We start from the raw sequence: 72,089 nt of genomic DNA on the forward strand, positions 1-72,089 counted from the left end.
CTACACCACTTACATGTCAAAGATAGAGAAAGGTCTACCCTGAGTTTGTCCTTCATCCTGTAGAAATGAGATGGACCTCAGTGACGCTGGATTCCAACTCTGCTATCAAACTCCATCACCCCTAGAGAAGGTATAACACTTCATGAGCTCGACAGGGGAAAGGGGCATGGGATGAGAGAGAGAGAGAATTCTCTAGCTTCTCACAGTTTGCCTTTAAGTGGTGGAATTCCGACTTCAGAGTGGTGACTTAGATGATGCAGTCTATATTAACTGTAACAGAGATACAATCTGTGAGCTATCTTACACTAAATGGAATCTCTCATTGCTTTAATCTTTAACTGTTACGTTACTGTTTCTCACCTTTGCATACTCTCTTCCCAGTGTGCAGAATGATAGGCGCCCTCACTCTCTCTCTGGTAATTGTAGGGTTTGGTGAACTCCTTGCATGGATGTGCACAGAATTAGTTCCTCTTCTGCAAAGTGAGTTCCTTAGTTTGTGAGAATCTAATTCTACCTTGTACCCACCTTGTGCTTTTCGTTAAGGCCCTTGTGGAGAAAGGTAATCTGATTTGATAACTTCCCCGCAACTCCTTACCACAGGAGTACAGGTAGTGATCAATAGCAGCGAAACCTTAAGCGCTATAAATAGATCTAGCAATTAATGTAAACACAATTGGTAACATCACTGAGTTTGCAACAGTCGCCTAACCAATGCTCAAGTTTCAAATTCACAATATCGATTTAGGTAAGTGCAACCTTTGCAATCTGTTAGCATTTTACAAGTCATAACATATGTGTCTTTGTTCACAGGACTGGGGATGCCATGGAATGTACTTTCACAAACCGCTACGTACGTTTCTGGTATTTATAGCGCTAGTGCTTTGCAGGCTTTCTGAATGTCTCAAGCCTTGATCACTCTCTAATCTTTTTCCTTTTTCTTTCCTTAGGCGTTCAACGATGGGAGATCATGGAGTCACGGAATGAAGAGCATTGTAGCGTCAACAAGGATGCAGTGTCTGGTAATCTAGCACGTGCATGCGGTTAGGCGGGGCTTAAATAACCAGCCACACCCAGGGAACCACCTGCATCTCGTGAGATATGGCCAAACCCCGCATCAAGGGGCGCATTAGGGTCACTTCCTGTTTTGGCATGTTGCCGTTTGCTGATATTGTTTCGTGGTAACGTTTAGAGCATACTTTGTGAATATTAATATAAGGGGGTGATGCTTTGCGAGTCTCTGTGTGTTTATTCACGTGGTGAGAATCCCTGGCAACATCACCCGGAAACATCTCTGTTGTTTTCAGATCCCACGGAAGCACTGCGGCATTCCCGACACTATGTGTACCCTGGTAGCAATGTGCACCCTCTGGTCATACCCCACTAGCCACAAGGCAACCATAGCAACCACATCAGCCATATACATGCGGCCCGCCGTGCGTGCCCCTACACCCACACAATCTTCCAGTCTTGAGAGTGCACTTTGACAATGGGCACCTTAAGAAACATGTACGTCCTTACAATCTTGAGTCTGTCACCCATGAGAACATCATTCCATGCTGGAGCTTCAGCAAGCTATGAGCTTTCTGTAAGACTCAAGCATCCTGCCACATCTGAGTGTGTGTTGCCACTATGTGCACCATTTCGCCTATGGCTAACTTGTCACCCTTAAACATTCTTCCATGAGAAATCTGGTAGCCAAAGGCATCCGCAAGAGCCTTGAGCACCTAGCCAACCACGAGCACTGAAACCTGAATCTGGGACCCAAGAGCACCATGACAGATATAAAGCCTCTGATAGTGATAGCTAAGGGCACCCTGAGAGCCGTGAACACTTAGCCAATGACCACAGCTCTGTCAGCCAAAAGAGCCTGTCAAGCAGAAGCACACTGCTAATCAGGATCTGCTGTCAACAGGAGCTCCTTGCTTGACATGGTTGGTGGTGGTGGGAAGCCCCAAGGCCTGCTCCTAATGTCATGTAAAAGGCCATAAACATGTATTCCCTTCTACCCAGGATCCCTGGAGCCTTTTGCTGCATTGGTGTTAAGTAACTTCACGCAGAGGAACATTCAATTCATATTGGCAACCCAGCACTGTCACAGCAGGGGACACGTTAGAAGCAGAAGTGGAAACATCCTTGATCTGAAATGGATAGGATGCTCCTATAGGGGTCCTGCTCTTGTGACATATAGTTCCAGTATCGAAGTAAAAAACACAGAAGTGGTAAACAGAAAGAACATTTTGCCTATGCATTCTGTCTGAATCCTGGAATTCCATGTGTTTCCTCAATTGCATGCCCCGTGCTTATTCCTCTATGTTTCTCTGATTAGGAAGTGGTCTATAATCAGAGCATCTCGAATTATGCTGTAATGGGGGCTGCAAAGTTTTCCACATAATTATGAATTTACTGCAGTTGCTACTTATTTCACTATTTGCTGCAGACTTGGTAGATTTGAACAAAAACTGTCTATAGCTAAAAGGGATAAAAGTTAGTATAAGAAACATGCCAATTCTGACGCAGCCCTGAGTCTGACATTAGCAGAAGTTACCTGGTCACCTTTCAATTGCTGACTGTTCTATTCAGGTGTTGAACTGGTACTAACGAGGTGAAAGTGCTTTCACAACAGTATTAATGTCTCCAGTTGATGAACTGAGGAAGGGTCTTAGGGCCAGATGTACGACCCTATTGTGCATGCGCAAACTGGTTTGCGACCCGTTTGTGCATGCAAAATGTGAAAGGGATATGTACAATTCCTAAATAGGAAGTCACAATTTACTTGTAACTCGCTATTTAGGAATTTCGAGTCGTTTTTAGGATGGGGCGTTCCCTCCTGATAGCGACCTCAACCCCATGTATGAATGTTTTACGACCGCAATTGTGGACGCAAAACACTCGCAGAATTACCACCCTCTTCAAAAGGGTGGTAATGCAGTTGCTAATTGGAAGGGGTGCCATGGGGACCCCTTCAACTTTGTGACTGTCTCTAAAAATATTTTTTAAGGGCAGGCAGTTGTCTCAGGGACCACTACCGGCCCTTAAAAAATTAAACAAAAACATTTCCTTTTTGTTTTTTAAATGCATCCCGTTTTCCTTTAAGGAAAACGGGCTGCTTTTTTTAAAAAAAAAGATACTTTATTGAAAGGCAATCCCAGACATGGTGGTCTGCTGAGCCCAGCAGGCCACCATCCCATGGAGGGCCTGCCATTCCCAATGGGGTCACAAATTGCGACAAGCTCATTCATTTTCTCTAAAAACATCGTAAAATGTATGTCATTATAAAATATACTTCATGTTTTATCATTGCTTAGATTTAGCTTTCAGTTCTTGTTCATGAGTACGTAAAAATGCTATCAATTTACATTACATTTGGGGGTCAGTGGAATCCATTCCTCTTATGATAGCTGTTCTGCACGACTTTACGCCTCTGCCCAGGAATGCTCGCAGTAATATTGTGGTTCATGCTGGTTGCAGTATCTTACAGTGGCATACCAGATGAATGAAATCCTCCTTTTTATAGCCACAATGAGTGGGGAACTGTCCAAACCTTAATAGTATTAATTTTCTTTTTACATAAATAGTGAAAGTGGAGTCCAAATAGGCCGCTGGTTTCAGTGTTTTATAAGTGTTGATCACTGACCATGAGTGACTTCTTGTAGAAAAAATGTCTTTATCAACAAGCAGCGAGTGGAACTTTGCAGCCTTATTTAGTGTTAATTTGAATGTTTGGTAGGGTATTTGTTTATTCCACAACTCACTTGTGCAGGTGACCTTTAATGCATGATCCAAAAATGTGTAGGCTGGTGAGTGTGTATCCTGTTCCATTTCCTGCCATAAAGATTTGTTAAGACTATTTTCCTCTATGTTTTGTTGTACATGGCAAATAGTGCCTCGCAAATTGTGAGTTGCAAATGCGACGCAATTAGCGAGGCGCTACTTGTCAGGTCGTACATCTGGCCCTTTGTCTACAATATGAAATAAGTCCTTACAAATTTGAATATATTTCAAACTGCGTGAAAATAATGATTTCTTCTTTGTCAAGAAAAATGTTTTGTTTCATTACTTTAGCAAAATTCGTGTCACAATTCAGACATAGCATTTTTAGTTTTAATTGGCGCAAACTGGACCCGGAGGTATTTGGAGCTCTATTCAGGAGCACTGGTTACATTACACAAGGTCACATTCTCTTCACAGAGCAGCAGATAATTCAAGAGGAGAACCAGAGTAGAGAAACATTGCAAACAACTTACTTCTCTTTTCAAGTTCTTATGTCTTGAATCTTACAGTGCCTGGTAGCAAGACACTTAACTGATATATATGGAATGTAACATATGATTAGACCGGGATGCATTTAAATTACGCCAGCACAATTCACATCATTTTGGGAATTTCACGTTACACTTGTTACATGAAATTTCAAAAATTATGCATTACAACACTTTGTGATGCCATTTATGGTAAAAATTGTTTGCGAATATCCTTTGTAGGAGGATCTGGTAAATATGTATATTTGACTTTCTTCAGAAACCCTTCTATTTTGAAAAGCCTTAAGGATCTGCTGATCTTTGCCGTGATCTTATATTTTTGCCTCATTAGCGAAGAGAGATGGCCCTAGGTAAATTGCGTGGAGCTCCCACCAGGAAGAAAGATGTTTGACTAGTCTGTATGGAGAACACCATTTCCAGATATTCCTCAATCAATTTCATGAGTTGCTCCATTGGTCCAGTGGGGGAGGTAGCTCCTGCTTGGCTGCTTTAAGTCCCTGGTCCATCCTCACCGGCAACCATTTTGAAATGCACAACTCTGTGGCTTTTGAGGAAGAGGTTAGTAAACTGCATGTCAGTATGATGTTCCAGGCCCGTAATTGAGGGGTTATCCTGCATGGATTGTGCTAAATGCAATGAAGTTCACTCTTTCCAGTCCGCAGGCAACAACAGGTCAAGTGAAGAGAATCTACTGTGATAATGTTACGTGAAGCACACACACGCCATCTTGCATCTACCATCTGGCACTGAAGTGACGCAAACCCTTGTGTTTCAATAGACAACAATATCGTTCTACCATAGACTTCACAGCGCTTCCTTTTTGCTATGTTGTCAGAATGTGTTTTCCTCTTTTTCCCCAAAGACCTCAAAATCAGCCTTACACTAGGACTATAATCCTTAATTACTGTTGATGTGTATTTAACACGAGTAAGAGTTCAACTTTCTACCTATCACATTACCCTAGTGATGTCCTTTGTGCAACATGTGAGTGAGCATGTGAGGCAGTGTGTGAACATTTAAGCTAGACAATGTGAGCTAGCGATTGAGACACTAAGCCAGTGTGAACATGCAAATGAGACGGTGAAGGAGAGCATGTGACATTGAGTGAGAAAGTGAGGCATAATGAGTGAGACAGTGAGTGATGCAGTAAGTGAATTTTCAGCTGTGACTGAGACAGTGTGGGACTGAGGGAGACAGTGTGAGCATGTGAGTGAGTCAGTGAGCGACAATGAGAGTGAGGGGGCAGTAAGTGAGAGTGTGTGAGGCTGACAGTGTGAGCAATTGAGTGAGTGTGAATGAATGACAGTGATACATTGAGTGACAATGAGGATGTATGACGTTACAACGCAAACTATTACAATGCATACTTTTATAATGCAACTTCCATTACAACGCATGCTATTACAATGCAAGCCATTACAACGCATGCTATTACAATGCAAGCCATTACAACGCATGGACCATTACAATGTAAATTACTATTCTAACACCGCTGGGTGCTTACCTCAAGGAAGGTCAATGAGGTATATGGTTTGTAATGGCATGCGTTGTAATAGTATGTGTTGCAATGAAACTTGTGTTGTATTGGCTGCATTGTAAAGGCATTCCATTGTAATGCCTGTGTTGTAATAGATGCTTCCCGACAGGGACTGAGAGTGTGAGACATTGGGGTGTCACCCTCTGTTTTTAAAAAACAACTCAATGTTTTGACAAAGACCCGCTCCCCGTAAGAGGATAAAGCAACTTTGGCGGAGAGCTCGTGTATAGCAAGTCATTAACTTCTATGGTCTCCTCAAGCCTCAGCCGTACTTTGGCCAAGGGTACCCGTACAGCATAAAGCTTCAGTTTATGCCACTGAGGCTAGGCATCCATCCAACTCTGGTTAAAAACAGCTGGCAGAGAAACTTGCAGACTGTGTGTCTCTGGGAAAGAAACCATGATCCAAATTCTTTGCATCTGCCTGCCATGTTACCTCAAATCATGGAGCTGCTAAGAGGGATTTTTAACCAAAAGATACGATCATGCAGACAAGCCCTTATTATAGCACTTAACCCCGAGCACACTCAATTAAACGTGGGACTGATCAAACTTCTTGGAATATTCGGTGCAAAGGTAAAAGCCCTCAAGGAATAGAAAATATATTAAAAAAAACAACAAAAAAATTACTTCACTGAAGAGCGTCTGCCGGAAAAGAAACTATATAGATATGCACTGTCACTTTAGTACCCACTTATCTGCCGTTATAGATATGCACCCAGGGCCGGACTGGTCGTACCGTGCACCGGGCATTTCCCCAGGAGGCTGGAAGGGTGGGGGATGGTTTTGTTACTGGGGTCCGTTTTGCAGTGGGGATGCTATATCGGCCCCCATTAACAAAAGCAGCAAGCAAGAATAATCCACTTATTTTCGTTTCCAGTCTCCCAGGGCCAGCCAGTGCTTCACACTTGAACACACACCCCCTCCCAAACTCCTTCTAGTGGTCAGGCTCGAACACTACGCTCTGCACGGGGGCTGGTCCCAGTGGTGGCTGGCATGGCTTGTGGGTGGCGGGCGTGGGGGGAGGGATTGTGTGCAAAATAAAAAAAAGAATGAACACTTACTTTGACGCCTGGACCCGAGTCTCTGCTCCTGCTCTCCTCGTCTTGGCTTGAGGAAAAGGAAGCACAGCCAGGCTCCTCTGACCAATAACAACGCTGCAATGCAGACCCCCATTCCCTGGCTGGCTTCAAACCAGGACGCTCAGAACAATCACTACACTGGATTGCAGCATTGTGATTGGTCAGGGGAGCTCCCACTGAGTCAAGCTATCCTGGCTGAAGACGGCTGATAGCCAGAAACCGGTCCTAGGATGCTTGATTCCGGTCCAGGGAAGACATGGCTTGGCGGTTCGGGCTGGACTGTTCCCATGAGGCACAGGGTCAAGACTGATTTGCATATGGCCATGTCTGAACTGGGGTGGCTTGGTGAGCAAAATAACAATGGATTAATCCCAGATCTGTGACTGGGGGTGAATGCTTTGCCATTGTGCAACATTCCGTCCATCATCTTGTGTGTTTTGTTATCAAATCTCGAAATACCACCAAAGGTTTTTACGAGGAATGGGCTTCTGGTCCTGTATTTTATGACCACTCTGTGCAGGTCAATTATTTTCTTGATTATCTTGACAGACCTTCGTGCTGTGTGATGGCCTCCCTGCATCCAACAGGAGTCCCTTCTGATTGCAGAATATACACCTTTGATGATATTTGAATTGGAACGATTGTGCTTCTAACCTTGTACACATCTCATGAAAAATAAGAAAACTGTCCTGAAGAAGGTGAACTTCCTTTTGAAATCACCGAAACGTAGCGTCAACTTTGTTTTCTGAAGTGTATTGTAAACTTGCTATAATGAAATGTTTTATGGAATAATTGTGTTGTAACTGTATGTGGAATACATTGAACAAATTGCTTTTTATACATTGTTTTTTTGCATCATTTAGTGTTTGCTGACGCAACATTTTTTAGGCCATACTTTGTGATTAATGACTGCTATGTAAGAAATGTTCATGTTATTTTAGTGTATATCTGTACTTATAATCTTGGGACATCTCTGTCTTGCCTTCTGGTCCAACAAAATTGCCAGGACTGCTTTGGGTTCCCAGACCGGCACTGCATGCACCGTCATTTTCGCTTCACCAGTTTGTGTATTCTCTTACAGTTTTCTTGCTATCTTCGCAGAATAGTACGTAGTCTGTTTTTTTAATAAATGTGCTATATTTTTACTGGTAAATTGTGGGAATGTGTATGGTTTTCATAACTAAGCACTTTTTAAAATAAATTGAAATTGAATTGAGTGAGTGTGTGAGTCAGTCAATGAGACAGTGAGAATGGGAGATTGCGTGAATATGTGAGAGTATGTTATGCTTGTGAATGTGTAGCCGGCTTTGGCTTCTTGGAGGTAATTCTTAATTCATTCAGACACCCATGGTAGCATGATAGTGCTAGTTTATTAGAGGTAAAAGGAGAGGTGGCACCTATGGCAAAATGCAGTCCCGGACATACTGGAGGTACCAGTGTTTAACTTGAGCGGGTGGTTTCCGGTGCTCAGCACCAGCACTCAATTGTGAACACTGGTGCTTGTGAACGTCTGCCACATGATGGCGTTGTCTGATTAATTTAGAGATTATCACTACAACAGCTGTTTATTGTCTTGCTTTGCCATAACATGGTGTAATAACCTGTACTTTACAGCTCCATAGAAGTAATACATTATTGCAAGGAATTTAGGATGTCCTATAACTTCATTCAGAACTTTATTCTTCTGTGACAGTGTATCAATTTCTCTTTCTTCCACGGCAGCTGACCACGGCCAGTCGGATACTTCCTAAAGAACTTCCTAAAGTATCCTTTTGTTTGTATCATTGTTGGTTATTGGTCGTTGAAAATGTCCCAAATGTATTTCCTTTTTGCGTTAAACTTAGCATAATACATAATCAAAGTGCAGACATACAGACGTCATTTGGAAGACATTGAATTACCAGAAGGTAAACCCACCCAAGAAAATACCTCAACTACAAGTTGCTATTTTTTAAACAGGAGACTAAACCTTTCCATTCTTAGCCGTCCCGGTCGAAAGGAGAGGTTAATACAAGGGATTGGTTTTATGGGAAGGAGAAATCACTTCTAGCTTTGGCCTGTTTTCGGTACAGAAATTCCTTGAGGGAACACCTGCATTCATTTTCAAACAGAAAAATTATTCACACATTTTGTGTCCCGAACTTTAGGTAGATTGGAAACACCAGGTTGTTTTGGAGCTAAGCCTTAGTGCTTTTGTGGCACGCTCCCAGAGGTTTTGCTTGTTTTTCTCCCTGACAGTGATTGTGGTTGCTGCTTGAGTAGGGGTACACCCCCTTAAACCAGTAACCCAATTTCCTACATCTGCCATCTATTTAATCTACGAGGATCAACTGCGCATGCAATGATCTGACTTGAACTAAATCTTCCATCATCAGTCCTGACGGGAAACGTCGTTTACAACGCGGTGTTTACACCGCACGACCTTTTCCACGCAGCTATTACAATGCAAGTCGTTACTACGACTTGCGGTGGATGGCGCTGTGGGATAAGGAATGTTGTAAGTTTATATCTCAACCCCTTCCCTACTGTTACGGGGACTGGTGTTGGAATATAAAATTATAAAATTCCTAATTCTGCGCCCTCCAACGCAAGTCGTTGTAACGACTTGCGTTGTAAAATCTGCGATGTCAAGTACCGCGATCTAAAAGATCGCGTTGTACTGACATACATCCGTCCAGACTATTTATTTGTCTAAAATACTCTATTTCTTCTGTAACTGTGCTTCTGTGAGTAAAAAATCTTCGAGAGGACTCAACTACCGTGATTTGGCACAGAAACCTAGCAGCAATTTACCTCTCTGCCAAGCTCAAATTACTGCTGCAATAAAAAAAACGTGATTCACCATCAGTACCGGACCTCTTGGGCATGCCAAAGTCTACCGCAAACATGTTATTAGAGAAAATTTACAGAATGCCCACCGAATAAGAGACTTACTGAAAGCAACAGGCTATTAAACATACTGGGCTCCATGTAGAATCTTATTTTCAATTTCATCAACAATCTGTTGCTTCTAATCTAGAGTCCAAAACAAAGCAAAACCAGCTAAGATTCCTCATAATAAAGACTTTTGAAGGCTCTTGCAATTTTAGTCCCCACTCTTCCCACTGCAGTGTTTGTAATTATCCTAAAGAGACTCTAGAGCACATCACTTGCCTCTGCCAAGGCTTAAACGATCTACTGTTTTTGGGTTTCGCCTGCCGAAGGCTGCGCTCTGCGCAGCTTTTCGGCGCAGGTGAAATCCTTTGCTTTCAATAAGCAACTCGGGAACGTCCCCCGGCTCCCATTGGCTAGCTCCATAAATGGAGGCTAGCCATTGGGTGCCGGATCCGTCCGTCAAGGCCGGACCAGATTCGGGGGCGTTCCCGAGAATTTTTCTCTTTTGCCCACGTCATGCGGTGGTGGGCGGGGCTTTTTATTTTTGGGCTGGTTGAGTTTTTTTTGGCCATTTGGCGGCCGACCGCCGGCCGAGGAAGTCCAGGCTTGATTGACCCCTATGGCCCCACTGCTCCGCACCAGGACTCACCCCCACCCCCCCCCCTGCCGCATGTATCTGAAGGAGCTCTGAGGTACCGGAGATGGGACGGTGATGAATTACGTTCCTTTCCCGCCCCCCCCCTCCTCCCGCTGTCCATGCGCCGTTCCACCCACCTCTGCCTGAACCACGTAGCCTCCACGCTTCCCTGGTCCCCGAGAGAAACAGTCTACAGCCCGCGTCCTCCAGCCGCTCCCGCACAGCGCAGCTCATGGAGGAGGATGAGGTGATCCTGCGCCGCCTGTGCAGCCCCCGGGAGTGCGGGTCGCCTTTGCGAGCTCTGCTCTCCCGCACGGCCCAGCGCGGGGGCCGGTTGGACTTTTCGCAGCGCGCGGGCCTGTCTCCGAGACTGCGGGACGGAGCACAGGCTGCTGAGTGTGCAGCTGCTGGGTGCCCTGTGTGAGGGGGGCGAGTCCGACCTCGAACCCCTGCGTCTTGCTGTTCTGCCCGAGCTTCTGCGGGCTCTGCCAGAGGAGAACGAGGCGCTGCAGCGGGAGTCGGTGCACGCGCTGCAAGTGCGCCTTAAACACAGCCTGCGACCACAGGACTTACTACGAGCACTGGTGGAGCACGGTCTGGAAAGCCCCGAGCCCAGTGTCCGCACCTCAGTCGCCCTGCACCTTCCGAGCCTTCTGCTTCCTCGCCCGCTTAAGGGGTAGGTTATGAAGAAAGCACAGAGGTCACTTGCCAGGTGAAGTTTGGCGGAACGATCTTAGCCTTTCAACTCCCAGGTCAGAGGCACGGGCTGGATGAGATGCAAGATTCGCCCCACTCCCCTCCCCCAGACAGGGTGCAGTGAAACCGCAGCTGACAGACATTTGATAGCTTCATCTCATAAATGAAGATGAGGTGCAGATGACAGACATTAGCAGAACGAGGTGCAAGCTTCATCTCACAGGTGAAAGGAAATGGCATGATGGGGTGCACTGTAACCGCCATCTCACGGGTGAAGACCAGGTACTTGGCGGAAATGTTTTTGAGAAAAGTACAAAAGAGGTAAACGTGAACACTGGAGTGTGTGGGCTCGGAGAGGAGTGAAAGCACGACCGGGCACCTCTCGCTGCCCACGGAAGCTTGTCTTGTTCAGTGGTCGTGCCTGCAGGCTACCCGCAGGGCACACCAGCAGAAAGTCTGAGTTAATTGTGTCTGCCGCCCCTCTCCTCCCAGCTGCGAATACTTTATTGCAGCTTTTTCCTTTCCCTCATTCCCCGTGGGGACTCCCTGTCCACTCCTTGATTTGTAGGGGCCCCTCTCCGCCCAGTACAGCCTGTTTTCTCAGACGTCCTCTCATTTGGCGTGCTTGTTTTCCCAAACAGCCCCCCTGGTGGTCCCAGCTCTGGGGGGGTTGGAAAGCAGCCCCTCGCGGGTCAGCCCTGGTGCATGTTGGTATGTGTGTGTTTTCCTCGGGAGGGGTGGGGGCAACGTCATCTCTGCGGAGATAGGGGGTGCCTGTGCTCTGGTGAGTCTGCTCTCACTTTGTCCTTTCCTAACCCCGCCCCCTCCGCCACGCTTTCCCTCCCGAGTGTCACTTTTGTTTGTGAAAGGCCCCCAAGTGCGCATCCATTCACACATCCCCCGGCCCTTGGTGTCTGGGCTGTGGAGAGAGCTCCGCTGCTGAGCTACAGGTCCGAGCACTCGGGGGCAGGCGAGGGGCAGGGAGAAGCAGGGCATGAGGAGCGAGGGCACAAACAGGGCAGGGCACGAGGAGCCAGGGCAGGAACAGGGCAGAGGTAAATGACAGGCGAAGGGAAGGGCACACGGGTTAGAAAGTGATTAAAGGTAGCCGACAGGCGTCAGAGAGGGGCAGAAAGAGGAAAGGGCAGAGGTGCAGGACAGGTAGTGAGCAGGAGGGGGACAAAGTGGCAACAGGAGCAGGGTGGAGAGTTTTAAAGTAGGGGCGATGTCGTGTTAGCAGAGTTAAGACCTCCGTCTGGCACTCTACCACCGTCTCGACACTCTACCACCGCCCGCACTCTACAACCGTCTCTACTCTCGACCTCCGTCCCGCACTCTACAACCGTCTCTACTCTCTACCATCTTTCCGCACTCTACCACCGTCCCTACACTCTACCACCATCACTACACTCTACCACCGTCCCTACACTCTACCATTGTCCCTACACTCTGTTTCTATTCCTAAACACGACCCCTGTCCAGGCTTTACCCCTGTTCTCTCACTCCAGTTTCCTCTACACAACCCCCTGTTCTACCAGAGCGCTTCCTGCCAGGGCACATCTCCGGGGCTGCTGCCTCACCCCCTCCCAACTCCACGTATGGATATCTACCCCACGAGAGTCAGTGCAAGGTACCTCTGCCTGCCTGTATAAAATGTGTCCATATGACGCCTGCTTTAAATGGGACTGCGGTGCATGTGTAACACGGGCACCTGCCCCGCGAGGGTCAGGTCTGTGCACTTGCCGTCCCGGTAAAATGCATTTCTAACCTACCCTCGTGAATTGCACACCTGTTCTGCTTGTTTGGCACGCACACACCAGCCGTGCTTGTGTGAAATGTACCTCAGTCCTGTATGTGTGATGTGCCATTCTGTCCGTGTGAAGTGCACCTCTTCCCTGCCTCTGTAAAGTGCACCTCTGCCTGTCTGTGATGTGCACCTCTGCCCTGCCTGTGATCTGCACATAACCCCTGCATGTGTGAAGTTCACCTTTTCCCTGTTTGATGTGCATCTCTGCCCTGTCTGTGTAAAGTTTACCTCATCCCTGCATGTGTGAAGTGTCCCTCTGCCCTGTCTATATGGAATGTATCTGTGTGAAGTGCACCTTTGTCCTGTCTGTGAAGAGCACCCCTGCCCTGTCTGTGTACCTCAGCACTATCTGTATGAAATTTGCCTCAGTGCTGCCTGTGTGAAGTGCATCTATGTCCTCTCTGTTAAATGTACCTCAGCCCTGCCTTTGTGAATTTTTTTTAAACATTTGTCTGTGAAATGTACCCCTGCCTTACCTGTCTGAAGTGCACCTCTGCCCTGACTGTGTCAAGTTCACTTCTGCCGTGCGCCCTTGCACTGCGAAGTTGGAGAGATCACCTCGGGATCTCCGTTCATTGCGATTTCTCTTGGTTTTGATTCAGGTGACCTCTGCAGTCCATTGTCTTGAACGTATAGAGGTGTAAAACAACCACAAATAGCTGCCAAGTTTTACATTTGCTTAGTGTGACATAGCTGTGCCTACAGAGAGCTGTGTGGCTATGTGTGTGTGTGGCTCTGTGTGTATGTGTGTGGCTCTGTGTGTGGCTGTGTGTGTGTGTTTGGCTCTATGTGTGTGTGTGGCTCTGTGTGTGTGTGTGCAAATGCAATAGGTCTCGCATTTGCGGGAGATTAAGCTATTGGCATTGTAAATAACAATGCCATTTATTTATCTGTTTTCAAAACCAACACATAAATAAAAAGTTTGTCATTTACAATGCCAATAGCTCTAACTTTTACAAAGGCGAAACCGTTGCATTGTAAATGCTTGTTATCACCATCTTTCAGAAAGCTCTCACTCCGAACAGTAAAAAAGGCTACTTCATCTTTTGTGAATCAATCAAACGCTTTTATCAGGAAACTGACATCATTCCTAGACAAAACTTGCGAAACACTAAAATCAACAGATCCCGCAGTCACAGAGTGCATAGAACAACTGTTATTCAAAATATTTTAATTGAATATTAATGTTTTTCAACAGCAGAAGAGTGATAGGTTTTATATACACACGTTATTCTCCAAAGCTCTTAACAAATAGTGTGGCTGCTTTACAGTTTGATTACTGAGCGGTTCAGGCCATAAATTAATTGTAATTGACCTTACAGCAGAATGAATACGCAGCTTAAAAATTAAATGTGGTCTAATGGTTTTATGGATATTGAATTGAATTTTAAAAAGTTATACAATAAAGTTATTTTACTTACACTCATCAATACGCAATCAATGGACAGCCAAACCCTTCCTTACAGAATCAGGAAACAAACTTTTGGGTGCCCAGTCACTCACTCATTCATCCTCACATCTATCCAACCATTGACTTATTCTCACACCCATCCACATAAAACACAACCAAAAACACCAAAGTCGCCAGTCAATAAAATTACCCAGATCGATTTGATTGGCCAATGCTTTTTTCTGGTTTATTTATTTTATAGTTTTATAGAGCGCGAACCAGACCCCTGAGGGTATCAGAGCGCTTTACAAGATTTTTGGTAAAGGAATACAAAACATAAGGATGGGAGGGATCAGCTTTTCCAGTTACTATATTTTAGTCTTGCATTTTCCACAACAAAACAGTTCAAACAATGAAACGAGAACTATCTGTTGCAAGCCTGCAGATCTGGTCAGCACATGTTCTCTGAAGTTCAAACACCAGACGCTGGATTCCGACAGGTTTAATTGTTATTCGGTTGTATTTCAGAAAACAACATCTTGTAACACTTTCCTTGTGTGCTGGGCAGCTGTTGGTGCTGGGAGCTGGCTCCCAGATCACTCAAGTTTCCCCAACGCTTTTCATGCTCAGATTGTATCGCAGCCAATAGGGATTTAAAGTCAAAAGTTTAAGAGCATGAGGTGTGTGATACACATCTAGACACATTCCTGATGCTTGCAGGACAGAAAGTCAGACAGGCAAGGCTACAGTCCTGGAAGGGATGACCATACAGCTCATGGGATAAGAACAATGGCGGGTGTGCGGTATTGGTCCGACACAAACTTTTGTTAAAGTTTACTGAGTCCAACATGATGCCTTTTCTGAATGACTTAATGTGAGCCTTTCCTAGTGTGTTGTGTTGACTCTGTTGAGTAAAGTGAATTGTATAAATGGTAAGATTGGCACTCTGGAAGAATAACTAGCAGTTGTCCAATCAGAGTAGATACACAGAGCTGAATAAAGTGAATTGTATAAATGATGAGAGTGGCAGACTGGAAGAAAAACACTTCACAGTTGTCCAATCAGAGCAGACACACAGAGGACTTAATATTGGTTGTCGTCCGGTCCAGTGTGTGAACGTGTCCATTCCGACTGAAAGCAAAATCAACCTGATCCAGTTCCAGTCCAGACCCCAGAGTGATGCAAGGTGGTTAAATGAAACTAGCTAATCCTGTAGCTGCTCTCATGCTGTTTTCAGCATTAGAGAAGCGCCAGGATTGGTTAGAGCAGGCTAATCCAGCGCTCCTTTTGAGACTGGGGGCCTATGGCTGCAATCTCTCCGGCTCTTTAAAACAGCTTGGATCAGTGCGATCTAAAGTGCACATGTTGGCCTGGCCATCGCAAGACGGCGGGGCATCCGACATGCGCACTTTACACTTTAGTCAGTCATCATCCCTGCTGTCAATCAGCAGGGATGGGTCCGCACTGCCCTCGCTCGCACTCAAGCTGAAAGTAAACTTTATTATAAAGTGTAATGATAATGATGTTGACCATTTTATTATGTTTGCTGCTGCACTCACAGCAGGTGGGGCGATGCTCCTCCGCCCTAACCGAGGAACCACCCCTTCCTAGACTCCTTCCCTGGAGTCACAGGGCTGAGGTTGAGGTTGAGAAAAAGCTCCTTCTACATTATTGGAGCTAATGAGAGATCTTGCTGATAGAGAGTGGTAGTAACTATATCCTCTCTGTCACTTTGCTGCAGGGTCAGGGTGAGGCTCCTTCCCTGATAACAGTGGCCAGGAGCCTCAGCATTGTAGTTGGCAGCGAGATGCCATTCTTGAGGTCATTGCAGTTGTCTAGTGTACTGATGTTTTCAAAGTTGGCTACTGCAGCTGTTGTAATGCATATGCTGGGCCTGCCTAATAAACTAGTAAGTTGTAAAAGCTGCAAGGTAGCAAGAGCCGTGAGCTGAAAAAAACAAGCTGATCACCCAAACAACAAAATCCATCCGCTGTCTCTAGATCAAGCATTTTACACAAAGAGTGGGAGGTCACGGTTCCAAAACACCCACAAAAACTGCTACTTCCGCCTATGGTAGATCTGTGATCCATCTGAATCTCAGGGATCTGGCCAAAAAGTTCAAAGAAACAAGGAGGAGGATCCATCAGTGCTCAGAGGGCCACAATCTGCAACGTGTAGGAGTTGAGACTGAGCTCCCAATAAGCCATCTGCTACAGGCTTATAGCCCTCTGTAGAGGGCTGGTTCTTAAAGGCCCTGAACCCCAGTTATAGCGTGAGGCCCTTTGACAACAGGTATAACCCGAGGCAAAAGGGCTATAAGGCTTTTAGAACACTCCACTCACTTAGGCTAGAATGTTCTAAATTAAAAAGGAATACACAGAAAGACAAACATTGGAATGTTGGAGCAGGAGGCTTACATCAACCACTATAAGCCCTGAGCCACTTTATTGTCTTCAATGGGGCTATCAACATTCCAATGTTCTACTATAGCCTTATGTCTATATAGGCCATTAAACACCTGCTCCAGTGATAAAGGCCAGAGCCAAAGGGTATAGCAGTATAGCCCAACTACAGCAGGCTATAAGGCTATTGGAACATTCTCCCCCATCAGGGCAGAATATTCTAGTTAGTAAAACAAAGGCCCCAAGGAGCTGGAGGGGGTTGAAATCCCCTCACACTCCTTGGGGCCTTTGTTCACAGCTGTTGCTGTGAAAGACAAACGTTGGAATATCGGAGCTCTGGGCTTTTACCAGCCATTATAAGCCCAGAGCTACTCCATTGTCTTCAATGGAGCTCTCAACATTCCAATGTTCTAATATAGCTTTATAACCCACCACCGAGGGCTATACTGGCCATTAAAGGCCCGCCCCAGCGTTAAAGGCCTGGGTCAAAGGAGAGGGCCTTTAACAAGGAAGCAGGACTTTAATGGCCAGTACGGCCCAGCTAAGGTGGGCTATAAGGGTATTACAACATTCCACCCCATTAGGGCTGAATGTTCTAATTTGTAAAACAAAGGCCTTTCGGAGCCCGAGGGGGTTGAAATCCCCTCGGGCTCAGTGAGGCCTTTGTTCATAGCTATTGCTGTGAAAGACAAACAGTGGCATTTTGGACCTCTGGGCTTTTACCAGCCATTGTAATCCCAGAGCTACTCCATTTCTTCAATGGAGGGCTCGACATTACAATGTTCTTATATAGCCTTATAGCCTGCCGTAGTGGGGTGCACTGGCCAATAAAGGCTGCTTCGGTGTTAGGCGAGGGCCTTTAACATGGGGGTAGGACTTTATTGCCAGTATAGCCCAGCTACAAAGGTCTATAAGGCTATTAGAACATTCTGCCACTAGTAGGTAGAACGTTCTAACAAATAAAACAAAGGCCTCAAGGAGTAAGAGGGGATTGAAATCCCTTCAGGCTCCTTGAGATCTTTGTTCACAGCAACAGGTGTGAACGGCCACATTGGAATATTGGAGCTCCAGGCTTCTACGGGCCATTAGAAGACCAGAGCACTCCATTCTTTTCAACGGAGCTCCCAACATTAAGATAACTGTGTGCCTGCTTCGCTTATATGAAAGAACTGCTCACTCTTCTGCCAAGAGGATATGCCCCTCTTACATTCAGTATATCTAACAAAGCCATCCATCCAGACTTTAAGATGTTGCCCCAAATGCGAGATAGTTTAAACACCAAAGGGGAAGATTTTCTGTTGCTCAGTTATCACTGTCGAGTACCTAAGACAAAAATAAGACATTCATTAACACAGTGTTCTATAAACTACTTCTCGCACAATAGCACTGCGAAGCGAGCTTGAAATTCCTTGCCCCAATTTACAAGATCCATAGTTGGAAAATATTCTGCTTGTGAACAAGCTAAAATGTAAAGGCATGTTGCTGCAATACATTTAAAGAGATCTGCACCATGCTGGATTCCTTCCTACTGAGTTGATGGTATTCCACTATATGCACGGGGGTTTATAATATGCACAGGACTCGTGGCAGTCCCAGGTGGGAGACCATCCTATCCGAGCTGCGGGTGGCCCATGGAGGATGTAAATATTAGTTGGCACTCTCAAGCCATATGGAATTTCTGCTCCAATGTTCTTTTGAAAACAGCTCTACTATGTGAACTATACTATATTGTCAATGTTTATCTCTCCAGTTGAAGAGCACAATAAACCATTGATTATTTTCTAATTCAGGCAGACTATCGGTCACGTTTTGTGGGAGTAACAATCACAAAATTCCATCCTGCAAATGTACTGTTGGAATCTATTGCGCTTTCTTAAGAAGTCTCATTACATACCTGGAAAAACTGTGGGGGTAAAAGAATTCCATCACAAAAAGTCCACAGTTAGATGTGTTGCCAGACACAATCCTCAACTTTAGCATTTTTTGTTGGACTATCACATCTTCGGTTTTGCCATATTTCACTGCCTTTGTATGTTGTTAAAATAAAGCAATAAAAAAACTGTTAAAAAAAACTTTAGCATTCTTCATTTTTATTAACAAAATGAGACAGATGGCAAAACTTCCATAAAGACGTGTTCACAGCGGCTGTTAAAACAATCTTAGCGAACTGGAAGTGCACTAGCAAGGCGACCTTTAAGAGATGGTTCAACTGAGTAACCTTCCTGAGAGGGGCGGACAATATTACGGCAAAGCACTCAACCAGCCACACAGCAAGAAGCGGGATGTGGGCGGCCCTAGATGCACACTTAGGGTCACACAAACCCCCGTAGACTGTCAACAGGCCAGCTTCCATAGGAAGCAATCAGCCACAGGTCAAAGGGAACCATCCTGTGAGCGGCCTGTGTCCCCCCCTCCTTTTCTCTTCTTTTTCCTTTTTCCTTCTTTCACACTTCCTTCCAGACTCTCGGGGCCTACAGACACGCCGACTACCAATATGAGCAACCATGCCTATATGCCGAATGTTTACCATAATATGCCTGTGCCTCATCTGTATGTGCCCCCGCATTACCACTGTACTGTATCTGTATCATATCAGAAAATGTCTTCAATAAAAATCTTTTGAAATAAAAAAAAATAGTACAATGAGAAACAGGGCATGGATCAAGGGACAACAGAAGACAGCAACGAATGACACAACTATGTATCACATATTTTCTAAAACACTTCTGGGGCTCCAAATGTGGAAGTCATAATTCCAGCACAATGCAATACAGGGAAGTCTTTGACGTGGAACGTTTCTGCCTTTTTCAAAATGGTCAAAGAGTGTGAACTGAGACCAGACAATATGATGATATAGTGGAGAGAGAGTTGGACGTCCCTGCATCAAAAAGACACAAGAACGGTGTCACTCAAAGGCAGAGGAAACAATTTTTTTCAACTGCAGCAAGCGGCTCTCTAATATAGAATGGGGTCCTCTGGAAAACTTGCATTCAGGAATAGGACACTGATGCCTCAGCCACACTAAGTGGCAAATTTCATCATTGGGTTAACGGATCACCTGCAACAAGTCTAGCTGCTAGATGGGCTAATCAAGACATCTTGCTTTGAGAGGCTCTGTGTATTTGTTATATGTGTTCACCTGGGCTCGAAGAAGTATTGGCTTTAATCTTCTCTCGTTTATACAAGTTAAAAACATTATGCATGTCGCAAGGGTTTTTTTAAATAAAATTTCCCTCCTTCATATAATTGCAGTAAAAAAAAGTCTGCTCTGTTCACAATGTCTACAGTTCACAGGACATTCTTAAGGACCAAGATGGACACCATCTCCTGGCTTACGCCTCACTCCCTAATCTAAATGCTGTGACGTGTGGGAATAAAGGAAGTGCATACAACCTTTAAAGCATGGCACAGTAGGGTAAACTTGAACCTGCAATATTTCCCTGTAGAATAGAGAAAATGACAGCTAACCTTGCTGTGCCATTCAAGTTGCTTATATCTGCACTTGTCACTATACTCCATCAATTTACAGAGAAGTAGATTACTCCTGGTGCTGTGACCCATCTAAACTTTAACCAACTCCACACACAGTACAAGCGTCATTACTACAAAAGAGGGTGCTAAAAATGTCTACAAACTTCAATGAAAAAGATTCACCACAAAAAAAGAATGTCTGCAAACTATCAATATAATTTAACGATGAAGCAAGCCACCTAGTGTGGGGTCCACATTCTATTTCTGAATGTAAGTAGTACCGAGATTATATTCCCATATAGAAAGCCAACCCACTGTAGCATGGGGAAAAAGTTATATATGCATCAGAGTGATACAGTCCTTAAATCTCTATTGATTGCTGTAAAGAAAAGGTACTGTGTTACTTCAAAGTATCTCTCGCTCCTGCTCTTCTTGTCTGTCCCAGGCATTAGTCAATTGATTCCTTCTGAAAATCACTGGCCTCCTCCCCTATGACAGTGGACCAAGCTGCCTCATCTATCATTCCAGAAAAATCACTTGCGACACCAAGATCCTCCTCTGGCCAGACAGAAAATCTGGGAGCCAGGTGAAGATTACAAACTGTCTGAGTCATGCATATTATTGGAAGAACTAAAATGCCCTCTGCATCATGGGGTTGTGAGCAGAGCTCCAGTAACTGTGTGAGTCACAGTAGAGAAGGAATAACAAAGAACCGCTCAGACGTTAGGCCAACTACCAACCCCAAAAGCAGAAGTAAAAAAACCTTGGAGTGTGGTTCGACTCCAAACTGACATTTGACAGCCAAATCCGGTAAGTGGCGGGGAAATACTTCGGGACCCTTCAAGTCCTGAGAAAACTCATTGACCTATTACCGTCAAGTGCAAGGAAAACAATAGTACATGCCTTGGTGACCTCCCAAATGGACTATGGCAATGTTCTATATCTGGGTGCGTCCAAAAAAGGGCTGACAAAACTTCAGTCAGTACAAAACGAGACAGCTCGCTTAGTGCTGAACCTCCCAAAAAGAACATCCACAACAAAGGCCCTGGTAGGGTTGTACTGGCTGCCTGTGGAGAAGAGAATTATGTTTAAGGCAATGTGGTATTGTCACCGACTCCTGTTAAAAAAATGTCCACGATATCTGCAACCATTGATAACACCCTATACACCGAGCCGGAACCTGAGATCCAAAGGCAAGGCATTGGTGACTGTGCCGAGAATACAGAAAGCGAGAATGGGTGCACGCTCCTTTAGATATCTTGCAGCCAAGACATGGAACACACTGCCTGCGGACATAAGAGCAGAATCTTGTGAAACCTCCTTTCTCAAAAATCTAAAGAAATGGCTGGTCCAACAGCCAACCAGATTAGACCTACTAGAACAACTGTCAAAGACCACTAGCATCTTGCTTAGAGTTTCTCCACTGCCTCACTGAGAGTCTGTTTTTAGCACGGGAAAACACCAGTGGTGTAACCAGGCGCTTTACAAATGGATACATCAATAAATTAGGCATGAAGCTCCTGCTGCTACACTAACATCACCAATATGAGACTTACCAGTGGGTAAGACAATACATTTGAAGACCCCCACACAATGCAAATGGATCCGGAATGGGAATGCTGAATACCTATAGCTGCAACACCACTCATCCTTGCCTTATTAAGTGCAGATTAGGAAATCCTGAGACCTTATAATATTGGTACAATCTTTTAACAGAAATTCAAGGATTAATAAAACATAGGGCATATCTCCTGATGCAGGTGGAGTCATGTGTGAGTGCAGTGGCAGCACCCACACTTTAGAAAGCCCCAGAAAAATGTACTGTCCAAAGAAGTCTCTGACCTTTAACAAGAAGCAATTTTCTCAGTAACTGAGTGTCAGGGGGTTCCTGTCTGCCCGGGGCAGGGTGAAGACCTTAATACCTGTTCCTTTCCGCCCCGAGTGCAGGACACCCATGGCCCCTTTAATGCTGCCTGGGTTTTCCCAGAGGTGGGAACTACGGCGGAGACGTCATCGTCCTTCGTCCAATCCGGAGCCAAGGAGGAGTTCATAGCGTTCTACCCGAAAGGAGATGGCGCGAAAGTAGAAGCTGGAGCGGGAGCAGAGAAGTAGTCGACCAGTGTTGCTTCTGAGGCGCCTGGTAATAAGGAGAACGAAGAGTCGGAAGACGCTCAGCCCACGGAAACCAGAACGCCAGGAGGCCACCGAGAACACGAGCCGCCCCGCCGCACTACTGGAGAAGTGTGGCTAAACAAGGTACGGGCCTGAATAAGGGGACTCGTCTTTTTCACGGGGAGGGAGTGGGTAGGGGTGGTTGAGGGAGGTCACGGGACGGGGCTGTGTTTGGAATCATAAGTCGCTACCCCCCCCCCCCCCCCCCCGAGCACACACTGAGACGCCTATATCACATGTTGCTGTGTTTTTGGTGAAAGTCCCTGGTGATCCCCTCACTCCCCGCCCCCCTTCTTCCAGACCCGCATCTCAGGTGAAAGTAGTAACCCAGGGCCTTTTTCTTTTCTTTTTTTGTCTTACTGACCCCAGACGGAAGGACTACCAACCCAGTTTACCAAGACCTACACTACCACCGGCTCTGTTATATAAGGAGGATGATATTATTTTGACTGGCTATTGTACAACTGAAATAAAGAAGTACCGCCTAGAAAGATATACCAGTGCAGTCTTGATTATCTTCTAAGACCCCCCGCTTCTCCACCTATCACACTGAGAAATGCCAGATGTGAGTATCCTCTTCTGCTCACGGCTGGACTCAAGGTTCTATAAACCACATGCTATACACTATAATTCATCCTTTGTTTTTGTTTGTGGATGGTGGCCTTTTTAGACAATAGTGGGACTGTAAGTAACTTTAGGGGTAGGTGCCAAGGACTTCCAAGAGTTGTACAGTATAATCTCCAGTTTGTCCTTGTACTGGTCATCTGGATTTTTATTATGTGCACTGCCATCCTCCTGGCAAACTGCACAACTGGGTCCTTAACTCTTTCCTCATTCATCTGTAAAAGTCCTTGGAGTCACCTTGGATACTGTCTGTACCCTCATACACCAACTCAACATGGCTGTGAAATCTTCATTTCACCATCTATAACTGCTCATTTGTACTCTTCTCTTTTCCTACGTTTTTTGGTGGATGCTGCTATTGCTGTAGAGCTCTCACATCTGAGCCATGCCAATGTGGACATAGCAATGAGTCCAGCATGTAGTAATAAGGCTTCAGACTGCATTAACTCAATGCTGCAGGCTCTTCATTAGTTTTCTGTAGCGAGAAGTCCTTCAGACCTTTTGCATTGCCCACCAAACCCAGCATGGAATTCCTTCAAAGAAGATGCTGATTCTGAGTCTCAGGTATTATGTTCACTTGAAGAACCAGCTTTGGATACATTTGCTAACCTGAACTCCACTTGTAAACTCAACTTTCTTCATCAAACTGTAACACTTGCTTTGCCCACATCAGTAATGTTCTTAACCACCTTGATATTCAGAGGGCCATCAAGGAATGATTGCTTTCAAATGTATGACTTTTTCTCAGCTGCCAGTCACTTAAACCATGAAAATCATTTATTGTGCTTAATTCTGGCATGCATTATACTGGGTCAACCACGCATTGTAACTGTGCTGTCTTCTCACTGTGCCATGAGTGAGGGATCATTTCAGGTCTTCTTAGGTACACCTGCATGAACCAACATCTATTCAACCCCTACAATGTGTGGGCATGTGGGCGTATGTGGGCGTATGTGGGCGTGTGGGCGGGTGGGCGTAGTTCGCGAAGTAGCGCTACGCGAAGCTACGCGAAGTGCACTTCGCACTACGCGAACTTCACGTAGCACTACGTGAGCTGCGTAGTAGCATGTTCGCACTGTGCAAGATGCATTTTCAATGATTGCACAGTGCGAACAAGCATCCGGCACTGTGCAATAATTGAAAACGGCATCTTGCACAGTGCGAGCTGTAGTTTTCTGCCGCTCGAGTAGATTTTTACTCGAGCGGCAGCTTTCTCAACGCAAACTGGTAGTTTCTCATTGCGAGCGGTCACGAGCATGCACGACCACTCGCAATGAGAAACCTGACCTACCCGCGTTGAGAGTCTCCCCGGGATGTCATTTTGCTTGCTCGCGGTCGCGAACATGATGTTGAGGACCGCGAACAAGCAAAAAACGACCGCTGCACTACGCTACGCTGCGCGTGTTCGCACAGTGCTACGTGCAGCTCGCGTAGTGCGAAGTTGCGCAAACTTCGCAAACTACGCGAGCGTAGCGTAGTGCTTCGCCCAGGGTTACCCTACATCTATGCCCCTCCATACCTTCTGAAAGCTTGGTAACAGAACTTCAGGGCATCACTTATGGCAGTAGGTTTACATATCAATCAATCAATCAAGGGGCTTGTAAAGCAAACCTACTCACCAGTAAGGGTCTCCATGCACTGGGGGCAGTTGCTAGACGGCCTCGGTGAAGGATCATTCAAAGACCCATTTCTTGGGGTCTATCCTGAATAGGGCCAGTGACTCTGATGGTCTGTGATGCAGGGGCACTGGGTGCAGGGGTAGGAAAACGATCTCCCTCCGGTTCTGGTCTTTTGGATCCTCGGGATAGAGGCAAGGGCGAGTTGTGAGGATCCGAGTTATCTGTTGAATATGTGGAAGGTGAGGCGGCGGTTCAAGTACGCTGGTCCTTCGTCATGTAAGGCCTTGTAGGCGTGGGCGAGGAGCTTTAAGGTGACTCTATTGTTGACTAGGAGTCAGTGGAGTTGTCTGAAGTGTTGCATGATGTGGCTGCGACGGGGGATGTCGAGATCAGTCTGGCAGCGGTGTTTTGAATGTTCTGTCGTTTCTTGAGCTGTTTCTGGGTGGGGCTGGCGTAGATTACGTTGCCATAGTCGAGTCTGCAGGTGATGAGTATGTGGATGACTGACCTTCTGGATTCTCTGGGGAAGCATCTTAATGTCTTTCTGAGTAGGCGGAGCATGTGGAAGCAGGCTGAGGAAACTGCGTTAATTTGACAGACCATTGTGAGTGAAGAGCCCAGTATGATGTCAAGGTTGTGTGCGTGGTCAATCAGGTTGGGGGGAGCACCCAGCGGGCAGGTCACCAGTAGTCATCCCAGGCTGACATGGTGGGTCCCAGGCTGAGAACTTCGGTGTTGAGCTTGAGGCAGCTGTCTTTCATCCACGTAGCGACGGCCTTCATTCCATTGTGAAAGTTGGCTCTGAGAGCCGAGGGTTCAATGGTGAGGGACAGGATCAGCTGGGTGTTGCCAGTGGCATATAAATGTAAAAAACAATGGCACTGCATTATGGGCACAACCACTGCCAACCAGAGGCATATGTTAAATAAACCACCCACGGTAAGAATTGCATCCTATGGATTTAAATGTATGATCAGAAATTAAATATGATCAGTTACAGGGACTGCAAGCAAACATGTTTGGTATTAGTAGAAAAGTTTAGAACCCCACCATGCAAAAATGGATACAATCCCAACTGTTTCCTCTTAAGGAATTATTTTGAAAGAATTTTCGGTGAATAAAGCACAAGTTAACAAAATTTGTTGCTACATTTTCTTTTTTTTTTTGGTCCCGCCATTTGTTTTCCTTATATCTCCCACCCAGAGTACTGTAGGGGGTTGTGGTTTGGTTCAGTCAACAAGAAAGGCAGTATTGCCAGAGAGCCAAGACATGATTTGTTGTCTCTGCCCAAAGAAACAGAGCTGTGCGAGCTTCCTTTAATTTAATAATAGAGAATGTGATATCACAACATTATGGTTGGCACAGTCGCTTGGTGCCAGTCTCACGTTACTGTCCACAGCATCTTACAGCAATTCCAAGCTCAAAATGTTGCAACCTTGTTTTGTCGGGCATTGGTGTTGGTGTCACCTGTGGTTTGGGCATATTGCTTGTGGAGAGGGCCTTTAATGACTGATTTAGTCCTCTGCAATGGGTGATAATGCCTTTATGTTATAGTATAAATGATTGTTTAAATTAGGATACTTGCTAAAGAAAGGTTCCCTTATATATTAGTCGTACACTCCTGCACAGTCGTCATGGTTTACTACAATCCAATACCTATAACCAATAAATCAAACGGCTATTCACTCATGTTTTATATTAGATGAATACTATTTGGTGGATCGCTAAAACAATAAAATAATTTTTTTTTAGAGTGTAGCATGATAGGACGAAACATGTTGGGGTCAGTGCATGAACTGTTTGGCCTCATATCTTGTCATTCCATCTTAAGGAAGGAATGAAGGGAAGGTTGACTTGGAAGAGTTGTGAGTGCTCAGCCCAACCTGCTCATGTGGAGATATGGACCTTTTCTGGGGTTCATCTTCAGTTTGGTTGTCCATGCACTGTCGGGCGGCACATTAATTTCACACAGCTGCAGATACTGCAGGCACGGTAGAGCTTTGTGTGCATCTACACATGAAAACATCTGTTTAAATGTAATTAAAATAAAACCCTCTCCAGTGTCACCAATAGATTTTACTTCTGATCTAGAGATGTGCAAAATTATAATTTCAGCAGCAAAGTTTTGAGAAGGCATACCAACCTCACAATGTTGCAAAGTTTCTCACCTTCTCAAACTTTACCTGACTGGGATATTCCTCAAAAAAGGTCCTTGCAGGAGAGCTATCTTGCTGAAAAATGCAATGCTGGAGAATTCTCGTGTAAAAAAGTAGGTATTGAGTTACTCCACCACTTAAACACCAACTCCTAGTCCTCTGACCCACCCCCTCTGTGTGGGACAACTCCTGGTGGCCTCCTCCCTCTGCACCACCCCACCCCCACAGACCACACCCGGAACCATGGCATCATACTCGACTCCTCCCTCACCATGACCTGACAGATCAACGCCGTTGCCTCCACCTGCTTCAACACCCTCCGCATCCTATGCAAGACCTTCAAGTGAATCCCCCCGAAGCCAGAAAGACTGTCACCCAAGCACTCATAACAAGCAGAATGGACTACGGAAACACCCTCTTTGCTGGAATCAACAAATACCTGCTACACAAACTCCATACCATCCAGAAAACCTGCGAACAGACACGTCCTCAGGATCCCACGACATAAACACATCACCCAACATCTGCGAGGGCTCCACTGGCTCCCAGTTGAGAATAGAGTAACCTTCAAGCTACGCACCCATGCCTACAAATCCCTCCACAACATTGGACCCAAATACCTCAACGAAAGAGTCTCCTTCCATGTACCCAAAAGGAACCTCAACTCCGCCGACCTCACCCTGGCAGAAACCCTTCACATCCGCAGAACCAGAGTGGGTGAAAGAGCCTTCTCCTACATCTCAATCAAAGACTGGAACGTGCTCCTGGTCAACATCAGGCGCTCCCCCACTATGCACACCTTCAGGAAGAGCCTTAAGACCTGGCTCTTCGGCTGAAGCGGAGCTGCATTTCCGCCACCCCCAGCGCCTTGAGACCCTGCCAGGTGAGTAGTGCGCTTTAAACCCCCTGATTGATTGATTGAACTAATATACTTTGAAGTGGATTTTTCTCATGTGCTATTTTTTAAATAATGTTGCTAACTTTTTAAAAGGTGTGTAGGATTGAAAAATCAGGAACTTGACAAACGTGACCTCATAAAATGTGCGCCCCGTTCTAGCTATTGCCCTCCCCCGCTGATTAAAATTGCGTGATCTCCAACTAATATATTTCTCTCCTATCCCCCTCGCCCCTGCTGTGCTTGCTAAATCCCTTGGAAGTGCTTTGAAACAGACTAATTATCACTATTAAACACCATATAAAATACATATATGTGCATGAAACTAAACATATCTGCAAGATTCGTAAAGTAAATGTGAATCGTAATAAAATGATGTCACATATGTCAAACATTGTCTTGTTCCCGTTTTGTGAAGCCTCTGGTATTTTGAAATTGATACATTGTTTGTCTCTTCTTTGGTGCGTGATACGTTTGTTTGTTTCCACTCTGCACAACTTTATTAGCTCTTGAACTGAGCTGTAATTCTATTATGTTGTTATTCGATATAATTATAGAACTCTTTGATATGATGAACTTCTAAGGGATTTATTTGCTCAGACTTTGTAAGTCTTTCATGTGTTGGGCGCAGTAAACCGTCCTCTGCAGAGGTACCAAGCTGCTGCAGGGCAGATGTGGACACAGATGTGGAAGTCTGTACTATATTTCGGTGTGGGGAGGAAAACTGATGAGTGTAACTGGTGTGTCATTGTGGTCGATTGTATGTTCAAATCACGCATGCATTTAACACACATGGCTTTAAAATGCAGTCCGAACCACTAATGCGTCCAACACATTCCTCTACAACGCAAGTTGTTACAACGACTTGGCTTAGGGAAAGCGGTGGACTTTGCAATAGTATAATTTAGTATTCCAACTCCAGTCTGCACAACAGTAGGGAAAGTGTTGGCCTTAAGGTCCTACATCTGTCCAGTAACATTGTACTGACTTGCGTAGTAAAGGAATGCGCTGTGAAGATGCATTCTTGGTTTGGACCACGTTGTAAAGGCATAGCTTGACTTGAGCCGCGTTGTAAATGCTGTTTACCTTGTGGATAATTGAGGTAAAGAAAGGCTACAAGGGATTTTATTTGTTAAGTAAGTACACTTAATTAGGTGTATGTCAAAATCTGGGGTCCATCATCAATTAGACCCATTTGTATCCATAGGATAACTAATACATTCAAAAGTGGTTCAGAAAATACATTCAATGAATCACAAAGCGAGGAGAGTTGAAAAGAGCACACAGCAAACTAATTATATCTGAAAAAAATGTATTTGAAAGAATCAAAAGATCTGAATCACGGGGTTATACAAGAATCAATCATATAATAAAAAGTCATGAATAGCTGTACATATATATTAACTCATCAATTCACAACATGTCATCAACTCTATTAATAATTAAAGAAGACCCAATTCATAAATGTAAAAAGGTTTCTTTCAGTGCACAAATGCTGTGGAGATGATGTATTGGGCGACGTTTCGGTCTTCCTTGTTCACATCTATGAGACCATCATCAGGACTAGTATTTTTCACGAAGAAAGCCCCTTTAGAAGACTGAGCGCAGACGCGGCTGTTCTTCAGTTTTGAATATATATTCGTCAACAGGATCCGCAGTGGCAGTACTGTTTGATCAGCGTTGCAGCAGATAGTGAAACTTCACTGGAAATTATAATTGACAAGCCAGAGTCGTGGTATAAATCACACGAAGTACGGTCTCGTCGATGCAATCCTTCAGTGTCTCGAGTTGACGTGCAACCTTGTGGGCCACTCAGCGAACAACAGGGAGACCCTTTGAAGACCAAAGTACAATTCACTCTGCTGATGATGTATCTGCTATCGCAATAGCAATATCCCAAAATATTAAATAAAAACAAAATACTCCAAATGTTTCAATACAACGTTATAAAGTTTCTCAACTGCAAGGGCCATCCTTTGAGTCGACACTTGCACGCACCATGGTGAGAATTCGACTTGAAACTGTTGGTGTCTTCGGTATCCACCTGCAACGTATGTATTCGGTGAAAATAATATTAATGTTAAAATAAAAATGATATTTGAAACCAATAGATGCCCTTACAAGCCACTAACCAGCTACAAGTTCCAGAATTAATCGAAAGCAACCAGAATTTTCTTCATAGCAGTTCACAGGATCTGCAAAAATCGAGATGCTGAAGTGGCACTAAGAAGAAACCAATTGTAACTGGTCAAATGGAGTTTACGTGTAACATGTACCCCACAGCCTTTGGTTGCCCTTAACTTTTTTATGCCTCTCTTCTCTCTCCTGAGCTCACTGCATGTGATGTGACCCTGCCCTCATAACAAGGTCATCATGGGGAAGGGACAAGGGGTGCAGGAGGAAAGATCTCTATGCCAGCCCAGGGCAAACCGAGAGGGTATAGGGCCGGGGTGGGACAGGAGTTCACTTTCTTAAAATCTGCTAAGCGGCGTGTCCTTAGCACATCTATTGAACAAAAAAACATAAACTAAAGTTAAGCTTATAATGATTTAGTTGAGGTATTTCACATTTTTTCTTTTCACTTTTTCACTATTCTGAAAAGGGAGCATGCCTTGATAATTAGTAAGGTTTATGCTAAAAATGCTGGTGAAAATGAAGTGGAGTAATGGACTAATACCCAAAAGATTGTCATCAAAACCACACTGGTTCAGGGAACACACAGTTAGATCTCCTTAGCCCACAGGGGATAATGCATACCACACCTCATAGAAAGGAAGATCTCTCTCTCTCTCTCTCTCTCTCTCTCCTTCTTCCCCCACCCCTTCCTCTCTTTTCTCTTTGAGGAGGAAGGCTCCTCCAGATTCAGATTGTTATGAGTCAGACATCCCTGTAAGTGAAATGTGTAAGCCTCGGTGGCCTGGAAGTGCTAATCTTTCAAAATGTTAGTTCTCCAGGCCATAAGCCTTGTACATGCACAATCTAAAGAGTTAGCTCCTCTCATGGAAAGTTGTGCCACATATGTCAAGACAAAGAGCAATTTCCTTAAAGCCAAGTAAAATCCAGACCTAAAACATTAATTGCTGTATTTCACACGTCAGTGCTTTAGCTAATAGATAATCCCCCAGATGCATCAAGCATCCATTTTGCGATTCCTTATTAGCGAAAAATAAGGAATCGCTAATAAGGAATAGCAAAATGCTATGCAAGAAGAAACTGCTTAAAAAATAGCGATTTCTTAATATTCCTTAATTGCGACTCGCAAATTGCGACTCGCAAATTGCGACTCGCAATTAAGGAATACCTCCCCATTCATTCCTATGGGCCTAGAGGCTCATAGGAATGAATGGGAAGACATTCTCAATTTGCGAATCGCAATTAGCGAATCGCAAATTGAGAATGCGATTTCAAGTGTGCAGGGGTATCCAAAGGACAGAAAGGCTCTGTGTTTACCTGTGAAGTGTATACAACCAAAAGAAAATGAATCCCATCAGCCCACCCATATGGCAGAGCATCATCATCTGGGATTACTGTGAAGATGGTCCGGACAAGGACACACACCTGTTGGTATTGTGTGCTTCTCCAATCCGCCGGAACCACCAGTGATGTGTCCTACCAAAAAGACCAATCGTGGTTGTGGTGGTGTGGTAGGGCATGTGTGTGCGCAACATGAAACTTTGAAAAATGCACTTTAGTGCATTTTTCAAAGTTTTTGCAAATTACCATGAAGTTCAACTTCATGGTAATTTGCGAGCCCTATTAGCGAAATCGCTATTTTTTTTTACTTTAATGCCTTGCATTTAAGGAATCTCAATTTTTAGATTTCTTAAATGCAAGTAATCGCAAATTTGCGATTTCTTATTTTGCGATTTGCGATTTTGCGATTTTTGCATTTGGGATGATGCATCCCAAATGGAAAAATATCGGTCGCAAAGGGGCAGATTCTGAGAATCTGCCCCTTTGCGAGCGGATTTTACCATCAGGAATCTATGCCAATGTTCCTTTATTTAGGAGCACTTAATAACCTGTATCACAACAAAAAAAATCCTATTTGAGCAATGTTAAAAATGTGCCCTCTTGCAATTTCACACATAGAATTTGAATAATACAGTGAGCTCTTGACAAATTAAAAAGAGCATGTTAATCTATTCTAGATATCATAGTATGATTTTCCAAATTAGCTTTGATTATATGCACAGCAAGCAAGGGACCTACGCCTAGGCATACCCTTGGATAATTAGAGCACTACAACGAACATAGAGAAGGCAATGTGAGGAAGCTTGCAAATAGTCTAAATCCCTGGCAATCACTCTTATCTCTATCTCTCATTGAGTGTCTCCTTTCTTGCTACCTTTTTCTCTGCCCATTGCCTCTTCTTCTGAATCATTCCCTTCTCTCTCATTCCATAATTTGGGCACTACCTTTCCTTTCTATCTACCTCCACCTCTCTCTATCACACTCCTTTTTCTACTTTACCTGTCTATTTAGTACATCCCTCAGTGCACCCTATCCTTCTACATCTCTCTACATTTCCTTTTTTTTCTGTACATTTATATTGCCAAACTCGACCCGAACGTATTGGAGCGCTTTACATGAGCACCAGTTAAGTTACACAAGGACACATTAATTTTTGTTAGGCACAGGGGGCCCGATTCACAGAATGAATTCAAGACTCAATCCTAAACTTACTACTAATTTGGTATTCACAGAATGCATTTACTACGTTTGGCATTCACAGAATAAACTTACTACTTTTGGTATTCACAGAAGTTAGGATTTTGTCTTAAGACAAACCTAAAACAGACTTAAGACAGACTTAAGACAAAATCCTAACTTAAGTCTGTCTTAAGTTTGTCTTAAGTCTGTCTTAAGTTTGTCTTAAGACAAATTTAGGACAAAATCCTAACTTCTGTGAATACCAAAAGTGGTAAATTCATTCTTTGAATACCAAAAGTAGTAAATGCATTCTGTGAATGCCAAAAGTAGTAAGTGCATTCTGTGAATACCAAAATAGTAGTAAGTTTAGGATTGAGTCTTAAATTCATTCTGTAATTCGGGCCCAGGGAGATTAAGTGATTTGCCCAGAATCACAGGCTGTTGAGCCAACGCCGAGACTCGAACCTGGTTCCCCAGCTCCGAAGTCGGCAGCTCTACATCCTTCCCCCTATCTCTTTCTCTCTGTGCCTCTTTACCTCTTACCTTTCCCTATACCTCTATCTTTTCGTACATCTTCCTAATTGTACTCCTATTTCTCTTTCTAGCCATTTCATCATTCGATCTTTACCATACAACCTTCCCTACCTCACCTATTTATCTCACTTATCTTTCTCTCCACCTCACTTCAGCCGCTGCTTCATCTTTCTCCATGAACCGTTCTCTATCTCTGTTCTTCTCCTGTCTCCTGCCCTTTCCCATTTCTCTTACTCTGCGGATTCAGAGATTACTGTCTAGAGAGGGGTACACATAGAAAAGAGAACTGAGAGCAGGACAGGGGAAGACAATTTACGGAAAATGCCACTTGCTCGAAGAGGTAGGTGCTCTATATAATGTACAGAAGCAACAAAAAAAACTTTTTAAAAAATGTAGGAGTAAGTTTTAGATTATTTGACAAGATTGGATGAAGAATGATTTATTTAAGGCTTTGGTTGAAGCTATATCCATATAGGGCACGATACCAAACCGGTCCATAAATTTGGAGAGCGTTATACTACACCTGTCACAGGCAGGCAACTGCAAAATAACTTCTTTTGACTTCACAGGAGCAGAATGCGGCTCTGTTCCCCAGCACTGGAAATACATTAGCATGAGGTCAACAGATGGCATCGAAAAGGCTGATGAGAAATGGATAAAAGAAAGAACACGTGTAAATCCAAAACATGAAATTAGTTGACAGCGGATATTCACGTCTGACAGGGGCCTGGTCTCTGGTGACGGGAGAGCTCGAGGCTGATTACACTCCTCTCAACATGAGAGTGAGCCAGGCGCACTGCCAGGGGCTGACTGGTGCCTTCTGAGGCCGCCATCAAATCCTGGTTCCGCAGAAGATGCCAAGCCGCAGACAGCAGCCAGCGAAGGCAAACTCATTCCAAAGGCTTAGCGCTAAAGTAGGACGCTGGCGAAATGTCTTTTATCTGATGCTCCATTTTACAAGCTGCATTTCGAGTTGCCCCTGCCCTGTGTGAATCCATTTAATCCAGGACAAAACTCCGATGGCACGTGACCTGGGGCCGTATAAAATTTTTCTGTGCTGTGCCAACGCAGAAGGCATCTGTGCACTTATTTTTGGCATCTTGATCGCATGCATTATCGCGAAATATCACTGAGTGGCGGCTAGCAACGCAAAAATATGGTAGGGCACGATGGCGCACTACTCATTATTAATGCTACTCCATCCCAGTGCGACACTTCTCTCCCCCTATACTGGTGTCCACGAGCAGGAAAGGGAAGGACTTCCTTCCTGCCCAGTGGAACGTGAATCGAACCAATCCTGGAGCTGCTCTCATTCAGTCTTCAGCATGGAAACAGCTCCAGGATTATTTTGAGCAAGCTAACCCGGTGCTCATTTTGAGGCTAGGGACCTGTGCCGCAATCCCCTGGCTTTTTTACAGCCCTGGAATTGATGGGTCTACACTGCGCATGTCGAGCTGGCCCTCGCAAGACAGCCAGCCTATGCGACTCATGTGCACTGTAGACCCAGGAGTCATCCTGTAATTGCAGGATTCAGCTCCGCCCCCTGTCCTCACACTCCCGCTGTATACAGTATGAGCTGGTGGTAAATTAAAACCTCATTACTATGCCATTTTATTTATTTGTGTTTGCCTACTGCGCTCGCAGTAGGCAGGGCGATGCTCCTCCGCCCTTAAGGAGGAACCGCCCCAGGTTAATGTATTTTTTTCTGACATCAGAGCTCAAAAACACAAAGGGGCAATGAATGCCCTGTGTTTCCAAGCTCTGCTGTCAGTAAAACATGCATTAAATTAAAAAGGCAAGATGCCAAAAAGAAGCTCACAGAACCCTTGTACACTAGTGAAGAGCAGAAAATAATATCATGCCCTGTGTATCCAAACTCTGCTGTCAGAAAAATATGGATTAATTAGAGAAATATTTCAAGTTATTATATGCAATCAGGACACTGAAATGAAGCCACAAATTCCTTCTGCACTGGCACGGCACAGAAAATGGCATCATAATACAGATTCTGGATCCAAGGTGCAAACCCAGGCACTCCGATCCCTTTAAGAATTCAGCCGCACAGCCCAGTTTCCACAACACCTTTTAACCTGTTCACTCAGCATCGAACATGAAGTCAGATATCACCAACAGTATCAACCATAATAACAAACAATCACGACCACCAACCTACCACATAAAACAGGGCAACATACCTACAAGCAACAGAGCTCAGGGCATCACAGAGCCCACGACATCCCCACATGTTTCCTAAAAACTATTAGGCCTAAGCAGAACTCGTGGCGTTCCACTCTGCGGAATTCCACGGAGTTACAAAAAAAACGCAGCGAGATTCTGCGGAATTCCACGAATGGCAAGAAATGAAGACGCTGCACTGCTGACACTGAGATTACGTGCTGGGAGCCCATTCTGCCCTGAAAAATCAGCGCAAACAGGTCCACACAGCAATCCAGAGGTCGCGGCTTCTCGAGCTGACTTTGCTGCCGCTTGAGTAGATTTTCTATGCGAGAGGAATCTTTCTGACCGTGACCGCCAGTGATCCCCGCCATGGAGAAATCTCACTGAGTGCCCTCTCAGTAATTGAAAATCATGCTAGGGGCGCTAAATCTCACTTGTGCTCGCCAATTTACAATTTTCGAGCTGTGCATGAGAAAAAACTCCGCCTGAGTTACAAGTATGATGCAGAGTGGCCAACATTTTGCCAGTTCCGCAGTTGGAGCGGAATATATTACTAACCCCCAAAAAATATACTGCTCTCGAAAACAACACATTGAACGCTAAACTAACACCACACAGCTAGACTGGTCTAAGGAGGGTAGTCCAACAAGTCAACATAGGTCTAAGTTACCTCATACACATGCCTTAAGCCAACTCATGCATATACAAGTGTTTCAAATGGCACATGCAAGTTGTTAAAGATCACCAACTGTGTGGAAAAAATACAAACTGGGGGGGCACTACCAACCAGAATATAAGATCCTTAATTATTGCCCGGCGATGTCGCCTCTTGAACCCACAAAGAAGTTAAACTATTGGAGAGGCAGGCGCTGGAGACTGGAAGGCAGGAAACAAGGTTTTTATTCGCTCCGGAGGAGAACACAACGAAAACGGACAGAAGGTATCGTTCTGAGGTGCTCTAAATGCATCCCGGAGACCTGGCCTCTTATACACGAGTTTATCTCTTTATTACATGTAACACATTCTCGTTGATACTTTGATGTACGGAAAGACATCCTCAGAATCCCCCCTTCCCAGCCCGTTCCCATGCAAGGCTATAGTGGAAGTCCCCGCCCCGTTCACAACAGGTGATGATCATTGCGCAGCTGGGTATTCCGCCGATTCACGGAGTGTGCGGGTTTCGATCGGATCTCGTGGGATGGGGGGGGGGGGCTTTGATCATCTCGGGGGTCCTTTGAGGAGGGAAGCTTCCTATTGTATGGGGAGGGGCAAGAGATTGGTATCGGCAGAGCTAGGTGTCGGCCTGGGAACGGGGAAGACAGACGGGCACACGGGGAAAAGGGGTTTGCATCAAAAGGGCCGGAGGTCATGACGGGGAAGCAGGGAGATGTCGCGCTGGGAACAGGATGAGGGCCTGGGGCAGAGCAGCGCCGAAGAGGGGTTTATGACTCAAGGCAGGTGCAGGCAGGGGGGGGGGGGGGTTGCCAGCGAAGTTAGGAGAGAGAGAGAGAGACGCGCTGGCTCTCGGCGAGAGCAGGGAAGCCATGGTGTCCAAAATGGCGGCTGTTTTACGCGCACAAAAGGTTTAAGGAGAGCAAGAGGGCGCCGATAATGTTGACGGTTTTCAGCCTAACTTTTAACAGTCCTCCCTTTTCAACATATCTAGCCAACTTGCTTACTCAATGTCAATTTTCATCAAATTCCTAACTTCGGTATCATATGATGCCCTCATATGTTCGCTTCCAATGTCCACAGTTTTGGGAAAAATACAACTCGCACATAAAGAACACATAGGTGGCAAACATTGAATTCCTAAGCATAGGCCACATATTACAACTACGGGAATCAGGATAATGGTGAGCAGTCTCCAGCCCCAGCTTTTGACGGTGTCCCAGAACCAACCACCAAGCGACCATTCTTCTTGCTCTTGGTGGACTTCCGAAGAGAGTCTGTGAAGATGTTCGATGGCTTTGTACACTGAGGGTGAGTTGTCCGGTATGTATGTACAGCAGCTGGCCCCAATAATGCGGCATGCTCCTCCACGGTCCGCCAGAACTACATCTAGAACGAGGCGGTTCTGAAGAGCCACCAAACGGACCGCTTGGAGCTCGGCAGTGTTGTTGGCAAAGATGCCCGCTGTGATGTTCATGGTTGTCTCGACTGCCTGAGTCAAATGTCGGATGGCACGGCTGTTTGCCATCGGGCCCCAGAGGGGGACGAGTCCTTTCATAGCATCGAGGAACTGTGCTCCTGTTGAGTCGGCTTGCTCAACGTCTTTTGCTCGTTTTTGCCTGTGGTGATTCGCTGGGGCCACATAAGTTGGAGGAAGGACGAAGGAGATGTAGCAAGTGCCCCCCCAGCCTTTGGGGAGCCAAGTGTAGGCCTTCGTGCCACAGATGAAATACATGTTTGGGGATGACACAAAGGAAGGTGGATCCGTGGAGTCCAAAGTTCTGGTAAAGCGGCAAGCGCTGTGACCCACCAGCTGTGTCCCAAGTCCTTCTACACACATGTGGCCTGTGACGTTGATGACCGTCAGGGCTACAGTCAGAGTGGCAGCCGTTCGTTTCCGCAGATAGGAGAAGGTGGGTCTGGTTGGATTGTTGAACACCTGCATTTCGGTTCGTTCTTTGGCCGGAATGTCCATTTGGATTGAGTCGCTGGGGGTCAGCGGGCAGAAGTGTGTCTTTGTCTTGTTTCGCCCGGCCCCATGAGAAGAATGTGCTGCAGCTCTGCTGGAGGTGGCATTTTCCGTATAGCTCTCTTGCAGGAGGATCAGCCAGGCAAGGCAGGAGCCGTGGACGGAGAAGGGTGAAGGGATGAATGGTATTGAATGTCCAGTGGCATGGGGTAGCAACCCACAGATCCAGCAGTTGGTGGCGTTGGTGGCAAGATTGTGCTGGTGAAGTAGCTGCACGAAAGAGTTGTTCCAAAACTCCTTTCGCCTCTCTCTTAGTTGAGGAGAGAGCGAAATTAGATAATGTTCCTTCATGGTGGTAGGCTGAGCAGTGGTTAGGAATGTTTCGTGAGCAGGTGCGTGTTCTTCCATAATCCAGAGCGTAGTCATGAGGAGAAAACAGAGGAGGATTACGATGAAGAGTGCAATTGTCTTTGAGCTATGGAGTCTGTCTGTTCTCGGATTTCTGTAGTGGGTATTTCCTGTTGTCTCAGTCGGCTTCTTGTTTGGCGCTTCCATCATCTTCTTATCTGGCGCTTCCATCATCTTCGTCTTCAAGGTGCTCGGTAGTGGGCAGGACCACAGACTCAGTTTTAGCTTCTCTCCAGGTAACCCTTGGTAGTTTGGGTCACCGTTCTGAGATTCTTTAACCTAGTCCGTGGCCTACTTAGCCGAAGCTCCCTCCTTTCGACGCAGGAAATACCCTTCTCGAGATGGCACAGTGGGGTCAGGATGTTTTGAAAGTTCAAGTGTCTCTGTATCAGGGTAGCAGTTCAACGATGGTCGGTCCCGGTTCAGGAGCTCTTCTTGGGTGTTGACGGTGTCTGTCGTGGCCAGGGCTGGAGAGACCTTTTTGCAGTGATGAGCGTGCAGCCAGTGTTTCTTCCCCTCCACTCGAAGTGCGGTCCGAGTGGTGATCAGCACTTGCCAGGGGCCCGTCCACCGGGGTTCCAAACTCTTTGATCGCTGAAAGTTTCGGATCAGCACGAAGTCCCCCGGCTGGATGGCGTGACCCGGACCCCTGGAAGCATCGGGGATGGCCTGCCGCACCTGCTGATGAAGGACAGACAAAGTTTCAGTCAATTTGTACAGATAATCAGACATTAGGACATCCGGAACGTCATGAATGGACGTTGGTTTCGGGGCAGACCAGACGCTCATGGGTCGACCGAAGACAACTTCATAAGGGGTTAAGTGATGTCGGGTGGGGGTAGAGCGCATCGATAGCAATGCCAATGGGAGGGCGTCTGGCCATTTCAGGCCCGTCGTAGCCACTATTTTGGCCAGTTTAAGCTTTAGTGTGGCGTTGTGTCGTTCGACCAGCCCAGCAGATTGAGGGTGGAAGACTGCGTGGAATTTCTGTTTGATACCCAGCCCATTTAGGATGAGCTGGATAACGTTGGCTACAAAGTGGGGGCCATTATCACTCCATAAAACACGACAGAGGCCATAACGGGGGAAAAACTCTTTTAACAGGACCTTTGCAGTGGCCATAGCGGTGTTGTCACGGGTCGGATATGCTTCCACCCATTTGCTAAATGCGCACACCACGACAAGTACATATTTCAGGCCTTGGCATCTGTCTAGCTGGATGTAGTCCATCTGCAGGACTTCAAATGGGTGGTTTGGGACCCCAAATCCCCCCCGGGGTACTACAGTTCCCTTCCCGGGGTTGTGTTGCAGGCATATTAAGCATTGTTGGACCAGGCGTTTGGCGGAATCTGGGATCTTGTCATTGTGCCAAACCCTGGAGACAAGTTCGATCATGGGGGCTGATCCTATGTGGGCTGGGGAGTGTGCCATGGATAATATGGGAATCAAGTATGAATCAGGTAGCAACCATCTGTTCGTGTCTTTTGTCCGCCAGCAGCCTTCATCGTCTTTCAATCCCACCCGTGCCCATTCAGTCAATTCGTGTTGTGTGCTAGCCATTTGTATGTCTCTAATTGTGTCCCTGGCGTCAGTCCAGTTTTCTGCTTGTGACCTGGTCACGTACATACGTGTTGTCGTTCTATTTTCAGCTGTCGTTCGGGCGGTGATGTCGGCTAGTGCATTTCCCTGTCCAATAATGTCTGTCACCTTCTTGTGTGCCTGGCATTTGATAACGGCAAGTTTGTTGGGGAGGAGGACAGCTTCGATTAAGGCGGAGACTAAATCCCCGTGCAGGATGGGTGTGCCGTGTGAGGTCAAGTATCCTCTCTCCCTCCAGAGGAGCCCAAAATGGTGAACCACCCCGAAGGCATACTGGCTGTCGGTGTAAATGTTCGCCGTGGTTCCTGTTGCCAGGATGCAGGCTCTCGTCAAAGCAATCAGTTCCGCTGCCTGGGCAGATCGCTGGGTGATGCGGGCTGTTTCTACTACAGTTCGAGCCGTGGTGACAGCATAGGCAGCGGAAGTGGTACCATCGGAGAGTTTGATGCAAGAACCGTCCACCCACAACTCCCCGTCGGGGTCAGGGAAAGCTGTGTCTCTGAGATCGACCCTACTCCTGGTCTGTTCGTCCGTAAGAGTCACGCAGTCATGTACGGGGTGCACATTGGGGTCGTTCTCTGGCAAGGGTAACAGAGTTGCTGGGTTCAGTGTGGTGCATCTTTTCAGGGTGATATGGGGGGCAAGCAAGGTTAGTTCGTATCCAGTCAGTCGTGCACTCGTCAGATGTTGCGTCTTGGTTTGGTTCAGGAGGGTGTCGACCGCATGGGGTACCAGTACCGTGAGGGAATTCGAGAGTACAATCCCCTCACTCTGTCGGATAGAGACTGCAGCAGCAGCTACAGCTCGAAGGCAGGCAGGCAAGGCTCTGGCGACAGGGTCAAGAGTGGCAGAGAAGTAAGCGCACGGTCGTTGCTTAGGACCGATGGCCTGGGTCAGGACAGATAAAGCGCACCCCTCCCTTTCGTGAGTGTAAAGGGAGAAGGGCTTTCTGTAATCAGGGGTACCCAGGACAGGGGCTGAGCAAAGGGCATCTCGTAGTTCTGTGAAGGAGGTTTGACACTCAGGAGTCCAAGGGAGTGGGAAAGGGACGTCTTTGTTTAGGAGAGAGAGCAGTGGTTTTACAACGAGGCTGAAGTTTGGCAACCATTGTCGGCAGAAGGAGGTGAGGCCTAATAGGGAGCGAACCTGCTTCTGGGTTTTAGGGACAGGGGTGTCTAGAATGGTCTGGATTCGATCAGGGGTGAGTTTCCTTCCATCTTTGGACAGAAGGTGGCCTAGGTAAGTGACCTGGGGTAGGCAGAATTGCAACTTCTTCTTGGAGACCTTGTGGCCATTTTCCGCAAGGAAGTGCAAGAGTTGAATGGTGGCGGTAACCGCTAGAGGGGTGGTGTCGGCTGCCAAAAGGATGTCATCGACATATTGTACCAACACCACCCCGTCGGGTAACCGGACTTGGTCTAGTTGCCTTTTGAGGGCCTGGCTGTAGATGCTAGGGCTCTCCGTGTAGCCTTGAGGGGCTCGGCAAAACCTATATGAGCGGGATTTTAGGGTAAAGCCGAAGAGATATCGGCTGTCTGGGTGGATGGGGATGGAGAAGAAAGCGTTCTTGAGGTCGATGACGGAAAAGGTGGTGGCAGTGGATGGAATCAAGGTCAGGATGGTGGTGATGTCTGAGACCACAGGGTACTGGGGTACCACCACTTTGTTGATCTCTCGGAGGTCGATGATGAAACGGTATGCTTTCTCATCTCCCTCTCCCTGCTTCTTGATAATGGCCAAGATAGGGCTGTTGCAAACGTTGCTAACCACTTCCTCTACCACTCCTGCGTCTATCAGTGACTGGATAATCATTACCAATGCCTTCTCGCCCTCTGGCGATATCCGATATTGTGGGAGTTTTGGGAGTGTTGCGTCTGGTCGGACAGTAATGTGCACTGGGTCAATTAACATACGCCCTACGTCCGAATCCGCTTTGGCCCACAGATACGGAGGCAGGGTGTCAAGCAGGGACGCGTCGACGTCGGTGATGGAAAACATGTGTCGGGGGGAACAATGTTTAAGCAGAACGGGGTTGTCGTAAAGAAACACTCGAACTCCATCTTGAGAACACCTAATCGTCGCTCGGAAGTGTTTCAGTAAGTCAAGTCCCATAATGGCGTCAGGGCTATTGGAGGAAAGCAAGAACGTGGTGTCGGTGGTGTTGTTTTCTACGTCAAAGAGAATCGGGGCAGACAAAGGGTTGGTGGAGGGCGTTCCATCGAAACCTGTCGATGTTATGAGTGAGCCAGACAAGGGTGCCCTTGGAATCAGTCGTTTAGATAACGCACTACGTGTTGCGCCAGTGTCTACCAGAAATGGAGACTTGGTACCCAGGACCTTAGCAGTGACATAAGGGCCCTGCTGGTCAACATAGAGCTCGACTGGATCCCTCCCTCGCCCTTGGCTGTCCTATGCAAAGGTGTGAGTGTCGTCATAGTCAGATTGTTGATATTGGTTCTGTCTGGGTCGATCGAACGTATTCGGTCTGCTTGATCTGTCATTAATCGCGTCATTTGGGGGCCCTCGTTGTGTTCCCTTAGGTCTCGGTCCGTTTGCTACATCCCTGGGGTCTCTGTTCCTGATCATTTCCAGGAGAACTGGGCACTGGGATTTCCAATGGCCAGTCCCTTTGCAGAAAGCGCACTGGTCATCTCTAAGGTCTGTGCGTCCACTGTAGGGAGTCAGAGTGCGGTCCTGGGGAAATGCAGTCTTAGGGACGTTTGTCTGGTAGTTTCCCCGGTATTGGTCTCGTCCTATAGTCACCCCTTGCAGTTTGGCAATCATCACCCTCTCTTTTAAGTCTTTCTTCTTTTTCTCTGTCGCCCTATCGTTTTCATTTTTCTGATGCTCATAATATTGGGCCATTTGAAGAATCGCTGTAGGTTTGGAGGCTGCCCAACTACTCTCGCTGGCCTGTAGTTTCTGGGAGATGTCCAATGATAGGCCCTTAACATAATTCTGGACAAACAGATGGTGTCCGGTTGCAGTGGTCATGTCCTGGCCGCTGTAATCGGAGAACACCGTTTCAAACCGGGAGAAGTATTCCGATACATCCTCCTGGGGTTTTTGGCGACAGGCTGTTACTATCGACCAGTCCACTTTCTTTTCTGGGATCAGGGTTTTTAATTTCTCTACAATTTTATCTGGGAGGTCTAGAATGGATTTCAATGGCTTTTGTCCTGGTCCCCGTTGTTTGTCCAAGTCATCGAGTTGTGGCCAGGTATGTCCGAACAGCTCAAGGTGGTCGACTTTCCGGATTTGCTTCCACACATCAGCTGGTAGACATAACCCGAAGAACAAGTCGATGTCAGCCAGGGTCATGATAGTTGAACCCAGGGCTGTACCCAATTCAGTATAGAAGGCAGTGGGGTTTTTACGTAGGTCGGGTAGAGATTTCCGGAATGTCAGTATCTCTTGCCGGTCCCATGGCTGGTAGACCCAGTTGTATACTACCCTTCCCTTCGCATCTTGGTTGTTTGCATCATCGTGAGTCCCTGTACCCCGAGGAGGAACCCAGTAAGGGGCAGCCTCACGTATCGGCATCATGGTGTTAGATTGCTCGGTTGGTGGTTCGGTCACTACGGGGGCCGCGGATTTAGCTCCCGGCTTTCGTTCAGTGAGGTGGCGGAAAACCTCAAGCGTACGCGTAAGGAGGTCCGACACATCACACTCGCCCTCATCCCCGATATCGACCTTCCGGTACAGAGTCCTTAGGCTCTCGGGACCTTTGTCTCGATATCGGTCCTCGTATGCATTCAAGACATGATAACACAGTCGTACGGTAAAATGTCGTCTGTGACTCCCTGTATACGAGCTGAACATATCTGTGATGTACTCTTCATCGTCCTTCCTTTCTACCAGTGTCCTTGCTATTTTGTCGATCCCCGCTCGCTCATCTTTGTCTAGCCTGTTTGTTCTTGCAAGGCCAGCCCCTCGAGTCTCATGCTCGTCTAACGTTGTCGTTGATGCGGGTTTTAATAAAAGGGGTTCGGCTGGCACAGAGGCCATTGGGGCCGACGCTGCGGCGGTACCTTCGTTTGTACCTGGGGGTGGCGCGTGCTGCGCCAAGGGCCGAGAAGGGGCGTATGGAGGGGGCATGTAGATGATAGGAGGACCTAACAGCAGATCCTCATTGGCTTGTCGTTTCGAGGGTAAATCAGGGTAGAGCATGGAGGGGGTTCTAACCGGACACTGGCTTGGCGTTTCCCTTTCTAGTTTCTGTTTAGCTTTCTCTCTTTCCTCTATCTCCCTTTTTAGTTTCTGAGCAGCTAGGTGGGCTGCTTTTTGCAGCTCTTTTTCCAACCTACTCTCAGTTTTCTTTTTACGCTGTTCAGTTTCTTTTCGCCACATGCCGAAGCTATCAAGCATAGTGGGTGTTGTCTTGTTTTTACCTAGGGCAGTTTCTAGCATTTTTATTTTATCATCATCGAAGGATCCTGTCAGGGGCCATTGACTTTCTTGACCCTGTTTTGTATATTTATGCCATAGTTTACTATAGGCAATAGCGGTCAATCCATGCTTCATGAACATGTCCTTATTAGGGGTGCCTTCCAGTGGGGCTGGATGGTCCATCTCTAATAAGCGGTCCGGGCTAAACAGGCTACCAATCAGTGGGGAGAAGACAGACATGACGGCTCGTAACGAGGGACTAAAAAGTCAGCACTGCCTATCTTATCACTAGGTGCAAAGACTAGACAGAATATTTCTATTCTACGTTGTTTGCAGGCAGTGAATACCTCATGGATCACAATAACCAAAGACCAACAAATAACAATGGGGAGAATGAGTAGGTCCGCAAAGATCTGCGTTACCTACCTTTTTCACTATCTGCAAAAAGGGTGGTCTCTTCCCTGTTTGCAGACAGGGAATCTCCAGGAAACAATAATTTTGCGAACAACAGTTCAGTTTCAAGCAATTATAGGGTGAGGGAGAAAAAAATAAGCACGGCTGCTACCCTACCTATCCTCTACTGCTTGCAAAGAGAGAGACCTTTGTTTCTCCGTTTGCAGACAGTGAATCCCTCATGGATCAAGATAACAAAAGACCGACAAATAGCAATGGGGAGAGTGAGTAGGTCCGCAAAGATTTGCGTTACCTACCTTTTTCACTATCTGCAAAAAGGGTGGTCTCTTCCCTGTTTGCAGACAGGGAATCTCCAGGAAACAATAGTTTGTGAACAACAGCTCAGTTTCAGGTGACTATTGAGTGGGGGAGAAAAATAAGCACGGTTGTCTGCCCTACCTATCCTCCACTGCTTGCAAAGAGAGAGCCTGTTGTTTCTCCGTTTGCAGACAGTGAATCTCCAAATAAACAAAAAAGAGCAATACTAGTATTTAACAATCAAGCAATTTTTTCGCAATTTGTCGTGGTAACACGACCTTACCCGGACCGCATGGACAGTTTCCTGACTTCCGAATCCAGCGCCCGATCGTCCTCTCTTCTTCGTTATCCTCGCGGCACTCCTGATGGTTCCCAGTCAGGACCGTAGATCACTCGAGAGAGGTCTGTTCGGAACCAGTGAAGTTCGGATGATCGGCTGTCAGACGAGGGTCTATTGGACAGACGCGTTCCCGATCGTTGCAGTCGTTCACTTTGTCGTCAGGACCTCTCCCACTGGATCCATGGGTCGCTGATGGGCCCCACGCTTGGGACGCCAATTGTGGAAAAAATACAAACTGGGGGGGCACTACCAACCAGAATATAAGATCCTTAATTATTGCCCGGCGATGTCGCCTCTTGAACCCACAAAGAAGTTAAACTATTGGAGAGGCAGGCGCTGGAGACTGGAAGGCAGGAAACAAGGTTTTTATTCGCTCCGGAGGAGAACACAACGAAAACGGACAGAAGGTATCGTTCTGAGGTGCTCTAACTGCATCCCGGAGGCCTGGCCTCTTATACACGAGTTTATCTCTTTATTACATGTAACACATTCTCGTTGATACTTTGATGTACGGAAAGACATCCTCAGAATCCCCCCTTCCCAGCCCGTTCCCATGCAAGGCTATAGTGGAAGTCCCCGCCCCGTTCACAACAGGTGATGATCATTGCGCAGCTGGGTATTCCGCCGATTCACGGAGTGTGCGGGTTTCGATCGGATCTCGTGGGATGGGGGGGGGGGGCTTTGATCATCTCGGGGGTCCTTTGAGGAGGGAAGCTTCCTATTGTATGGGGAGGGGCAAGAGATTGGTATCGGCAGAGCTAGGTGTCGGCCTGGGAACGGGGAAGACAGACGGGCACACGGGGAAAAGGGGTTTGCATCAAAAGGGCCGGAGGTCATGACGGGGAAGCAGGGAGATGTCGCGCTGGGAACAGGATGAGGGCCTGGGGCAGAGCAGCGCCGAAGAGGGGTTTATGACTCAAGGCAGGTGCAGGCAGGGGGGGGGGGGGGTTGCCAGCGAAGTTAGGAGAGAGAGAGAGAGACGCGCTGGCTCTCGGCGAGAGCAGGGAAGCCATGGTGTCCAAAATGGCGGCTGTTTTACGCGCACAAAAGGTTTAAGGAGAGCAAGAGGGCGCCGATAATGTTGACGGTTTTCAGCCTAACTTTTAACAACTGCACAAACCAGACTGCACAATAACCAAATGCATGCACAGTATATCACAGCACGCACATTACTGATGATCCTACTCAAACAGGAAACAGACTTTGGCCTTAGACAGTCCTCAAGATCAGGGTGTAAATGTACCTGATCACAGAAGAGGCCACACTAATGGCATTACAGAAAAGTATAAACCTGTCAACATAACAAGCCAAGGAGGGTGATTCAATTGAAGTCAATGGAGGGAACCTGTCTTTAGTGGACATTTCAGGTTTGCTATAAGTGTGATCCCATGGATCTCTTTGGAGATATTTGTCAAATTTAGTGGATGCTTAGTGGATAGTTTCCCCCCCACTCTCCTATTTGGAGGAGAGAAACCTAGGATGGGCTGGGCAGTCCTGAGCTCTTCAGGAAGTATAGCTGGCGGATCTTTATTAGTCCCTACACGATAACTTGTGACAGTGCCTTTTAAGGGGCCTTTTTTTGCAGAGCTCTCCAACTTGCTGGAGTTAGGATGAGTTAGGTGTGTGCCTGGACAGACTGAGTACTGTTCTTGTGGGGAAGTTTAAAACTTCGTCTGTGGGACAATGGGATTGTCCCACTTTAGAATATTGTACTGATCTAGCTTACCAAGTACCAAAAAATGTATCAGTACTATAGCTGTTAGGAACATTATGTGGTCTTTTCTTTTGTACATTTAGTATGTCATGCTGAGCCACAGAGGCCATCATAAAAATAACGAAAGGTCCAAGTTGCATAGTAGGATCGAGAATAGTATCTAGGTTTGGGGCAGAAGAGGCAAGGGAAATTAGATTGGACTAGATAAGGAAATGTTGTTGAGGATGCAAAGGGTCCGACTTTTGTCTTGAGCGAGTTTAGCGTAAGGGACCAAGAGCCACCATCTTGCCAATGGCGTCAAGGAGCCACCTAACATCCATGTTCAATCTGCTCCTGGTGCTAAAACCTTTTTCAGACCCTGGAAAGTGGCATAGTTACATACATGAACCTAGCTTAGGCTCTAGCTCATGCAAACCCTGGGCCTGAGGGGGAAGCAGTGGAGAGCTGAGATCCAATCTTCTACGGGGGCCGAGAGATTGTGAGGGGCAATCAAAAGGAAGTGTTCAGAGTAGTGAGCATGAGGTGATTGCGGGTCAGCTATTGTTGGGTTTTTTACAGAGTACAGTTCAGCGTTTTGATATCTTCAAAATGTCTGTAAGAGGTTCCATGAACAGGTTGAATAGCGTGGGGGAGAGTGTGGAACATTGGAGTATACCAATTTTTACCGGTGTAATGTCTGATAAGGTTGATTTTGATTCTCTGAGTTCCATTTTGAAGGAAAGAGGCAAGCCATTAGAAAACGGGTCCCGATATCCCCATCCTATCTGCGAGTAGGTCAATCATGTTGTCATGTTTGACTGTATCAAACGCTGATGAGAGATCAAGGAGTATAAGTAGACAGGATCCATTATGATCAAGCAATCTCTTTGACAAACGTGACCACTTTCTGGTAAATAATGCTGGTCTCAGGATAAGCACAACTGATGGATGTTATGGGTTTCCCAATTTCTTTCCATTTAGGAGGACTGAGATGCTGAGGTCATTAGGAAGCTGTTCTGATGTCTTCTCTAGGGTACCTTTGTAATAACAATGTACATTCTAGGCTGGTGATGTACACACATGGAGATGTGATTAAAACATCCATGCTGACTCCCAGGACCTTGACAGTGAGGGAATATTCTACAGAGTATATCCTGGATGGGCTTTAATAGATTTGAAGAGAGAGTTTGCTTACACTGTCGAGAGTCCAGTCCATGCTGGCTCCAAATTCTGTGGATGAGGAAAGATGTAAGGAATGTCTAAGTCCATGTTCACTCTTCAGAAGTATGTAGATGGATAGGTAGATGTTCATGGTAGCCCCAAAGAGAGAAGACAAAGGAGTGATGGATGATATATGGCCAAGGTTATCTTAAACATGTACATGGAAACAAAGCCAAAGGTCTCAGAATGAGTAGTTTCACTGTGAGTAGATAGCTCTAGGTAAGAAAAAGTGTGCTTCTTGGTTCTCCTATGTATCTCTTTGCTTCGGTATCCTCTCTGTGAGTGTCCTTTTGATTCTATTTGCCAGTATGGTAAGTGTACAATTTTCTTAGGATTCGTAGGTTGGTGGGGGGTACTTGGAGCAGGACGGAATTACAAAACACAATCTCAAAAGTGGGGGTAGGTAGTTGGGAACATAGTGAGAAGCCTATAGACCGGGTCACCTACTCTCCCAACACATCACCTGTCATATATTAACCATGAAAAACTTGGCAAAGGGCCTCTTGGCTCTCAAAGACAAGCCCATCCATCCTCACAGGTGAGTCTTGTGCAAATCTCTACATTTGAGTGCTCTTTAGATGTAATTTTCCTACCTTTTTTGCTGTGATTGCGATGGGTGTACTTGGGGCAGATCTGAAAGTTAAAAGTGTGGAATCAGCAGAGTAGACCAAGAATTAGTGGGCACAGATTCCCAGAACTTACCATCTCTCATCCCTTAATTAAGAATCCACTGGCACAGGATGTAACACATCTTTAGGACTATGCCATCTCTCTTCTTTCCCTCCTTCACTTCTACCAAAAAGGTGAAGCTTTGCTCAAGAGCAAAAGAGTGCATCCCCTCTTCAGCCCACTCCTCCCTTCTCATGGCTTCTCAAATTCACACCTCTTTACTTTTATCCCGCTTTTACCTCACTGACCACTCCTTTAATCCATCTGCACACTACAAACACCAACTCTGCACTAGAAGACTAGTCTGGAGTTTAGAGCCAAGTGCAACATGGGCCTTAAGGAGGGTGGAGTGTCACCACAAGGTGTGGCAGGCTTCACGATTCACTGTTCCTCTATATGGCAGCAAGACAGTGATTCTGCAGTTGTACTCCCTAGTTTATACCCTTGTAGCAATAAACAAATGCTGTGATATACGATGGAAATCCGCTGCTGCTTGGATATGTCATGGTTATCAGAAACTGCTGGGATATTTCATGGTCATCAGAAACTGCTGATATATGCTACGGCAATCAGCCACTGCTGGTATGTGCCCTGGTCATCATCCACTGCTGTGATATCCATGCCATGGCCATCAACCTATGCTCTGATAAGCCATGGTCACCAACCCCTGCTGTGATTAGCCATGGCCAACAGCAACAGGTGTGATATGTCATGGCTATGCGCTACTGCTTGTATATGCCCTGGCCATCCACCATTGCTGTAACATGCCATTGCTGTGATATGTCATGGTTATCAGCCACTGTTGTGGTATGTCATGATTATCAGCCACTACTTGTAGATGCCCTGGCCATGAGCCACTGCTGTGATATGCCATGGCCTTCAGCCTTTGCTGTGATTTGTCATGGTTATCAGCCACTGCTGTGATATGTCATGGCCTTCAGTCACTGCTTTGAAATGCCATGGTTATCATCAGCCTCTGCTGTGATATGCCATGGTTATCATCAGCCTCTGCTGTGATATGCCATGGGTATCATCAGCCTCTGCTGTGATATGCCATGGTTATCATCAGCCTCTGCTGTGATATGCCATGGTTATCATCAGCCTCTGCTGTGATATGCCATGGTCATGCACCTGTGAAACAGTGTAAACTTGACTAGATGCCATAACCAGGAGGCTACAGAGACGGAAGGAGGCGCTTCTGTATCTGGGAGAAGCTGCCTCCAGTTACAACTCTCCCAATGACACCCAGATTGTGAGGCGCCCCTTTAACAGTTCTGTTACAATTTATGACAAAATATTCTTGGATTTTAGAGACTGGAAAAAATGTCCTTTTTAAAACAGATACTTTTTTTGACATTTAAAAGAAAGTCATTTTATGTGTTTTTCAAGCACATTTGTTTTTGTGGTTTTGTATATTTATTTATTATATGAAGTGCATACGAGAGATAGCGATAACGTGCTGCGTGATTGTAAGTTATTTATTTTTACTAAATAGGCTTGTTGCAAAAGTCCTGAAATAAAAAGTAACCCGTCCCTGTTGAATTGATGAACCACACATCAATTATGTTGAAAGTAGATTTAATGTAGAAGGAGCAGGTACACAGCCTGGCAGGTCAGCAGTAAGCAGTAACTGAACATATTAGAATACATCATGTAGGAACACTCGGAAAGGAATGTGGAATGTACATTGTTAAAGCTATATACATGTAATTCACAACATAACACATCCCCCTTTGAATAATATAAAATTTTAAACTTATATAATGTGCTTAATGCTCGACACCACCCCCCATCTTTGTAATTTTGAAATGTGGAAAAGTGAAAAGAGAGTAAGAGAGAGATTGAAGAAAATAAAACTTTATAAAGGAAAATTTTCAGAAATGTAATCTGCTAACCAAACAGGAGGTCTTTTTTCACGTCTGGGGTTTCTATAAACATTTACTTCGTTACATGCAGAAGTAGAAGCACCAAAATCAGATGAAATTTGATCAGAAACATCTGAAGTAGGACAAACAGGAGTATTTGATGTCACAGAAACAACAGGTGATTTATCATAAAATAAATCTTCTAAATCAAATAAATCAGATGATTTTTGTGATGAGACTTGGCAAGGAGAATCAATTTGAGGAGGAGAACATTTGGCAATTCTTTTGAGATTCCAAACTCTTCCATCAGAAAGACGAACAGAATTGTTTAAAATTTCTACAACTTGTGTAGGTTCATAAAAACCACTTTCTTCCTTGGAAGATTTACAAGGTTTCTTCACTCTTACCCACTGACCAACTACCAAATCAACATCTTTCACCTTATGTTTGGAGTCATATAACATTTTGCTTTTAAGATGTGAAGCTTGACTCCTTTCTCTTACCACCTGTTCAGACCAATTTACAACATTAGATTTAAATAACCATCCAGGAGTAAACTTGGTACGTGGATTCCTGCCACGCATAAGTACAAAAGGAGGAAAACCAGTAGCTTCACACTTTGAGGTTCTGTAAGACCAAACCATCTTCAAAACTTGAACTTCCCATTCTTTATTTCTTCCAGACATTTGAATGGTGTTTTTAATGACACGGTTAAAGCGTTCAACCATTCCATTACTGTTTGGGTTGTAAAGAGCCGTGGTCTTGTGCTTAATACCTAACCTATTGAAATACTCTTTTGCCTTATTTGAAGTAAATTGGACACCATTGTCACTTAGTAAAATTGAAGGAATGCCTTCCAAGTTGAAAGATTTGTCTAAAAACTTTAAAACAGTCTCTGTGTCTGCTTTATTTACAATTTTTACAAAAGGCCACCTTGAAAACAAATCCATCAAGACCAAAATATATTTTTGTTCACAGCCTATGGGACCCATATTATCAATAGCTAAATGTTCCCAAGGAGAAGTAGGTGCAGTCATGTTGCCCATAGGAGGTTTACATGTTACTAGAGATTTGTCTGCTGTTTGACAAGATTTACAATTCCTTACAAACTTATCTATTTCTGTGTCCATACCTGGCCACCAAAATGATGTTTTAACAGTGTGTTTAGAACGGACTATGCCAAAATGCCCCTCATGACATAAAGACATGATGGACGATCGCAAAGTTTTTGGAGGTATGACTCTGTCTCCAAACCAAATGTTACCATCATCAACACTTAAATTTAATCTAACTTCCCAAAAAGGTTTCAAAGGATGCTTGCTATCAACTTTCTTGGGCCAGGAACCAGCTAGATGGGATTTCACTAAGGATAATTCTTCATCTTTCGAATATTCTTCAACCCACTTTTCTTTCAAAATGCCTGCACCATCCATATCTTGTACATATGCTACTTGGAAAGAATTCCATAATTCATCCTCACATTCATCAAGTTGTTTAGGCATTCTAGAAAGAAAGTCAGCTATGCAATTTTCTTTGCCTGGTACATATTCTACTTTGTAACAATAGTCTTGTAGTTTAATAGCAAGTCTGGCAACCCTTGCAGAGGTGTTAACTGTACCTTCCGTGGTTAGGACTCTGAGCAATGGCTTGTGATCACAGCGTAAAATAAATTTGGTACCCCATACAAATGCCCTAAAGTGATTAACCGCCCATACACATGCCAGAGTCTCTTTTTCAATTGTAGAGTACTTTTCTTCAGTAGGTGAGAGTGACCTGGAAGCATAAGCAATTATTTGTTCTTTACCATTTGAATTTACTTGGGATAAAACCGAACCTAAACCTTTTATGCTGGCATCTGTGGTGATAATAGATTTGGCATCAGGGTTAAAACTTTTTAATGAAGCTATATTTGTAATACAGTTTTTGATGTCCTCGAAATCTTGTTCACATTCTGTTGACCAAACGAACTTTGTCTTGTTCTTTAATAACTGTCTTATATGATATGTTCTGGTCGCAAAGTTTGGGATGTACTTTGAACAAAATTCGGCTAGGCCAATAAAGGATCTGACATCATCTTTTCCTTTGGGGGAAGGAGCACATTTGATAGCATCAACTAAGTTAGGTTTTGGTTTGATCCCATCACAATCTATAACATGTCCAAGGTAAGTAACATGATCACTAGCAAAGGTACATTTGTTGTATTCAACTGTCAAACCTTTGTCATTCAAAATACTCAAAACTTTATTTAATGTGTTGTCATGATCGTCTCTTTCTTTTCCAAAAATGAGAATATCATCTTGGAAGAACTTGGTGTTCTTAACTGTGGAAAATAATCTATGCATTAAACGCTGGAAAACAGCTGCGGCCGAAGCCAGGCCAAAGGGCATCCTCTTAAATTGGTAACAACCTTGTGGGGTTATGAAAGCAGTGTATTTTCTGCTGTCTCTGGACAAGGGAATCTGATGGTATGCAGATGATAAATCTATAGTAGTAAACCATTTAGCCCCGTCAAGTAAAGCTAACATCTCATTAATTTTCGGTAGAGGGAATTGATCTACTACTATATTGTCATTTAAATGACGAAGGTCCACGCATAATCTCAATTTACCATTGGAGCGTTTAACGACTACCAAGGGAGAAACCCAAGCAGATGCTTCAATAGGTTCAATAATGTTGGATGAGACCAATTTCTCAAGATCCGTTGCTACATTTTTCCTTAAAGCGATTGGCACACTTCTAACTTTGTGGATCTTAGGTACAGCAGAATCTTTTAATATTATCTTGTGTTCAAAATCTGTTATCTTGCCTATAGTTTTTTGAAAAACAGCAGGAGATCTTTTTAACAGATTCTCACCTGTTTTAGTTCCTTCATCCATAACTAAAACTTTTTCTACTGAGTTGGGGTCCAGAATAATATGTAGATCGCCTTGATCTTTCCATCCTAAAACTGAAGGACCTTTTTTAGATACATACATCTTGCCATATGATCTGCGGTTCTTGAACTCAAATTTTAGCCAACGGTAACCTACAATGTCTATCTTCCCACCATTATAACCTTCTGGTTCAATATCTGGAGGAGATAGTTTTGGACCAACTTTGTCCACAAATGTATTACGCCATATATCTTCGTTTATTATTGTATAAGGCGAACCTGAATCAGCGTAAACTTTGATACGCACGCCTCCTATATGTATCCAACATTCAGGTTTATTATCAACAAGCAAACAACCATCCCTGATATTGAGGAGTCATTTCTTCTTTAAGACTACAGCACAATCTGATGCTTGGTCCTCATCACTAGAAGTGTTTTCATCAGAGGCAAGGTCCTCTTGAATACACTTGACTGTCTTTGTCCTTCTTCTACATGCCTTAGTGTAATGACCATACAGTCCACATGCACCACATTTACTCTTTTTTGCAGGACACGATTTGGCAAATGCCAAATGTTCTAAACTACCGCACCTATAACATTTGGGAGGTTCATTACCAAACTTAGGCTTTGCCCATGTTTCATTTTTTTGTTTATAATTACTGTTTTTTTTTGAGTTTGCATCAATTTTAGCTACTATATCTTTATTGACACTTTCTGATTTTAGAGCACTCGCACATCTACTAGATGACTCAGCTTTGCGAACTAATGCTAGGATGTCTTCTAAACAAGCATCACCATTCATCCAAAGACGTTCCTGAATCGCAGGATTATTAGCATGCATTACAACCTGATCACGAACTAGATCCTCTAGTAAACCCCCAAAAGCGCAATCATTGCCCATTTTTTTTAACTCTCCAACATAGTCATCTACGGATTCATTTTTAGATTGTTTTCTTTGGAAAAATTTGTAACGCGTAATACCCATGCATACCTTCGGGGAGAAATATTTATCTAAATTGGATATAGCCACAGTAAAAACATTGCTGTCTCCTCCCCCTACAATGGGCTTGTTCATTTGGTTATAACATTTGAGCCCTTTTGGACCTAAGGAATGCAAAAGAATACGTTTCTTTTGATCAGCAGACATCTTACCATCAGAATCAACAGTCTCAATGTAATTAAGAAAATAGTCTTTCCATTCTAACCATTTTAAATTTGGTTCGGATCCTTTACACCAGAATTCCTGAGGGTTACTTAAAGTAAATGTTTGTTGACTCATGTTGACTTATAAAGATGAATTAATAAATAGTCGATGCTTGCTGAGGTAATTTATCAGTAAGCTGTGAAGCTGTTGTGGTGGAATTGTTCAGTGAGCTGTGGAAGTTCCTTTTTTCACTGTCCAGTTTTCACCACCAATTGCTTTAAAATGTTTATAATCTTCAAAGTGTCTAAAAGTTTAATAAGTAGCGTTGTTTCAAACGTTCAAAAAGAATTACCTGTGATCGCTTTGTAATTCCGACTTTCATGTGTTGAAATCGGCGATTTATGAGTATGAAACGTTTTCTGAGTAGGCCTGCCCAATCTAAAATGGCCGCTGCGTTTTAATGATGCAGCACGTTCGAGGCGAACGTCTGACGTCACAGGATCACAGGAAGTCAGCGCGACTCTTGAAGAGAACTTTCATGATAGAGGACACGCGCATTCGATCAGCGCTTGAATCCTGCAACGGTGAGTGCTCGAGCGCGTATGAACTAGCGCGAGCGGTATATCCAGATTATGGATAAGTTTCTTTATGAATAAAGTAACGCTCACCAGAAGTTTATCTTTGAGAAGGATTGTTGTCCTCAGCGCGTATTCCTGTTGTTGTAACGTCGTCTCTGCTCCTCGTTGTCCACAATGGAAAAAATAATATTTTGGGTTCGAAATTTTTTTTTGAATAAAAGCGGTACACAGGTTTCTTCAAATAGAAGTCATCCCGATCATCGCCATTTGTTGAATTGATGAACCACACATCAATTATGTTGAAAGTAGATTTAATGTAGAAGGAGCAGGTACACAGCCTGGCAGGTCAGCAGTAAGCAGTAACTGAACATATTAGAATACATCATGTAGGAGTAGGAACACTCGGAAAGGAATGTGGAATGTACATTGTTAAAGCTATATACATGTAATTCACAACATAACAGTCCCATTTTTTTCTTCCGCTGGAGGATCTTTATTTATTAATTAACAATAGTTCTAGTCAGACTACAGAAGCCACATCTCATAGGTCCACTAACTTGGCACAAGTTAATGGCCACATGGTTGTAGGATAGCACCTAGAAGCCGAACAAGCATTCAGGGAGTCTGCGAGAGAAAAGTCCTTGCATTTACCCCAGGCTGATTCATACTGGCCGCTTTAAACAGGAAAGCTGCTAGAATACTTTGTCACTACAACGAAGAGCAGCGTTGCACAATCACGGAACAGCTGTCAAGCGCCTGCCAGGGAGCCAGGCGCTAGTTCTCGACGGATGACCCAGGCTTGAGTCTCTCTAATTTACGACGTGCGCGTTTGGCACTGTGGAGAAGGAATTTATCAAGCGTTAATATCTGCACATAAAATGAAATATTACATTTGTGATTAATGGCACCAGGTTTAACTGTGCTGTCTTAGGTGTCAACACTGCCCGTGCACAGTAGCTGTCGAGTAGAAAAGACTGGTTTATGTGTCACAGAGGGAATAAAGTTCATTACGGGGCATTCAAAAAAGGCACGAGTCCATGTAGCGTCCAGGAGTCGCCTGTGGAGGGGTGAAGGTAAGGCAAGCAGTTCTTAAGACGTTAGTTGAATATATAACACAGCATCAGGCCCTGCTAGGGTGACCAACTGACATGGGTGCAAATTCAGGACAGTGAGTGCAAAAATTCAGGACAAAGGGTCAAAATTCAGGACAGAAGGTCAGAATTCAGGACAAAAATTCGGGACAAAGGGTCAAAATTCAGGACAGAAGGTCAGAATTCAGGACAAAAATTCGGGACAAAAGGTATGTTTTGCATACACATCAGAGGAATTCGTGCAATAGTTCATAAGTAAATAGACTACCAACACAAGCACAAGTCAAAATAAGTGCTGTCACTGGGCAGAGAGGCCCATTTTAATTCTGTATGTGATAATTAGGCCAACACACCGAATGATAATGGGTCTGATAGCCGTCTGTGCCATCTCGGGGAGGGGCTGCTGCAGGCCACAGACCACAGCAGGAGCATGAGCTGCCCCTGCAGTGAGAGTCACAGGCTGCTTGCACGGGGAATCTCACGCCAATGTCAGAAATTACAGACAAAAGGCGTCCGTGGAAGAAACCCTTACGGACAACGGACAAGAGGCCCAAATTACGGACAGTCCGTGAAATTTACGGACGGTTGGTCACCCTAGACCCTGCATGAGGCGCTGGAGCACGTTTTTGGATGGGTCGCGCGTAACTCGGAGTATGTGTGTGTGGGGGGAGACTTTCTCAGTCCAAGAGCAAGCACCTTTCTTACCCTGCACGTTTCTCTTCACACTAAGAATGGGTACAGTACCACAACCGTGCAAGCGTACCTCGAGCAACCGCTCAGCACAGCACAAGCATCCCTCACAAATAGAGCAGGTAAAGAGCACAGAAGAGCAGGCCGATTTGTTCCATACACCGAAGAGTAACATGTCAACACGGTGCAGGCTTCTCCATTACATATTAACTGGGGAATGATGCAGAGGCCATGGATATGGCCACTGCTTTCACCTGGAACAAAACAAATGTGCTATTTGGCCAGGAAGATGATCTGCAGCCTCAGTACCACTCTCTGGCTAAGTGAGGCCTGTCTGGAGTAAATGCAGTCTTAGGGCCCGATTCACAGAACTAACTTAAGACAAATTCCTAAACTTACTACTTTTGGTATTCACAGAAGTTAGGATTTTGTCTTAAGTTTGTCTTAAGACAAACTTAAGACAGACTTAAGACAAATTTAAGACAAAATCCTAACTTAAGTCTGTCTTAAGACAAAATCCTAACTTCTGTGAATACCAAAAGTAGTAAGTTTAGGATTTTGTCTTAAGTTAGTTCTGTGAATCGGGCCCTTAGCAAGCATTATGGGATATTGGTCACCACCATGGAGTCTGAGACACTCAACTTATTGTTAGATGTCCAGTTGCAGTGGGATTGGACTGCACGGCAAGAAAGATGCTCTTGGGTTTGGATTCTAGTTGGTTCTCTCCAAATATTAAAGTGCTGAACAGGAAGTGAAGCTGGAACAGTTTTCGGAGTGGAGGTGATGCCACTAATGTTATATCACCGAGTCATAGGGATTGTGAACAATCCAAGCATCACACAAAATACAAGTATAGCAAATGAGCCACGCCCCTGCATCAGGAGAGTGGTAAGAGTGTGGTATGTAGCCAATGGTGGCATTTTGGAGCACACTCGCAAATATATTATTAAAGCATGGTGGGGTAGTACTATGTATTTACAGATACCACATTTTCATATTGAAATGATTACTATATTTGCAAAGATATGCAACGTTACTGATAAAACTGTATTTCTTGCAAAATTCATGTATGGAAAATGTGTTTCAGCAAATAGTTAATATTTGCATATCACCAAGAACGTGTCTTAACTTGTTTTGGTCCTATTAAAATCTTTGTTTTCATTATAATTCAGAATTAAAAGGTGCTACATTTGTGCTTTAGTAACTGCTGATATATTTTGGACTATTTGTATAGTTCGTTTACAGATATTTTCATTTTTGTGTGTGTTAAAAAAGTGACAGACCCCTCCGCTAAGGTCTAGGAACGTCACTCCACTGCTCAAAAGGAAAAATAAAATCATAACAACGTATCGTTATTGTCATTTTATTTTTCCTATTGCAGTCAGTGATGGGCGGTGCTTGCTAGAGCAATGGAGGAGTGGTTTGCACTCCCTAAGTGCACATGACTGTTTGGCTGGCCCTCTTTGTCTGGCCTGCTGTTCTGCTTTTTTGATAGGGGCAAAGGTGTTCCCTGAGGTGGTGCCCCACTCACGCCCAGAAAGACCAGCCCCGACCTTGTGCCGAACCCTTCATTGATAGCCAACCTCCCATGGGTCACAATCCACACATGAATGGGCAATCTGCAGCTGTGCACAATCTATGCCCTATACACAGCCCCTCATTGACAGCTCACTCCCTGTAGATACCCACACCCTCTCTTAGCTGGCCAAACCAAGCTAACAAGGAGAAATGTTTTCATGTTCTCCTCATTTTTCAATTTTGCATGCATGCTGGTATGTACAGCAACCATACAAATTGGCAAAACTTGTGCTGGAAGGGCCATCTTCCAGTACCAAAACTGTACTTTAAACAATGCAGGCACCTTTGCACTTTGATGTCTGTGTTGGTGCACAGCTGCTTAAAGTGTAACAGCATGATGTAATATGTGACGTCATGAACAGTGCATTGTGCTGAACTAACTATAACGGTGGAATTTCTATGGTTTGTACGAGTGAAATGTCCAGCTAACTATAACGTCCCTAAAACCTATGGTTTTTTCAGTGAATATATGTACATTTAGATCTCTATCTCTCTATATATACATATATATTTACAAATATACGCATTTTTGCAAAAGAGATCTATTTAACATATTTGTATATAGCTTTATTGTTTTGATTGAGACAATATCCAGAAATGGATGGTCGCAATATTTTGGTAAAAGGGTATTTTCTCATCTTTATAAAAAAGCAAGGCATAGCACTTCTGCCAACACACTGACTTTTTAAAAAAAATGGAGTCACAAACTTATTGTCACTGTGTGAGATGCATTGTTCAAGTACAAATGGAAACTGTCCATCAACATAGACAATTATCACGTTGGACACATTTCAGAAGATTGCAGAACAAATCTGTTTTGGAGATGCTGTGAGGCTGAACAGATGTATGATTCGGCGATGCTGGGTGTCTAAACGTATTCCAATTTAACAAGCAATTTGTGATCAGTAATTACAGTCGGAGGAACCGGATCTGATGGAAGAACCAATCTAATGTCAATTTTGAAGGACAGAAGAGATGCCACAGCTGCAAAACTATACTGGGGGTGTTGAACTTTTTGCTTAGTTACCAAAGAATGAGTTCTAGATGTATGAAACTTTTTTGTGGTTGGAAACACTCCCATTCGGAGTTTCTGACTTTAATTTTTGTTTTACCCATGTACCAAACTTTTTTTTACAAGTTGGTAAGGGTTTATTGTCTTCTAAAATGACTCTGCAACTCAATACTGAATCGCAATTTGGTAAGTGTGATGTGGGCGTCGGTATCCGATCGGAATTCCGATTGCAAAGTTACAGACTACTAAGTTGGGGTGGTAACTTATGCACAAAAGGGAAGGGGTCCTCATTGTACCCCTTGCCCTTAGTGCATTTTCTACAGGTTTTTTGGGGGATAAGTAGGCAGTGGCCAAGGTGACAACTGACAACTGTCACTGAAATTATTAAACAATTAAAACCTTTTTTTTAAAAAGCAGCCACATTTCCTTCAAGGAATCCAGCTTGCTGTGAAAAGAAAGTTATACTTTTTCAAATGCAGTCACAAAGATAGTGATCTGCTGAACTTTGCAGTCCACCATCCCTGTGATAGTGGCCAATCATAGTGAGCCTCAATTATCAACCGTCACAAAGGTATGTCCGCAAAATAAGTTTCTGGTCGCAAAAAGACCGGTTGTAAAGTGCTACCTATTTCTGCAAGCAGAACAATAGTACATCTGTCCATAAATACCTCATGGGAAAATGAACAAAATATTATTTAGACCTGGATGTATTTTCGACCTCAAAAAGTGTGTCTTTGTGGTTGCAATTCCCAAGCCATGATTTCCAGGATCTTGATTTATGGATCTTTCTGACTGTAAATCCCGCTTAGGGTCTCGTTACGAGTTGTCTGTTATTTTGGGTTGTCATACTGCATCCAGTGAAAGCTGATAGCAGTGGCTGTGGTATTTACCAGGTGCAGTATTACTTCCCCATTTGAGTTCCGCACCTTGGAATGGATGATAATGTGGTAGAACTTTGTGGTTTCACTTGTTTAAAGCTGCAAAACCTACAATGTGGGTTGTTTTCCTTGGGCACAAATTCTGCCAGGTTTCAACAGGTAAATCTATTACAAGGAAAAAGTGTTACCCTAATTAAAGCTCAGAATTATTTATCAAGATTACTTGCCCAATTGGATTGACAATTTTCCACAGTCATAAATTTATTATAGTTGATAGGACTAATGGTGATCCTGTGTGGGCTGGAGAATGGTCATGGGGAATTGGGTGACCACCCACAATGTAATAATCTAGTAAAGACTTTCATTACCTATCTCGTCCGTCTTCCTCACTCCAGTCCTTACTAAGTGTGCACGCTGTGTCTTGTGCACAGCATTCACCCATCGAAGTTGAAAAAATACATACGTGCCCAACCAATGTGGTTCCCGCTGCAAGTGAATGTTCACGGACCATACAGTTGGGGCCTGACGTGTGCTCCCTGTTTTTTATCCATGTCTCGGCTTCGACACCCAGTTGAGTAAGATCATTTTAATGGAGTTACAAAGTCTTTATTAATTGTATGATTGTTGCCAAATCGTCTGCTCCAGTGGCTGTTTATAGGCTAATGTGCACCGAGTGTTGAGGGACACCTCAGCTTGTTCAACAAGCTGCCTCCCCCTACTGTAATTTATTATTACTTATTGTTTTTGTTGTTGTTTAGTGCTGCTATAGCACAGTCACAATATGTATATTTGTGGGGGTCTCTAAAGCGGGAATGCAGCACCTGTTTTAATCATGGCGATGGTCCCACAAGGCATTTTTCTATTGTGTCTCTGATGATAAGCAGGCACCAGCCGTGGGAAGTCCAATCCAAAGATGGTTGGGCTTAATAAGAAACAAGCTTTATTCTATCAGTCAAACACAGGCATTATGAAGGCATGTGCCTGAGCCCAGCTCACATGAAGAGGGCCTTGGCCAGTTGTCGCCACCCCTGAGATCCCTTCCCATTATGACGAACTCTTACAGAGCATGCTAAATAAGGATGTAGAAGCGGCCTTTGCTGTCTGCGAAGGGCAGGCTTTGCCCAAAAACACCAGAACTTCTCCTCCCGGTGACCCAGACTCGGATCACTCGGAGGAAGAAGAATACAGGGGAAGATATATCCAGGGTTCAGAATTGAAGGAAGACCTAGCACGTATCAGAGGGAACGGCTCCCTTCTGGATACAGGATTCCAGATGCAGGAAGAAGACTTCTTTTGTCAACACCGAAGGAAAGAACTGGAGTCAGTTCCAATTCACAAGGAAAATCAAGGACTGTTATCTAGGGAAAGGTCGGATGTAGAGAAGACAGGGTTTCCTCGATTCTTGTCCAAAATATATAATCTTCTGAATTTTCCTTTCACGGTGAAGGCTGACTCACTCATGGCAGGGCTACCATCAAGCGGAACTATCATTTCGGAGGGGAGGGTGCTTTACCATCTGACAAGTGCAACAATAAGGTTAAAAGAGCAGTCACGCATTCTACTCTCCATCAAATTTTTCTATCATGGCTGGAGCCTGCGCTACATATACTGTTACGTCTCTCCTGCATGATTTTCATGTCATGGGGTAGTGTTACAGCAAGGTAAGGATGGCAAATCCAGATTGGCAATCATAGAGCAGCTTCATTCCTTGGGTATGTTGGTGTTTCCTTACTTGGATGACTGACTAAATTGTGCTAGTACTTTTTCCCAGAGTCTTGAAGCTGTCAAGCTAGTATGCAAATGCCCAGAAACCCATGGGCTACTGCTAAATATAAAAATATCACTTCTTCTTCCCTCTCAAGAGCTTCAATTTATTGGTGCCCTATTCAACACCAGCCTGGGGAGAGTCTACTTGCATCTAGCCCATAAATAGAAGCTGATGTCTCGCTTCGGAAATATGTTGAGTCCTCAAGAAGATCCTACAAGACAATGTTTTTAATTTAATTTTTTTATTTTGAAGAGTTTTATATAGCGTGAACTTGACCCGTATGGGTATCAGAGCACTTTACATAGCACCAGGTGCGTTACAGGAGGACATATTCATGTTTGTTAGGCACAGGGAGATTAAGTGATTTGCCCAGAATCACAGGTTGTTTAGCGTCATTGCCGAGACTCGAACCCGGTTTCTCAGATTCGAGGTCGACCGCATTAGCCGTTAGGGCTGAGGGAACACAGAGACATGTCAGGCTGATGGTACCCAGTGTCTCCACCTGTTTCATTTGGTTTACCACCTCCTTACTCACTGGGATATGGTTTCTAAGAACTATAACGTTGTAGTAAAGATCTCGCCTTCAATATGCCAGAATTTGCAGTGGTGGCTGATTGTCTCAAATCGGAAAATAGAAGTGAGCGCTCACCCACTTCCAGCAACAATCACTACAGATATGAGCAGTTGGACTGGGGAGCTACGATAGGGAGTCTTTATGCGCAGGGTCACTGAACCGCATCAGAATCCAAGAGTTCAGGTCACAAGAGCCTATATGAACCATTCAGGGGGTACCCAGGTGCCTCTGTGAAGCCTATAGGAGTCTGGGCAGAGAGGAACCTTCAATCCCTGACAGCAATCTTTCTTCCGGGGAGGAAGAATATGCACGCAGACCATATGACCCAGACATTCTCCCCCTCCGTCTCCATTCACAATGCCCACGAGTGTTCCAGGAGATTATAGAATGCTTTGGTGTCCATGGCTTGACCTCTTTGTATCCCCTCATATTGTTCTCCTGCCTAACTTCTGCTTTCTTCTCCTTTGTAAGAAGGCCTGGGGATAGATGCAATGAGTTTCAGGTGGCCAAGCAGTCTACTCTATACCTTTCCCTCTTTCCACTCATCAGCATAGTACTATCCAAACTTAAGGAGGAACACTATGAGGTTCTATTGGTGGGCCCCTCTTGGAAAAGTCAACCATGGTTCCCTTGGTTACCCCATCTAACAGTGCATTGCCCCTGGATGTTCCCACTTGTTTCTTCTCCCCTGAGGTATCCTGTGTTACTGGGAAATTCGCTTTGACAGTTCTCTCTGGAGGCCTGGAAATTGATAGGCAGAGGCCAGAAGCTTAAGGGTATTCTTCTGACATTGCCACCTCTCCTCGGAACTCTGGAAGATCATTACCCGAAATCAGGTGTTTGTTACCCTAAAGGTTTCTGAGAGACATTTTGAAAATTTCTCTAAGTGGTGTCCTGCCCGGGGAGTTCTTCCTGTCTCTTATAAAGGTGAAAGAATCTCAAAGTTTGTTAGGGATTGTGTTCTCCTTGGTTGGGCTGCAATTGAGGCTATCACAGGCCCATCTTTTGGCCAGTTTGATCTTTTGGCTTCTCACTTATTGAGAAGCTTGCATCTGAAAATGCTGGTGGCACATTTCCCTCTTCCTTCTTGGAAATTACCCTTGGTCTTAAATCATCTTCAAGAATCCACATTTAAAGCACTGCCATTATTACCCCTGAAGTTATTCTTTTGACAATTCGTAAGACCGAAGATTAGGGGAGATTTGTGTCCTTCTTTGTTATGATACTTTTCTGAAATTATTTCATGTTAAAACTGTCTAAGACCAGACCCTTCCTTATTACCGACGGTATTGTCTTCCTTTCATCTCTCTCTCTCAAGATTTGATCTTTCATGCCTTCTTCCCTGCCCGTTGCTCAGAACAAAATATTTTATAGCCCTCCTTGGATTTGCTGAGGGCTCTCACAATCTGTTTGGAAAGAACAGCTCCATTCATGACAGTGGATTTTTTATTTGTCACATTTGGGTTGGGCAATTAGGGTGTTCAACTTTAAGTCCATGGGTAAAGATAGTGATATCATTGGCCTATCAGAATGTTGGCCTTTCTCTTCTCGATCCACGAGAGCTATGTCGTACCCTTGTGCAGAGTCAAGGGGACCTACTTGAAGGACAAGTGCACAGCTGTAACCTGGGACACATCTCATACCTTCATTACCCATTATAAAGTAAGAATAGGAGATGTTTTTTCTTCTTCATTTGGTTTCACTGTCCTTTCTCCAGTTCAGTGAACAACATGGTGGTCATTTCATTTACCTCTGTAAATAGATTTAATTGGTGTATCATTGGTCCAGTTGGTAGCCAAGCGGAACGTCGCCCGTTTGTGGAGTAGTGTGGCTCACTGGTTAGAGGCGGCAGACCCGGGAGCAGAAGTCGGCCCAGGACCAGGGTTCAATTCCCGACGCGGCAGGGTCGTGGACCAGGATCAAAACGGACTCGATAATTCTTGCCTCAGTGCCTACTCTAACCAGGGAACACACTCGGCAACTCTGGGCATTAAGCTTGCCTCATCTCTACAACAGCCCCCCACAGACGCAGGGGATGCCTGGTTTCACCTTGGAGATACCCAGAAAGGGACCATCTCACAGGGGACACCAGGACGGGTTCCCCAGCGGTCTTCAGCGCCAGGATACTCCATGGAGTCGCAGTGCGCTTTACAAGTACACCTTACATTTACATTTTCATAATCAACTTTGGTATACAGTCATTTAGTAAGAACTGGGGCAAGGACTACGGAAAAGGTAGCTAATAACTTGGGGCAAGATTTAGAGTTTGGCGAATGGGTTTCTCCATCATAAATGTCATGGATATTTCGGGCTGGACTGTTCCCATGAGGCAGACGGTCAAGACTGATTTGCATATAGCTGGGTCTGAACTGAGGTGGCAAAGTGAGCTAAAGAACGATGGTGGATTCAACCCAGATCTGTGACTGGGGGTGAGTGTCTGAAAAGTTTCAGTGCTCCGTCCATCATCTCCTTGTGTTTTCTTAAAATCCAATTTTACCATTAAAGGGGGTTTTAAATAACCATGCATTTGAGCCTCAACATCATATCTACTCCCAATCCAAAGTTAGCACTTATTAAGTGTAATAAGGTGACCCAGTGTTAGTCGATGGGACATACAGTCCTTACAGCAGTGATAAATGACTTTAAGAGTTTTTCACTGGCTGGATATGTAAAACCTAAGTATGCATGCCTTATGTTTTAAAATACAATCCACCCTAGCATTTAAGGCCCACGTTAGAGGTGATTTATAATTATTAAAAAAGAAAGTTTGGGCCTGGCAAAAGGTTTATTTTGCCAGATTGAAATGCTAGTTTAAAACTATGCTACAGTCTGAAGTGGCAGGCTGCTTTAAGTGGGTGGCACAATGAGTGCTGCTGGCCCACTAGTCGCATTTAATTTACACTCCCTGGGTAATGTTGTACCAATTAATAGTGCTGTACAAGTAAATTAAAGGTGCAAATTAGGTGTAGGTAAATCTTTCCATGTTTGAAGGACAGAGCCCTAGCACTTTACCACTGGTTAGCACTATTAAGTGCACAGAGTTCTAAAGCCGACAAAAATAAATTCAGCAAAACAGGAAGGGTAAAGGCAAACTGTTTAGGGAAATACTACAACAAGAATATTAGGTCTAATATTTATGTATCTACTAGTGACATGTTCAGAAAGTGTTAGCTTTTTGCCTATTGTAAAGTATATCATGTTTTTATGTGGGTGACTATTTTAATAGCCTTCTGAGTATGTAGCTGAACAGACAGTTTCACCTGCATAGTTTTAATTTCTGAGACACTTTACTATGCAATTCATCCTTATTGATCTGAGGCAAATTTAAATCCAAATTTAAATATTTTCCTACATGCCACCCAATTCAACCCTTAGGCGCAAATCATTTTAAGAGAATGCCAGTCCTTTGGAGATCAGAGAATTGAGATTTTATTACAGACAAGGTGGTTAGCATTATGCAACAACGTATATTCACCACTTCCAAGCAGCAAACACTTCAAAGTTCTAAAACCAGAACATTGCATGACTCATAAGGAACTTCAGAAAATTCTGTCCATAAAACCCCACAACATTCTATCTTTTCCCTTTTTTGGCTATACTTTCTGGTATCCCGCCTGCAACTCTTTTCGAAATATCCAATGTTCATCCTTAATTATCTGTAAAAAATAAACACATTAAATATCTCCATAGTCGAAATTAAAATACTCCTGGAAGATAACATTTTACCTTTAGTTTAAAATTCAATACCTTATTCTAAACTCAGTATACTTACAATGAAATACCCCCTTCCCTTCCCATCTAATTCCACCTCACAAAACTGGGAAGGGCGGGAGGGTTAATGGTAACGTCCTTGTCTTTAATACAATCCTGATTCTCTGGTCAACCACCCTCTGTGAATCAGCAATTTATGGCAAGGCAGGAGGCTAGCAGTATACATGTTCAAAGCCTCTAAATGTGAGAGTCAAAACATGTTCAACAGTTTCAAAAACAAAATCTTAAAAACTTTGACATTTGACCAATTCCACTGCCTTCGTCACCTCTTCCAACCTGACTCCTTCAGATAAATACTTGAAGCCATTGCTCCTCATACAGAATGGGATTTAAACCTGTCTATGTACACACCAGACTCTTTCATCACCTCTTGAATTCATCTTTTGCTAGTAGACATTAGCACCCTTGTACGACTTTACATATGAATGCAATAATTGATTTACACAATCACTGTTGAACTCATGCATTCTTGATTCACACTCTTTAATCTGAGATGTTCTTTGTTCTTCTCCAAATCTGAAAAAACACTCCATCTGGTTGGTAAAATCTAATTGAAATATTGAAAGCTTGAACATCTGAAACCCGTCTAAATGAAATCAGAAAACATAAAGTTTCTAATTTCCATGTCAGCGCTCTAAAGGTCAAATACCTATTCATTGGCCATGACTCAAATTTATTTATACCAAATTGACATCCCAAACACTTTCAAAACTTGATCTAGGAGGTCTCTTCAAATGAATGCCTTTTAAAACTCTACAAATCAAAGGGCTTTTCTCAATTGATACACCATTTAACAAAGAATGACCTGCCGCAACAGTTGATTTCCAACAATTTACAGTTGTGTATAAAATCCTTTAGTGAACAAATCTGCTAACAAATTGGCAACCTCTACCTCATCAGCTTCCACAGGATCTAAATCCCTTTCCAAGCACCAACGCACCCATACATTCTATGCCCCCTTATATCTTTTCCTAGTTCCTGGCGCCCAGAGCTCATTGAAAAGGTCTGAAGCTTCCCCTGAAAGACCTCCAAATCTTTCCTGATCTTCTGATATCCTCCAAACTAGAAGGCTAAGCATACCCGATTTCACAATAGGATGTTCCTCGCGTCCTGCACCTTCCAACATTCCCTCGCAAGACGGAATGAAATAAGGTGCCTCCACTGCCAGTTCCATCTCCGATGGGAACCAATCTGAGTTACCCAAAAAGGTGTTACTAAAACAATCTGACAGTTCTATCTTCCCACCTGAATCAGCACTCTCCAAATCATTACAAAGGGAATTGTGTACTCTCTCAGATCTAACCAATTCTGGGTAAAAGCATTCACCACCATTGCTCCTGGATCTGGTCGCACACTGAAAAGTCAAACGGGACACAAAAAAAAGTCACCTCTGTTGATCCCAAATAAGCCTCTATTTTCTGAAATAAATCCTTCCACAAGTTCTCTTTCCCTGGAAAATCCTGAGCCTTCACTTGTATCTCGTGTTCCTGACAAAATTCCACCCCCCCCAAAATTCACAAATTCTGACAGTTTCTTCAACTTGCTGCCCCCTAGTCTGTTTATATATGTCACAGCTGTAACATTGTCCATTTTCTATAACACAGAACTTCCCTGTAACTGATTAATCAAAGTGTGAGGAGCAAACAGGCCTGCAGACATTTGGAATTAATTGATATGTTCCTTCCTCTTTCAGATTCCATCTCTCTTCAGTTTCCTGGCCCATGTACGTAGCCCCCTATCCGTGACTGCTCGTATTTGACTCCACTACAAAATCTGGTATAATTTCAAATATTCCTCGACCATTCCACACATCCAAATTCTCCAACCACCATTCCAATTCTAGTATTACTTCCGCCGTCATCTGTATTTTGGCTCCATGCCATAGACCCTTCACTAATCCCACTGATTTTAAGCATTGCATAGCTCTGTAATGCAATGGAGAAGGAAACATTGCTTATATCAATGTCAACAGAAGACCAATCACATGAGCAAGCTCTCTCAAGGTTACCTCTTTATTTCCCTTCAAATAACGCACTTCCTACTTTATTATCTTAATTTTTATCTCTGGCAACTGAAGCAGTACTTTTTCTGCATCTATAATGAAACCTAAAAACTCCATCCTTTATGATGGCTGAAAAATCAATTTCTCCTAATTGACAATATAATCTAACCTCTCAAACAGATTCTCCACCATAGACAGATGTTTTCTCAAAACCTCCACTTCCTGATTCATTATATAAATGTTGTCTTAAGTACACAGTCTTTCTGATACCTTGTTCCCGAAAGAAATCGATTACTGGCTTTAACAACTTTGTGAAGCACCATTGTGCTGAAGAAAGTCCAAAGGGTAGACACTGAGGGGCTCATTATGATGGAGGATTTTCCGCATCCTCCGGGCCGGCGGAAGCCACCGCCGGCCCGGAGGATGCGGAAAATCCTCTGCGGACCCACCAGAGACCCACCGCCACATTAGGATGGCTGGTGGGTCCTGGTTTAGGTCCACTGCTTTTCCGCCGCGGTTGGCTTACAACCGCGGCGGAAAAGGCCGGATATGGTGGCGGTGTCTCTCAGACACCGTCCACCATATTAGGATGTCTGTACTTCAATGCCTTTACACGGCGGCATGTCCGCCGTGCAAAGGCATACGGATTCTTGTTTGGGGGCCCGTTGCGGGCCCCCAAGGGTGAAGAGGGGGTGGGGGGTGCACATGGGGGGTACCTATGGTACCCCCCTGCATTTGCGTGCACAGAGCGGCAGGCACCACGCGGTGCCTGCCACTTTGTGCATGCAAATGCAATGCATGCATTTTTAACATTGCTACGGGTGCAGCTTGAAGCCGCACCCGCCGCAATGTTAAAAATAAAGGATGTGACCGCCAGGGTGGCGGTCACATCCTAATAGGACAGGAGGGAACTCCGCAGGCCAAGCGGAGGTTCCCTCCTCCTCTATGGTCGCGGACAGACTCAAGTCCGTCCGCGATCATAATGTGCCCCCGAGTGTGGAATACCTGACCTTCCCATCTGAACTGAAGAAACAACCGACTTTCCTTTTTTTTGGAATGGTGAAATAAGCATAATTGAGATATGTATTTCTTGTGCTACTACCCAGGAGCAGTCCGTGCAGGTAAGAGCTGGTGGGGCGGGGGAAGACTTGACAGACGACGACGAGTGAACATTCATTATTTATTTAATTTGCCCTCATCGTTGTCTGTTGAGTCCCCTCCACACCCCGCCTCACCATTCTTACCTACGCGGACCGCCCCTGCTACTATCTCCTTTTGTTCCTGTCTGAATACTAACTCTTTTGATTCTTTTTTCTGAAATGACTCTTACCTAAACTCTATGACATAGCCTTCTATGGCTGCAATTACCCAATGGTCATGAATTATCACTTTCCATTCCTCTACATAAAGTCTCAACCTGCAACGTACCTTTCTCTGGGTAGAAGTAGTATACATTCTTGTAGTCCCCTTGGTTAGCTGCAGACTGCTGAACTCTTCCTCTTGCACCCTTGCTCTTCCACATCTAACTATTTGAGGATAAAAGCCTTCTTGTGCTTGATTTCCCCAATATGCTCCTCTTCCCTTATCATATTGAGCTCTTGTATTTCCTCGACAGAAGGTTTGCCCTCTCCTTCTGGCTCTACCTAATACATTTTTTCCACTAAACACTTTCCTCGCAGACGTTTGAGCTTTATCTAGCCATGACGGTTCGACATCTCTGCTCCAAAGAAAGGCCTTTCGCCTCTTCTGAAGCTTCTTTGCGAGCCAAATTGCTCAATTTTGGGTTTATTATAAGCAAAATTGCCTTCAGGCTGGCATTTGCATTCCCAAGAAAGCAAATAGCCCTCTGACTCCGACCCCTAAGAGCTCTATATTAACATTGTTACCATTAATATAGGCCTCCTCTACCAAGTCAGAGATTCTAGCTAAAGGATCCAACACATCCAGAAGCTTATCCTCACACTGTCCTCCTTCTTTAATGGTTTCCTAATACGCTGTTTTATGTAGTCAGCCACATGTCCCAATGGCCACCAACCGTGCTTCTCCTGTGTCTAACTTCTTTTGGCCCAAATAAAGTCTGACCCAAAGGTATTTTATCAACCTATTTGCAACTTTCCTTTACGTCGTCCATATTACTAAACTCATTTTCTTACTAATTATCCATATCGCAAAAACAACAGTTGATGGACAGAACGCAGAATAATGTCATACATTCACCCCAGTACAGAGATCTGGGCCTAAATCTATCGTTTTTTTGCACTCCACACCACCCCAGTTCAGACATGGCCATATGCAAATCAGCCTTGACCCTGTGCCTCATGGGAACAGTCCAACCCGACTGGGGGTGAATGTTTTTCCATTGTGTAACATTCCGTCCATCAATTGTTGTTTTTGCATTCGTCACCCCGATTGGGACAGGTATGCTCAGACGTGAGTCCTGTGCTCTCCATGCAACTGCAGTCAAGCTATCCTGGCTGATGACGGTGATAGCCAGAAACCGGTCCTAGGATGCTTGGTTCCGGTCCAGGGAAGACATGGCTTGGCAGCTCGGGCTGGACTGTTCCCATGAGGCACATGGTCAAGACTGATTTGCATATGGCCATGTCTGAATTGGGGTGGTGTGGCGAGCAAAATAACGATGGATTAAACCCAGATCTGTGACTGGAGGTGAATGTTTTGCCATTGTGCAACATTCCGTCCATCAATTGTTGTTTTTGCATTCGTCACCTGCGAGAGGGTCTAGAGACACACATTACTCCTTCCGGGGAACGCACTTAACATGCACTTCCAAGCTGCGAGAGGGACTCAAGATATACATTTAGGCGCTGCGAGAACAGCACAAGATGTTCTCTCTCACTGTCATGTTTAATCTAAACTACTGTGAACGGACTGGTAAATTAAGTTTTGCTCATATTTACCCAACTATTTCATTTGTTGTATGATTTATTCAATCATACATAGTTTGTAGAGACATTTCCCTAAATCACACTAGTTTATCTTCTACCCTTAAAAACCTTCATGGCACCATTACTTCAAAAACATACACACTCTCTTCCTTAACAACCCATACATTGGATTGATCCCCAGATTAACAAACGATGAATCCACTCTATTCATACACCATAAATCTACTCTAAATACATAAGAAATATAAGAATAAAAGAATATTATTCGATTATTATACATTATAAGAGGGAAAAGATATAATGTTCTGGAGTTTTATACAGAGAACGTTCTGAAGTTCTTTATACATCATGCAACGTTCTTGTTTTAGAACGTTGAAGTCTTTGCTGGTTAAAAGGGGTGAATAAAGGTTTATGCATAATGCTAGCCTCCTGTCTTGACCTAAAATTCATAGTGTTGTTTAGCCCCATTATCACTGGCAGACAATTCCAAACAATGTGTACATGAGAGTATCTTAAAATGAAGAAACATACTAGATTGTCTTTTAAGCTGTTTAATCAATTCTAAGAGGAAAATAAAACTAGTGACACTTCACCTTCAAAAGCTCTGAAAGCAACATGTTGAAAATAAGTAACAAAACACAAGCTAGAAGTCTTAATAGAAAAGCATCTATAGCCTAGAACATTTTTTGGCAGAACATAATTGA

The sequence above is a fragment of the Lissotriton helveticus genome, chromosome 9, assembly GCF_964261635.1.
Source record: "Lissotriton helveticus chromosome 9, aLisHel1.1, whole genome shotgun sequence".
In the NCBI taxonomy this organism is placed as follows: Eukaryota; Metazoa; Chordata; class Amphibia; order Caudata; family Salamandridae; genus Lissotriton; species Lissotriton helveticus.